Source organism: Manihot esculenta, chromosome 3 (genome assembly GCF_001659605.2).
Source record: "Manihot esculenta cultivar AM560-2 chromosome 3, M.esculenta_v8, whole genome shotgun sequence".
Taxonomy (NCBI): Eukaryota; Viridiplantae; Streptophyta; class Magnoliopsida; order Malpighiales; family Euphorbiaceae; genus Manihot; species Manihot esculenta.
In genome coordinates, this window is record NC_035163.2 from 4812147 (window position 1) to 4884235 (window position 72089).

General features: G+C 31.6%; 8 protein-coding genes across 8 annotated transcripts in view; 1 reads left to right on the plus strand and 7 right to left on the minus strand.

The window, feature by feature from the left end:
• Positions 1-19288: 19288 nt before the first annotated feature.
• Positions 19289-25673, minus strand: LOC110611370 (PHD finger protein ALFIN-LIKE 4). The gene is made up of 5 exons (XM_021751659.2): positions 25186-25673; positions 25043-25075; positions 21222-21450; positions 20162-20294; positions 19289-19812 (listed from the first exon to the last, which is right to left on the minus strand). The coding sequence occupies exons 1-5, from the start codon at positions 25280-25282 to the stop codon at positions 19543-19545; spliced, it is 762 nt and encodes a 253-aa protein (XP_021607351.1). The 5' UTR covers positions 25283-25673; the 3' UTR covers positions 19289-19542.
• Positions 25674-26105: 432 nt separating this feature from the next.
• Positions 26106-28063, minus strand: LOC110611369 (pentatricopeptide repeat-containing protein At1g05670, mitochondrial). Its single transcript, XM_021751658.2, has one exon. It carries the CDS (start codon positions 27971-27973, stop codon positions 26282-26284), a length of 1692 nt encoding a protein of 563 aa, XP_021607350.1. The 5' UTR covers positions 27974-28063; the 3' UTR covers positions 26106-26281.
• Positions 28064-30559: 2496 nt separating this feature from the next.
• Positions 30560-32139, minus strand: LOC110611140. Its single transcript, XM_043954576.1, has 4 exons — positions 31769-32139; positions 31309-31559; positions 31067-31237; positions 30560-30973 (listed from the first exon to the last, which is right to left on the minus strand). Exons 1-4 carry the CDS (start codon positions 32130-32132, stop codon positions 30653-30655), a joined length of 1107 nt encoding a protein of 368 aa, XP_043810511.1. The 5' UTR covers positions 32133-32139; the 3' UTR covers positions 30560-30652.
• Positions 32140-32960: 821 nt separating this feature from the next.
• On the minus strand, positions 32961-34645 carry LOC110611141. The gene is made up of 6 exons (XM_021751284.2): positions 34172-34645; positions 33964-34081; positions 33663-33838; positions 33506-33579; positions 33253-33402; positions 32961-33174 (listed from the first exon to the last, which is right to left on the minus strand). Exons 1-6 carry the CDS (start codon positions 34560-34562, stop codon positions 33034-33036), a joined length of 1050 nt encoding a protein of 349 aa, XP_021606976.1. The 5' UTR covers positions 34563-34645; the 3' UTR covers positions 32961-33033.
• Positions 34646-42657: 8012 nt separating this feature from the next.
• LOC110611004 (protein BIG GRAIN 1-like B) lies at positions 42658-44365 on the plus strand. Its single transcript, XM_021751099.2, has one exon. It carries the CDS (start codon positions 42964-42966, stop codon positions 44320-44322), a length of 1359 nt encoding a protein of 452 aa, XP_021606791.1. The 5' UTR covers positions 42658-42963; the 3' UTR covers positions 44323-44365.
• An 8845-nt stretch (positions 44366-53210) lies between these two features.
• LOC110611001 (thermospermine synthase ACAULIS5) lies at positions 53211-55682 on the minus strand. The gene is made up of 10 exons (XM_021751093.2): positions 55388-55682; positions 55224-55290; positions 55003-55097; positions 54828-54930; positions 54657-54745; positions 54415-54571; positions 54254-54329; positions 53810-53868; positions 53575-53711; positions 53211-53498 (listed from the first exon to the last, which is right to left on the minus strand). Exons 1-10 carry the CDS (start codon positions 55516-55518, stop codon positions 53420-53422), a joined length of 993 nt encoding a protein of 330 aa, XP_021606785.1. The 5' UTR covers positions 55519-55682; the 3' UTR covers positions 53211-53419.
• Positions 55683-64632: 8950 nt separating this feature from the next.
• LOC110610381 (40S ribosomal protein S3-3) lies at positions 64633-68229 on the minus strand. The gene is made up of 6 exons (XM_021750285.2): positions 68074-68229; positions 67605-67752; positions 67027-67198; positions 65527-65581; positions 65285-65416; positions 64633-65121 (listed from the first exon to the last, which is right to left on the minus strand). The coding sequence occupies exons 1-6, from the start codon at positions 68101-68103 to the stop codon at positions 64954-64956; spliced, it is 705 nt and encodes a 234-aa protein (XP_021605977.1). The 5' UTR covers positions 68104-68229; the 3' UTR covers positions 64633-64953.
• Positions 68230-70254: 2025 nt separating this feature from the next.
• LOC110612359 (peroxisome biogenesis factor 10) overlaps positions 70255-72089 on the minus strand; it is a 5234-nt gene continuing 3399 nt past the window's right edge. Inside the window, exons 9-11 of the mRNA XM_021753126.2 lie at positions 71860-71954; positions 70757-70848; positions 70255-70661 (exon numbers count right to left, since the gene is read on the minus strand). Of these exons, the coding sequence (XP_021608818.1) occupies positions 70559-70661; positions 70757-70848; positions 71860-71954 (290 nt within the window). The 3' untranslated portion in view covers positions 70255-70558. The remainder of the gene's footprint in view (positions 70662-70756; positions 70849-71859; positions 71955-72089) is intronic.

Sequence of the window (72089 nt, forward strand, 5' to 3'; positions counted from 1 at the left end):
GGTTTGGAACAGGCTTAAGTCGGGTCTGGGAATGAGTAGTAGTTTCAGTTCTGGCGCAGAGTTTCCAGTATGCAAGAGGTGTGGCAAACAGCATAGAGGAGCTTGTCAGTTGGGATCCACAGCCTGCTATAGATGTGGGCAGGAGGGACATTATGCACGAGAATGTCCTCAGGCGACTTTGGTTGCACCATCCCAGCAGATGAGTACGGGCAGTGTAGTCCAGCCCGTAGTTTCAGCCATACCACCAAGCAGTGGTAGAGGAAGAGGAAGAGGGGCAGCCTCTTCATCAGGGATGGGTTCCCGAGGTGCAGGTCCGTCAGCCCCAGCACGGATTTTCACCCTGACTCAGCAGGAGGCAGACACGTCGAACACGGTGGTGTCAGGTAATCTCATCATTGGGTGTTCCGAGGTGTATGCTTTAATGGACCCCGGTGCTTCTCACTCTTTCATTTCTTCTAGAGCTGCAGAGAGGTTGGGTCTGATAGTGTCTGCGTTAGAGTGTCCTCTATGGGTCAGTGGACCCAAATGTGATCCATCTTTGGCAGAGTCAGTCTGTCGGTTCAGTCCCGTGTGCATAGAGGGTAGATACCTTCCAGCTGACCTGGTGGTTCTAGAGTTGACAGATTTTGATGTCATTCTAGGGATGGATTGGTTATCTACGTATGATGCTACCCTGAACTGTAGAGATAAGGTAGTCAGTGTCAGAGACCAGGATGGGTCAGCGTGTGTCTTCAGAGGAGACAGGAGAGGGACACCTAGGGGTTTGATATCAGCCCTCCAGGCTCGTAGAATGTTAAGGAAGGGGTGTCAGGGGTTCCTAGCTTATGTGAGAGAGCTAGACAGTCAGGTTAGGGAACCATCCTCAGTACCAGTTGTTAGAGACTTCCCAGATTTGTTTCCTGAAGAGCTTCCAGGATTACCACCGGATAGGGAAATAGAGTTCGAGATTGAGTTGATGCCCAATGCCAGACCGATCTCTATTCCTCCCTATAGGATGGCACCAGCAGAGTTGCGAGAGTTGAAAGAACAGTTACAGGATTTGGTAGCTAAGGATTTCATCCGCCCGAGTACCTCACCCTGGGGTGCTCCAGTATTATTTGTCAGAAAGAAGGATGGACCTCTGAGACTTTGTGTCGACTACAGACAGTTGAACAAAGTCACTATCAAAAATAAGTATCCATTACCCAGGATCGATGATCTATTCGACCAGCTGGCAGGAGCAGGTTGTTTTTCAAAAATAGATCTGAGATCTGGATACCACCAGTTGAAGATCAGGGAAGGAGATGTATCCAAGACTGCTTTCAGAACTAGATATGGGCATTATGAGTTCCTTGTGATGCCGTTCGGGTTGACTAACGCCCCTGCAGCATTCATGGATCTCATGAACAGAGTTTTCAGGGAGTACTTGGATCGTTTTGTGATCGTCTTTATTGATGATATCTTGGTGTACTCCAGGAATGCAGAGGACCATGCCCAGCATCTGCGGATAGTGCTGCAAACCTTGAGAGAGCATGGCTTGTATGCCAAGTTCTCCAAGTGCGAGTTCTGGCTAAGGAGCATTTCCTTTTTGGGACATGTTGTATCAGAGGACGGTATATCAGTAGATCCCAAAAAGGTAGAGGCAGTAGCCAACTGGCCTACACCCACTACAGTGACAGAGATCAAGAGTTTTCTGGGTTTGGCAGGCTACTATCGGAGGTTCGTTCAGGACTTCTCGAAGATAGCTGCTCCTATGACCAGACTGACCAGAAAGAATCAGAAATTTGTGTGGTCAGAGGAATGTGATGAGAGTTTTGCGGAGTTGAAGCGACGGTTAACTTCAGCACCGGTGTTAGCTCTGCCGATCAGTGATGAAGATTTCACAGTGTTCTGTGATGCATCCCGAGTGGGATTAGGTTGTGTGTTGATGCAGAATGACCGAGTGATAGCTTATGCTTCTAGACAGCTGAAGAAGCACGAGCTAAATTACCCGACACACGATCTTGAGATGGCAGCTGTGATCTTTGCACTTAAGATGTGGAGGCATTACCTCTATGGGGTAAAATGTGAGATCTATACGGATCATAAGAGCCTACAGCACATCTTAAGTCAGAGAGAGTTAAACTTGAGGCAGAGACGGTGGGTAGAATTGCTCAGTGATTATGATTGTAAAATCCAGTATCATCCGGGCAAGGCTAATGTTGTAGCTGATGCATTAAGCCGAAAGTCACTTGGCAGTTTATCCCACATTGCAGTAGAGAGAAGACCGGTGGTGAAGGATTTCTACAAGCTCGTGGAAGAAGGGTTACAGTTGCAGTTATCTGGTACAGGTGCGTTGATCGCACAGATGAGAGTAACACCAGTGTTTCTAGAGCAAGTGGCTCTGAAACAGCACGAAGACCCCGAGTTAGTAAAGATTGCCAGGACTGTTCAGTCGGGCAACAGTGCAGAGTTTAGATTTGACGGAGAGGGGATTCTTCGGCACGGTAAGAGGTTATGTGTACCAGATGATAGCAGTTTGAAAGCCGACATTATGAGGGAAGCTCATAATACGCGGTATAGTATTCACCCGGGAGCCACCAAGATGTATCAAGATCTGAGAAGGGTGTATTGGTGGCCAGCAATGAAGAGAGAAGTGGCACAGTTTGTGTCAGCCTGCGAGACATGTCAAAGGGTGAAGCTAGAGCACCAGAAGCCGGCTGGAATGCTTAACCCACTGCCAATTCCAGAATGGAAATGGGAGAACATAGCTATGGATTTTGTAGTGGGGTTACCGGCGACGTCTAACAGACTAGACTCCATATGGGTGATTGTGGATAGACTCACTAAATCTGCTCACTTCATTCCAGTCAGGAGTAACTACTCTGTAAACAAGTTGGCGCAGGTGTATGTAGACGAGATAGTAAGGTTGCATGGAGTTCCAGTGTCGATAGTATCAGATCGAGGACCTCAGTTCACCTCCAGGTTTTGGCGGAGTCTGCAGAACGAAATGGGCACAAGGTTGGATTTCAGCACTGCTTTCCATCCACAGACAGACGGTCAGTCAGAGAGGACCATCCAGACCATTGAAGATATGCTGAGAATGTGTGTGTTAGACTTTGGCGGTTCTTGGAGGCAGCATCTACCTCTGGTGGAGTTTGCCTACAACAACAGCCATCATGCTAGCATAGGGATGGCTCCTTATGAAGCTTTGTATGGGAGGAAGTGCCGAACACCTGTTTGCTGGGAAGAGGTAGGAGAGAAAACTCTTGCAGGGCCAGAGTTAGTTGAGATAACCAGCAAGTTAGTGCCTATCATCAGAGAGAGGATCAGAACAGCTGTAAGCAGACAGAAAAGCTATGCAGACATCCGTAGGAAGCAGATAGAGTTCCAGGAGGGGGATATGGTATTGCTTAAGGTGTCTCCGATGAAGGGAGTGGTTCGCTTTGGAAGGAAGGGTAAGCTAGCCCCACGGTACATTGGTCCCTTTGAGATCTTGCAGAGGATCGGGCCTGTATCGTATAAGCTAGATTTACCGGCTTCTATGGAAAGAATTCACCCGGTATTCCATGTTTCTCTGTTGCGAAAGTTTGTGTCAGATCCAGAGAAAGTTCTTAGTGAACCTGAGGTGGAAATCTTAAGTGATCTCACCTATGTAGAGCAGCCAGTGCGGATCCTTGACACCCAGATCAGAAAGCTGAGAAACAAGGAGATACCAATGGTGAAAGTTCTGTGGAACCACCACAACCTAGAAGAGTGCACTTGGGAGACTCGGGAGTCCATGCTCCAGCAATACCCATATCTGTTTTAAGGTTAGTTTTTCCCCTTTTCTATGTGTTTATGTTGTGTTAGGGACATTCGGGGACGAATGTTCTTAAGGGGGGGAGAATGTAATACCCGGCTCGAGTCCGGCATCGGAATTCCTGTAGTCCGGTGGAATCTTGGGTGTCGGAACCCTCGAGAAGGGTAATGCATATGTTTTCCAAGGTATTTTCACTTGTTTTCATGTTTTGAAGTGTGAAAAGCATTGAGTTTTGAAAGAAAAGCAACAAGGGAGAAATGTAAAGGTTCGGCCGCCGAAGGTCACTTTCGGCCGCCGAACATTGCATGGTTGCGGCTTCACGTTCGGCTGCCGAAGGTGGTCTGGCCAGCCACCTATAAAAGGGCCAAAGGTCGGTGAGAGGAGGGTATTTTCTCCTCCACTTGCAGCCAGAGGTGAGTTTCAGCCTCTCCACGTTGACTTTCATGTTTTTCATGATTTTCATCAAATCTTTCAAGAGTTTTAAGAGTTTTGGTGATTTATGAAGGGTTTGAGAAAAAGAAACAAGTTTTGAAGCTTGGAGCTTTGGAAGAGCTTTTCTTCATATCTCCACGTTAGGACCCTTCATCCTTACGTTGTGTAAGAGGTAAGTGAAGATCCTGAGCTTCTTTGATGATTTTGCAAGGTTTTCTAAAGTTTGTATGGGTAGTATGCATGTTTAGGTTTAGGTGAGGTTTTGGTGATTTGTGGTGTTCCAGCATGTGTAAGTGTTATGTGCTATGTTTGTTTGGGGTTTTAGGGTAGTTTGAGACCCCTTTGGGCATATCTATGTGTATATGCTAGTTGGGAGTAGTTGTTATGCATGTTTGTAGGTTTTTGAGCAAAGTTTGCATGAAACAGAGCAGGGTTCTGTCCTTCGGGCAAAACCAGGTTCGGCCGCCGAAGGAAGGTTCGGCCGCCGAACCCTTTGTGGAGGCAGTTCGGCTGCCAAAGGTTGCCCCCGAAAGCAAGGCTTTCGGTTTAGAAAGAGCCTTTCGGCCGCCGAAAGAGGGAGTTCGGCCGCCGAAAGTGTGTGAGTTTCGTCTCTGGACGAGACCTTCGGCCGCCGAAGGTGCCGCCGAACATGCATGAGTTTCGTCTCTGGAGTGGGGTTTCGGCCGCCGAACCTGCCGCCGAAAGTGCCCTGTCCAGCTTTCTTTTGCATGTTTTATGTGATGGTTTTAGGATTGTTTAGAGGGGTTTTGGGGCGTTTCTTAGGGATGTTCTTGAGTGAGTTTGGTCCCTCATTTGAGTCCACCTGTGTAGGTACGGACCAGAGGAATCAGGGAAATCAGCAGTGAGTCCAGTGTCAGAACCTGCAGTGTCAGTGCAAAGATAACCAGAGGTGAGTGGAATTTAACGTAATGTTTTAATATGATATGATAACTGATATTTTCTCATGCTTCATGCATCATGACTATGCTATAGGGTGAGTGCATTAGTGTACACAAAGATGATGCATTGCATTGATCCTTGTACTTGGCATTGCTCCTTGTACATGGCTTATGTGAGACGGCACGGACTTCGTGAGGATTCATTAGCCCTCAGAGGAAGACCTGGAACAGCCCTACGGGGACCAGGCACAACAGAAAGACCTGGAACAGCCCTACGGGGACCAGGCACATGGTACTTAGGTACCCCAGATTAGATAGAGGGATTTTTGATCCGTCCGGCCGAGGTGATGTGCTTATATGTTGCATTCCATGAGAGCATGTTTTATCACCTGTTATTTTATTATTCTACTCACTGGGCTATCGTAGCTCATCCCTCTCCCCTAACTCCAGTTGTGCAGGTTCAGAGGTCAGAGAGAACTCAGCAGGGTACAGGAAGAGTACAGAGTTTTGTAATAGCTAGCGTGGACATGTCATTGTATAGAGATAGTGTATATGTATAGAATGGTGTTTGATTTATAAGACTTGTAATCCCTTTGTAGCGTCACATGATCAGTTTATGTATGTTTCTTTCTTGTTGTATGTTTATGAGCAAAACCAGGCTTAACATGATGAGTTTGATCCGCCTAGGGCCATGAGGAGCTCTAGTAGGGATTAGTAGAGAATAGAAAGATTGCATGCACAGGTTAAGCCTTGGAATGAAGAAAAGTTTTATGTTTTTACAGCAAACGTATGATCATGTATGGGATTTCACAGGTATACAGACAGAATAGCAGGCTTACTACGGGTCCCGGCGACCTTAAGTCGATCTGGATCCTAGTGCCGGTGGCAGTTCGGTTTCCGGGCTGTTAAATTGTGGACGATTAGATCTCTGCTGAGAATATCATCATGGTATATGAAGAACAGTTGAATATGGGTATCTGGTTCCCAATGGACCCGTTCTTTATTGAAATACACCGTTTTCACAAGTTGTCTGTAACATCCTCTGGGCCCACAACAGTAGATATTGTCCGCTTTTGGGTTCGAGGGCCTTGGCCCAGCCTTCCCCTCACGGTTTTGTTTCTAAGGGTTCACGCCCAGGGTTCACGCCCAGGGTTCACGCCCAGCGTCCTTCCCCCGCATCCTTCCCCTCAAAACGCGTCTACTGTGATCTCTTGGGGCTTGCCCTTATAAGGCTTCCCCCCTCCTTACCTCTTTCCGATGTGGGATACTTTCAAGGGCAAGCCCCAAGAGATCACAGTAGATGCGTTTTGAGGGGAAGGATGCGGGGGAAGGACGCTGGGCGTGAACCCTTAGAAACAAAACCGTGAGGGGAAGGCTGGGCCAAGGCCCTCGAACCCAAAAGCGGACAATATCTACTGTTGTGGGCCCAGAGGATGTTACAATTGGTATCAGAGCCTGAGCCTCACGAGTACGGTGTGCTGAGCGAGGACGCTCAGGCCTGTAAGGGGGGTAGAAGCCCTAAGCAGGTGGATTGAAAGTATCCCACATCGGAAAGAGGTAAGGAGGGGGGAAGCCTTATACGGGCAAGCCCCAAGAGATCACAGTAGACGCGTTTTGAGGGGAAGGATGCGGGGGAAGGACACTGGGCGTGAACCCTGGGCGTGAACCCTTAGAAACAAAACCGTGAGGGGAAGGCTGGGCCAAGGCCCTCGAACCCAAAAGCGGACAATATCTACTGTTGTGGGCCCAGAGGATGTTACATTGTCAATCGCCCAACTGCACCCAAATAGCTGGAGGATTTTTGTAGGTTTTCACTTCATCTGCTTCAATAACAACTTTGAACTGAGCGTAACCCTCTTCTCCCAGTTGTACCAACTGGGCACTTGAAAAAATAAAGAGTTCTAGTTCTTTAGCGGGAAAAAGAACTGGACCCTCTTCGATCAAATACCCTCCTTCTTGAAGCGCTGAAAGAAATTTTTTTTTATTCTCCATTATAGGGTATCTGGGGATTTTGGAGAGCTCCATACAAACTGGAACATATACGTGGAGCTCAAAAATGAGGAGTCCAATCACGAAGCGATGAAGAAGAGGCTTTGGACTTCCTCTAGAGGATGGCCTCAACCCTGAGAGTGGACATTAACGTGGCGATGAGGAATGCCTTCCTGTCCTGGCAAAGTCATTACTAGGCAGAATAGGCTAGGTCTCCTCAACTGCCCCATCTTTAAAACCCTCAGAAAATCTTTTCCCATACTGCAGAGCAGTGTATCTTTTCTTTCCAAAGTTTGTCACTTTAAACTACCTTAATTACTCACATTTTTCTTTGTACAGGTATGGCAGGAAAAGAAAAGAATAAATTTGCAGAGGCACCTCGTGCTGCCCGGAAGGGAAAAGCCATAGTGGGTGCCTCCATTCCCCCACCAAAGCGGGCCCCATGCTGAAGAGGTCGCCATTCCTCCTCCTCCTCCACCTCCGGCTCTGACAAAAAAAGAGCAATCCACCACCCAACCAGAGTCTTCTATCAAGGGCGTTCCTTCCTCACCCTCTAGCCAATCTGGTCCACAACATGAAGAGGATGGAATCGAAGCCCAAAAGCCTTAGGGCATCCAACACTTGGCTTTGGCACTGACACAGGTGAACTCACTTCTTGAGGAGCCCCAACTGTCCGTTCCCATAGTAAAGAATGCCTTGAGGCCTGGGAACTGCCAACGTCTGAACACGGTGGAGACAGATTACTTATATGACAACGTCATCCATTTTGTAATGGAGAGTGACCTGTGCGCATACCTAGTCAAGGAGTGAAACAAGGCTCTGAGGAGAGAGTTTGGGGCATAGGAGAAAGACAAAAACCACCTATAAGAGGAGTGCTCATAGCTAAAGGCTCGGGTTACTGAAGTGAAAAACACAATGAAAAAGACCTAGAGTCTATAGAAAGCTCCAAGCAAACCTGGATGAAGCCAACAATTCAAAGACTGCCCTTGAGAATGGGGTTGAAACCGCTAAGACCAAGTGGCTATTCTTCAGTGGCAAGTCAAAGAGTTGCAGTCTCAAGCTTAAGAGAAATGGGCCACCATAGACAGAATTGTTGAGCTAGAAGTCAAACTTTAAGAAACTGTGGCCGGGGCGAAAAGATGTTAGTCGAAGGCCAGGATTCTATAAAGAAGGTGCTTATCAAGCAACTTCTTTTGGATTGACATTATCTTCCCGAAGGAGGAGGAGGAAGATGAGTAAGAGGAGGGGCAGACCGGAGGCAATCCCACCAACCGAGTCTCTATAGATGTAGTAAATAAAAATATAATAGAGGCTCGGGAGGAGGAGGCTGAAGATATCCCTCCTCCTATGTAAAAATTTCTTTATATAATGAAACATTTCTTCTGTCTTTTTGTCTTTTATTTTTGCTAAGCACTTAGAATCAATACTCGACCTAAAAATAAGATAACCAGAGTTCTCATCCAGTTGTTTTTGTGAATTAATCGCCAACTTGATAAATAAGTCCTGAATAACATAGATAATTTTATTAATGGGACTAATACCCGGTCGAATGCCTAGTGGTTACTCGCCTTTAGCATAGAAAATTTCGTAAATAAAATTATTAACGAGACTAACACTCGTTCAAGTACGTAACGATTACCCGCCTTGTGGCTTTGGTTTAAAATGCCTTAGAAAAATTATTAACAGAACTAACATCCGGTTGTAAGCCTTGCAGTTACCCACTTTATGGATTTGACGTGAAATGCTTTAGAAAGACTATTATCGGGACTCACACTTAGACATAAGCCTGGCGGTTACGTGCCTCCTGGCTTTGGAATAAAATGTCTTAGAATTATTATTATTGAGATTAATACCTGAATGTAAGTTGGTGGTTACTTGCCTCGTAGCTTTGGCATAAAATGCCTTAAAAAATTATTTATCGGGACTAACACTTGGACTTGTGCCTGGCGATTACCCGCCTTGTGACTTATCCCTGTAAAATACTTAATCGTTGATTCCTGCTTACTTCAGCAAACTATTGTTCCTCATAATTGAATAAAATAACACATGAAAAAATATCTCATTACTATTATTGATAAAATTTGTGTAAGTTACATAGGAATGGGGAATGACTCGACTATCTAATTTGGCCAATTTATAAGCCTCTTGGTGAATAACCCCCCGAGACTCTAAATGGTCCTTTTCAGTTTTTGCCCAACTTACCAGACGCGACATTACCTCCTGTTTCATCAGTCCTTTTAAGAACTAAGTCTCCTATATTAAAGACTCGAGGTTTAACCCAACTGTTGAATATATGAGACATTTTGTTCTTATAGATAGCCATTCTAATTGAAGCTTGCTCTCGTAAAAACTCAACTTGGTCAAGGTTGAATTGTATTTCTTCAAGGTCCCCTAAGGACTCAGGATGCCGAGTCCTGAAACTGCTTACTTGGACCTCCACGAGAATTACCATTTCGGCCCCATACACCAAAGGATGTATGATAACTCCTTGGGCCAGCTACCTTTGACCTTGTCAAGGATTGTTCTATTTGTAACCTTGATCATGCCATTGGTTTGAGGATGGTAAACTAAGCTGAATCGTATGTCAATATCCCATTTCCTGCAGAAGCCTTTAAATTTGAAAATTGCAAACTGGATTCTATAATCAATGATAACTATCTTAGGGATTCCAAAATGGGTGAATATGTTTTTGTTGACGAAGGAGATGGCCTGCTATGTGGTGATGGACTGGATTGCTTCTATCTCGGTCCACTTGTTGAAATAGTCAACTGCAACGATTAGAAATTTCCTTGATCCGATTGCTTTTGAAAATGGGCCAAGAATATCTAGCCCCTGTTGAAAAAGGGCAAGGGACTTTTGATTGCTGCTTGCATTTCACCTAGGGCTCGAGGAATGCTTACATGTACTTGACACCGTTGGCACTTCTGGACGAGCTCTTTTGTATCCTGCATCACTGTTGGCCAATAATATCATTGTCTAAATACTCTTCAAGCGATCGTTTGAACTCCTTAATGGCTTCCACAATCTCCTTTATGGATATCTCTGAGGATACTCCTACCATCATCCTTTGTTACACACCGTAACCACAGCTGAGTTGACGACCTCCTATACAACTAAGCATTTATTAGTGTATATTTAGAGGATCTTCTTATTACCTGCTTAGCTGATAGTTTGTCTATCGGTAACTCGTCCTCCATCAAGAATTTGTACACTGGAGTCATCCATGTTTCTCCCTCCTTAATTAGCAAAGTCTCCTCTTCACTAGTTGCCGGAGTATGTAGTACTTCAAACTAGAACGGTTGAGTCGAGTGTTGTTCTCTTATTGTCGCTATTTTTGCCAACTGATAAGCTTTTTCGTTGTCACTTTTGGCCACTTGGCGAAGTTCATAGTCGCCTTGCCTATCCATGATCCTCATTATTAAGGATTGGACTTTTTTCTCATACTTGATGAGATTAGAGACCCTGATGGGTGTCGAAATCATAAAAAATAACCTATTCAAATTCAACAAAAATAAATTGCGTATAGGGTGAATATGACCGAATCTATAAGAAATTAACACTAAGAATTTCCAATCAATAACTAGGACAATAAACAACGAAAATAAAAAATAGGGGTTTGATGAAAAGAAACCAAAATAAAAAGAAAAGACAATTAAAGAAAGCAATAATCAAGAGTAAATCAAATCAATACAAATAAATTCTAGTTTAAAATTGAGATCCATTTCAGTTATGCGAATTGATCATAGAAATAAAAATACATTTATTCATTCCAATAAATTAGTTCTAGTTATGAAAGACGCTCCTCATAACCAATCTCTCTTTAGGTGTAAATTAATTAAAAAATGTTCATTAATTAACCCTAGTCAATAAATAACCCAAAAAAATGTCTACTGGATTTAATTTATCAACTGTTTTTAGAATTAGAGAGACCCAATTCTAACCAACAAATCAAACTGCGTGGTGAGTTCAAGTTAGATCATGTAATTCCTTCATTGTTACTAGTTGTTGAATATCTCAAATAATTACAGACTTCAAGTATCTAAATTAATGATATATCACTTTGAAAATATGAATAATTGGCCCTATTTATCAAATAACAAAATAAAAATAATATTAAGAATATGAAATTGTATAAATATTATAAGAATAAAAGATTAACAATGATATTTAGATCTCACAATTCATAGATAAACTGAAATTTCAACCTAACTCCAACTAGAAATAAAGAGTTTAGCAACTCATGGTTTGAAAGAAAATACAAAAGAGAAGAGAAGAAATTCGGCCGGAAGAGATAGTGATGAAAATGATGTGATCCAGATGTGCGGTTGTCCACAAAAACCAGATTAAATAGGTGTTGAACCCTAGCAGAATCTTTCTAAAAGTAGGAGATCTTGATTGCTTCAATTGGGGAATCCTTCTTTAATTTATTTCCATTCAGGAGAAGACTTCTTGATTTAAGAAGGATATTATGTCGCGCTGGAAGGAGGAATATCGCACAAGATCCTACGGCTTTGAATGAGGAGATATGGTCTTTTATTTCAAATTTGAATTTTTTTTCTATTCATTATTAGGTTTGCCTCTACTGCTGTTTAGCAATTTGCCCAAATGTTTGGGCAAATCGTTGGTCAAATCTGTTCAACTATTGTACATAATCAACTTCTTTTCTCATGATTTTTGCTCATCTTTTCTATACTTTGCTTTTCTACAAAAACATGACTAAAGGTGCATAATTCATAAAAAGTCACTTAGATAGGTGATAGAAAAAAAATGATAATATATGCTAAATGTATGCTCTATCAGTCCCGAACTTTGAACTATCCCTAATACTGATTAACAATCAATTGTGAGTCACTAAAAATAATAGACTTTTATATACCTATTTCTGCGATGATCCTGAGTGGGATCACGGCCTCATATTCGATCACATTATTTGTGGTACTAAAAGCGAGCTTCTTCGCATACCAAAACTTTAATCACATTTGACTTTGTAAGAGAATTCCAATTTCCGAACCCCTAACTCCACAGGCACCATCCGCCCATATCTTCCATTCCTTTACCATAGGTTCAAAGGTCTCAGGGGATGGAGTTATTTTTGCAATAAAGTCAGCTAAAGTCTGGGCTTTCATCACGTTTCTAGGAACATACTTGATGTCATATGTTGATAGCATTACGATCCAGACAAACAATTTCCCTGACAATTCTGGTCTATAGAGCACCTTTCGAAGAGGATACTTTGTCCTTATCTCTATAGTATGAGACTCGAAATAAGGATGAAGTTTGGTGGCAGACATCAAAACCACAAAGTCCAACTTCTCGAGAGGGGGATAATTCAATTATGCACCCTTTAAGACTTGACTGGCATAGTAGACAATGCTTTGTTCTCGTTTGACTTCTCGTACAAGAATTGATCTTATCATATCTTTGCATAATAGACTATTATAGAAACAAAACCTCGCCTTCAATGAGCAAGCTTAACAAAGATGGAGATGATAAAAAAAATTTCAAATTCAAGAATGTCTCAATGCATTCTTCCCCCTACACGAACTTGTTTTTACCTTTTAATGCTTTAAAGAACGGGATATATCTCCTGGCTGAGCAAGTTATGAATTGGCCAAGAGCTGTAACCCGCCCGTTTAGTTTTTATATATCATTTATACACTTAGGTGCTTCCATATCTTTTATGACTTTAATTTTATCTGGGTTTGTTTTTATGCCTCTTTCATAGTCTATATACCCTAAAAATTTTTCAACCCTTACCCTAAAAGTACATTTTTCATGATTGAGTTTCATACATGCCTTATCCAATATGTCGAAAACCATCTGAATGTCGTCTGGGTGGTCTTTTAAGGTTCGACTCTTTACCATCATGTCTTCCACATACATTTCAACTATTATTCCCACCAGATCTTTAAACATAACCAATATTAACCTTTGATAGGTTACCCCTGCACTTTTTAATCCGAACAACATCATCTTATAACAGAAAACCCATTCATCCATGATGAAAGTGAATTTCTCAACAACCTTGGGATCCATTAAGAACTAGTGGTACCTTGAAATGGCATAAAAAAAAAAGAGACCACGACGTGGCCTGAGATAGAATCTACTAACCTGTTGATGGATGGAGTGGATAGTGATCTTTTCGACACACCTTATTTAGATTAGTAAAGTCCACAAATATCCTCCACTTTCCGTTTGCTTTCTTGATCAATACTACATTGGCAAGCCATGTAGGATACTGGACTTCTTTTATTAGACTTGCATTCAAGAGCTTATTAACTTCTTTCTTAATCACCTGTTGTCTCTTCGGGGCAAATTTCCTTCTCTTTTGCTATACCAATTTTACTGACTCATCCACAGACAGCTTGTGGATGATCAGGGTCGAGTCTACACCTATTAATTACATCCTATGGAGACCAAGCAAAAGTGGACATTCTGTATTTTAATAATTTTATTAAATTATTTTTACTTCACTACTCAATGCAGTTCCAAAGTGTACCTTTTTATCTGCTCCAAAGAGAACCTTTTCTATCGGGTCTCCTGGATCTGGCTTCATATGAGAGTCTGATTTTCTAGCAGATCAATCGACATTGTTGCTTTTTTTAGGCTTTTCGTAGAGTGCCTATAGCATTCTTGTGCTAACTTTTGGCTGTCTTGAAAAATAGACAATCTCCCTGGAGCTGACAACTTCAAACACAGAGCACCCATGTTAATAATTATCCCATAGAAATTTAAGAATGGGCAATTGTGTATTACATTATAGGCGAATAAAATATCTACCACCATGAATTCTGCATATAGATCCCGCTTATGCTTCTCATCCCTCAGCACAAGTGGGAGATGCATTCTTGTGCTGATTTTTGGCTGTCTTGAAAATAGACAATCCCCCTGGAGCTAGCAACTTTAAATACATAGCACCCATGTTAATAATTATCTCCTAGCAATTTAAGAATGGGCGACCGAGTATTACATTATAGGCGAGTGAAATATCTACCACCACGAATTTTGCATATAGATCCCGCTTATGCTTCTCATCCCTCAGCACAAGTGGGAGATTGATGGTGTCGAAAACTGCCACGGTTTTGTGCCCTAGCCCTACTAGTGGGTAGGAAACTTTTGCAAGATTTTTTTTATCTACACCCAGTTTGTTAAATACTTCTAAAGTGATAAGGTTTACGAAACTACCTATGTCAACCAAGACTCGTCTCACGTCATACATGTTCAATCAAACACTTATGACTAGCGGGTCATTGTGCAAAGATTCTGTCACCCTATTTGCTCGCTCAAATCTTGTCTTTTACTTTGTCCATGGTTCTTGCTTTATAGACAGGACATCCTCAAGGGTGCACTGGTTCTTGCCCTTGCACTCACTAGGGCCACCTGCAATCACATGTATAACCCCAACGGGTTCATAATCAACAACATTTTTTGAAATTCTTACCTCAGGCTCAGGTCTTCTATCCTCTCTATCTTTTCTGGCAAACTTTTGAGTGTGTCGTCCCTTATTAGTCTCTTGATTTCATCTTTTAACTCCTAGCATTCTTTCATTGTGTGTTCGTGATCTTTAAGGAGTCGATAATATTTTGCCATGTCTCGCCTGATGGCTTTATCAGGGTTGAGCTTAGAAGGCCATCTAACATCTTTGTCATTTTTTCTGATCCACATCAAAATATGTGTTCATGAGTCATTTAATAAAGCATAGTTCTTATACTTACCTCTATCATCCCTCCCTCGGGACATGGGATAATTCTTCTAATCTCCCTAGTAGCATCGCCTTTCTGGCTTCTAGGTTTTGCTTTGACTTGTCCTCTTATCCTCCCTCAATGCCTGAACTTCATCATCCAATCAGATATACTTTTTCTTTGTCCTTTAGTTGTTGATAAGTGGGTGCTGGATTCTTGATCAACGATCCATAAACTTTATGTTGCGAGTTCTTTTCTTTAATGCCTCACATGCTGTATCGTGATTTAACTCTTGAATCTGTATTGCTTTAGTATTAAAACGTGAGATAAAACTTTTTAAAGACTTGCCCTCTCCTTGTTGAATTTTTTGCAAATCTGAGGCGAGTTTTTTAGGAGGTATACAAGTAACAAACTTAGATTTAAATAACATAGAAAGCTGTGTAAAATCATGGATAGAACCTGGACTCAGATGTTGGTACTATTTCCAAGCCAAACCTACGAGTATGGATGAGAAGACTCGACACAATATGAAATCGTTGACATCCTGGAGCTACATCGTAGTTTAGAAGATAGCCAGATGGCTCCTAGGTTGGCTGTCGCATCGTACTTGTCCAAACTAGGTAACTTGAACTTTGTAGGAAGGGTCTCTGCAAGAATTTCCTCCGACAGGGGTGAAGCATCGTCCGAACTATAGTATTTTCTTGCTCCTTTTGGTACCTTTGTACAGCGAACCAACTTCTAGTCAACATTTTTCAGGGCGTCATCCGATGATTTTTCATCCTCCAGTTTGGCCTTTCCCTTGGATTGTGTGCGAACTGCCTCCATCCGATTCTCTAGGGTCTCGAAGGAAGCTTCCTCCCTTATTCTAGGAGCCATGAATGAGGTCTCCTCCCGAATTTTATATTGCTTGAGAGTTGCCTGCAGCTTTTTTATATATTGTACCATCTGCTCATTATTCAAATTGTTAAGGTCTGACTCATTGACCATAGAATGAGTGTTTTGTCCTCTGGCAGAGGTGGAGGAGAGAAGGACTTTCCTGTTGGCAGCTAACTTAGCAATAGCTCGTGAGTTTTCAGCCATTTTAAGGGTAAAGTGATGAAAATTGAAAATTTTGTAGTGAAAAGATAGAAAGCTAGGCCAAATTTATCCCAAGTGAAAAAGAAGGACTGAATGAAATTTCTAGCAATGGACTAAATGATGTGGCCGAAAATGAGCTAAAAAATGATTGGACAATCTGTAAAAGAAAGAAGGTGAGATGATTGGCGTCTATGGACAACCACTCTAACGCTCAAATCAGTAACTTATCACAAATGGCGAGTGTAAGTAACTAGCTTGAGTTTAAGGTGAGTGTGTAAGAATGCATACCTTAAGCTCTATGTATGCTTTACTTTTATATTGTAACAAGATGAAGTTAGAGAATTTTCTGAAAATTCGACTAATACTGACTAGTGTATAGGAAATTCTGCGATTATAAATGTGAGGAGAATCTGTTGCATACTGTGCTTTAAAGGTAACTTGTCATGAAAGACTGGACTAGTTCATGACAAAGCGTCTCTTCTATCATTCTGAGTATCGGTTATTATGATGCACAGGTCTTCTTTATTATGAGTGAAACTTTTGTGATCGAATGTCACAACTTAATAAAATCTTTCCATATGCCTTTATTATATGGCAACAACTCCTTATATATTTTGAGCGAATATTATATTATATTATTTATAATATTTATTTTTTAAAATTTATAATATTTATTATTATATTATAAGAATGATATATGCACGAAAAATAAATATATTTTTTTAATTATTATATATATTACATATTTTATAAATATAATGAATTAATAAATATTATTTTTAATCATTTTCTCAAACATTTAAAATATTTCAATTACAATCTGCTATCAACTATAATCAACTATTTATTACCAGACTCAGTTATATTCTAAGGGCTAAATCAAATGGCCGGCAATGACAAAGCTGAGACAACTCTTCACCAGCTTAGCTTTTCAATGCTATGCTATTTTAGATTTGTTTGTTATACTATTAATAGTTTAATTATATATTGTATATTTTTAATCATCTAATAAAATTATGTTGAACTTGTTGCCGTTGATACATAATTATTTTTTCTAAAGAAATAGACATAATTATTAAAAATATAAATTTTCATATGAGAATCTACATTATTACAAGTTTAATTATATATAATATTTTTTCTATTTATTTAATATTTCTTATAATTTTAAATAATTTTGATTAGCTTAAAATTAATTTAAAGTACAAAATTAGACATATCATCAATTTTATTATTAAGACAATAATAGAGCATAATCAATGATATTAATAGTGTAACTAAGCAAAGTTTTTTAGATTATAATTAGAAATAAATAAGAAAATTTATGACTTTTTTTCACAGGAGTATTTAATTATTTTAAATTTTAAAGGCTCGATAGATTTTAATTTTAATTTAAATATTTAATTAATTAATTTTAATAATATATGAATGTAAGTATATATTTATCCAGGAACTAGACACCTGCTTAGACAGAATGGTTTTTTTTTTTTTTGCTATGTTATTTTTTATAAAAAAAATTATTATTTAATATTTGTGATATATAAAAATTTATTAATTAATTTTTCATTTTTAAAAAATATATTAAAATATTTATAAAATTTTAAAGACTATTAATTAGTAACTTTATCGATTTTAGTTATTAAATATTACAAAAAATTTTAAAATATTTTTAATACAGAAAAATTAATTAATAGATAATTTTATAAATTTAAAAAATCAACTAATAAATTTTTTATTATTTAGAGGATAAACGGTAAAACGCTTAAGAATTAAAATTAACAGAATCATTAATTTATAGATTTTTTAAAATTTTAAAAATATTTTAATATATCTTTAAAAATTAAAAAACTAACTAATATATTTCCCAATATAATATAGAGATTAAATAGTATTTTTTTAATGGTCGATAAATAAAATATTACTACTTTTTATTTGCTCTTTCCCTTCAGAATTATTCCATTACATGATTATATTTTCTTTTAACATAAATTTTTAAATAAAAAATGTGAGCATGAACACAAAAAAAATTGAATTCTTATAATTTTATTTTTAATTCTAAACACAAGATTTTTATTAGAGCATGAGTTGTAATAAAGTAACAGAGCATGGTGCTTGAATTTAAAAAGCATGTGGGGTATCATGTAATTCCCTATGGTAAGTAGATGAGATCTTTGAGCTCATGTTTCAATTCAAATTGTCACTATTCATGCTTAATCTATGATTTACAAGTATTGTTGTCTACATTTGTCTACTTTTTTTTGTTTGAAATAATTTTTTTTTAATAATTTAATTTAAATAATTTATTTATTTATTTTTCTTTTTAAATTGAAAACAATTTAAAAAATTATTTTAAAAAAATTAAAAGTCTATAATTTTATAAAAAATTATTTGATTACCGTTCTTCTCATAAATAACATGTTTTTGGATGTTATAAACTCCGAGTTTATTGGCAAATATATTTACTTTGTAATATTTGGTATTAATCTATTAAATATCTGAGTTAAAATTAAAATTTATTCAAAGTAAGAAATACTCTCTTATCTTATATTTTACATTTTGTCAACTACACTTTAAACTTTGTTCACTATTGTGTAAAATTTGCTAATTGTGATAAAAGCAAAGAAAAAAAAAAAAAAAAAACTCATGATAGCTAATACCGTCTTGATAAAGTGAATTTGTCATGTTATAAAATTTAAAACACATATAATAAAATTTAAAGTATAATTAATAATAAGTAAATTTTTTTATTTTTTATGCAGTATTATTAATTTATATTTAATTATTATAATTTTTATAAATTTAAATGTTTAGTTAGGTATTGTTTTAATTTAAGTGGTTAATGAATTAATTTTATATGGTAAAAAAATGTAAGTAAATATTAAGCCAGGATTTTACATTCTAACTTAATGTGGGTCAATAGCCTACTCATTGTGTAGGGCGACGACTGCTAATTAGGAGAGCGATGGACACTGAAGACAATGGATCCTTCCACCATGGATGCTGTGCTCTGCTCTGCTCCCCATGGCTTTGGCATTGATTTCTCTGAGACATCGGAGCTTACTTTACTGTCGGCCTTTTGCCAGAAAGGGAATATAATTCGTAATTAGAATATGGGTGGTAGGCCCACCTGGCGACAAGCTGAATTTAACCACATATGCACTCTCGCCTCGAATTCCCAAAGGACGTACAGAAATAATAAATTAGTTTGAATTAATTTATTCATACTCTTGAAAGCCTCCGCAAAAACTGGGCCACAAATTTCCTTCGCATAGTCCAGATGGATCCAAAGACTACGGAACTTAATAAAGTCGGTCAACATTTCTGACAATTACAAAGCAATTGCCATTTCCTTCAGTTCCTCCTTCCACTACAAACCTGCTTGAAAAGTCCTTGATTTGTTGCAAGTGCGAAGCTAAAGCCAGATCTTGTTGTACCAAAGAAAAAGCAGGTTACAATCAGGAAGAACTGGACAGATTGCATATGAACACAAAGTCACCAAACATAAAACAAGCGCTTCTCCCAATCTGAGTTTATAAATATCCTAATTTTTTATGAAGAAATAGACACCACATTTGCATCCTACACATAACATTTGAATAAGATTTCCTACATTAAGGGACCATTACCAATAACAAACCTCACCTACTACACAGTTAGCAGCTCCATCATGCCAATAATACACAGATCTGCTCCCCAGCTTCCATCAAGGTCGAGCTCTCTTGTTGCTGCAAGATGGGCATTTGTACTGCTTAATGTGCTCGGCTCTAGCTGGAGTTATCTTAACACACTTCCCGTGGAACCACTTCTCACAAATGTCGCAGCAAATCCAGAACTCATCAGATGCATAATTTTCTCCGCAAGCACCACATAATGTTTCCCCATGCTCCTCTTCTTCCTCTTCTTCCACGCCCTCATCATCCTCATCCTTCGTTTGCATTGCCTTTGAATACTTGCCCTGAGTCTCAGATCCTCGCTGCACATGCCAATACAGAAAATTAGATGTCCAAATTAAATTTCTGAAGCATATAGAGATAGGAAGCATTAATACCAAATTATTTCACTTGTGGATCTGACATCTTAAGAATAATAATTACAATTTTAATTAAACAATCAAGAGTCACTTTTAATTTCAAAAGCCAATTTAGATCTCAAATCTATAAAGAGGAGCAAAATGTGATTTTCCCCAGGTCCCTGTTTCGTAAAAAACCATGGCACTGAACTAACTTGTTCTACAGATACCGTGCCAAAACAAAACTCTCTCGGTATTATTCCAATTTATACCATTTGACTGGAAAATATACATGGCTGCACTTCCCAATTACCTTAGAATTTGATTTCGATTTATTGCTGCTATGATTTGAAACTGAGGACTTCTCCTTTACTTGTTTCTTGGCTGTTCCCGTCACAACCTCAAATATTGTTGGAAGCTCATTTATCATGTTGAAAAGGCGTTTCCTGCATTATGAACCAAACAAGATATTATTTAAAGGAGAGTAAATGTCAAACTCAGAATAAATATTCACAAAGAAGAGTTCATAGAAGCATTGTAAGGAATGCAGTTTTCAGCTATTAGTTAGCAAACTACAAAGCAACCAATAGAATGAAGAATCAAGATTCAAATTCTTTTCCTGGAGCCTAGAGTGACAACTAAAGCCAGTTCCCCTTTGGTTGTCTTTCAACCGCCTCAAAGCAAGTACAGAAAGAGAGTAAGTGGAACATACAAATTTACCCAATTGATTAATTATATAAGTGCAACAAGAGAAGATAAACTTAACCATTTAAACAAAATTATGAAAATGAATAAACAAGCAATGAACCCACAGAGAGATAATATAAGTAATGCCTTCCCTTTTTCCACACAGCAAAAGAACAAACCATTGTCTTTCAGTCGGTGAAGCACAGGATTCACAAACAGAAGGCCTTCAATCACCATCATTTACTTCAAAAAAATTGCATCAATCATTTACTTCAAAGAGATGTTCAGTTTTCTTGTTCTACAAATCTTTTCATGCTCAAGGCAAGCCAGATGAGGACTCCAAAATAATAGATAAACCATTACCAAGACAAGGATAAATTTGTTGTTCTGTTTCTCCCTTAAACATTCATATGCCAAAAGATGAATCAAGATATTAAGTACAGTAGTTATAGCCGCAAAAAGAAAATATTTACCAGATACTAAAGAAATCTAGTGGGTCAACAACATCCAGCGGTACAAAAGCAAATAATTAATCAAAACACTGAGGCAGATATTTTGAATTTTATGGTTAACTAGGTAAAAAGGTAGAACAATAGACTTTATACAATTGCTAAAGCATCTGAATCCATCCACACAGAGAAGTTCCGCAATGCTATTCCATAAGTTCTGCAAGGGGAAAGAACTACCTATCAGCTTTGTCAAATCCAAACCTAGCTCCAAAATAAAAAGCCACAGCAAGTAACCATGCGTCACTGTGAACAGCAACCAGAGACAACCAGTCCTTTTCTTGCATTCCATCTCTGGCAAAATTAATACCCAAAGCAGGCTCTGGCAGCTCTGGAGGGACCTCTTCAGCGGGCAAATTGACCTCCCACTGCTCACTGGGAAATCCATATAGGCAAAGATTTTCCTTCTCTGTCATCAGAAAGTTCACATAAATGCCACATTGATCATTAATATTAGCTTTTAGCATAATAATAAACAGGGCTGAAAGCCTATTTTTATTAGTGAAAATGAAGTAACGCAGAAAGCTACACACACATGCATAGGAGACATCAGTATAAAATGTATTAAAAAGGAAAGCAAAAAGACAGAACAAAGAAAGAATCTCGCATGGATCTTCAAACTAAATCATCTAAGCATAGCAGTCACCTGAACATCAAAGCAATCAAGCCAAATACATTTCAGAAATTGAGAACCATAAGAAAAGCTGAGCAACAGAAATCTAAGCCATACATAAAAACATTGATCAAATGGAAGAACCAACTAAAAGGACAAACATTTACACTATGTTTGGTTCAAATCCAATTCCTCAAATTTTGTGGAATTCAATTGAATTCCATGTTTTGTGTGTTTGATTTAGAGAGAAATTAGAATTCAATTCTAGGAATTGAATTCCATGGAATTGGTTATAACTAAAACCAATTCCTTCAAGTTTTGATGGAATTTGAAATGAATTCCAGAAAACTTACCTAACAATATTTTGTGGACTAAAATGCCCATAACAAAACTTTTTCTTTCAATTATCATTTATTTTACAAGTTAATTAAATAAATAACTGAAAATTAATAAATAATTAAAAAAATTAGTGATATCAAAATAAATGATTAAAAATTATTTTAATAAATAATTATATTTTTTAATTTTTATATTATTTTATAAATATTAAATAAAAGTAACAAATACTAGTAAACAACCAGCCGTCTATTTCACACTTTCAGTATGTTGAATTAGTTGAATGGAATAGAAACTTTTTTACACAAGAGTAGATGCTAATATCAACTCTCATGTTAATTTATTTTGATTTTATTAATATATTGTTAGTGGATTTATATTTTATTGATTGTGATTATTACTATTATTGATTAATTATTATACATATATGGTGAACAAGATTTTTTCTATATATATATATATATATATATATATATATAAAATATATCTATATATATATACACACTTTACTCTTAAGGGTAATTTAGGAATTAGGAGCAAATGAATGTCAATTTTGAAATTAAACCAAACAGAAATTATATGGGATTCAATTGAATTCTGTATTTTAAGTTATATCAAACCAAAGAGTGGAATTCATTTCAAATGAATTCTATTTGAAATTCAATTGAATTCCATATAATTCTAATCAGAGAATTGAACCAAACACTATATGTTACTGTCCAAAATCCACGTCCAGCTTCTCACACAATACATTCACATACCCAATCTTTTAAGTTCTTACCAATGTAACAAAGTTAGAACTCCCAAAACTCCAAGTTCTTTTTGTAAGTTACTCATAACCAAGCAGTATTTTGCAGAAAAAAAATGTTAGTTTCCTTTTGATCATCTTGTTTATCCTTCTAAGCAAAGGCAGATAATTTTAGATTTTAAGTGCAACCCACAGGCTATTCTTCCTAACTTCTTTACAAGTATTTGAATATGGCACCACTATCCTGACATAAGGTTTAGTTTCTTACCATGCCTAAGATCTACATTCATGGCACTGTGCAAATGTGCTGACTGAACATTGAATAACTATTGCATCTTATGTAAAAATAAGCATAACATTATAATACTTACTTCTGTAGTTTAGAGAATCTATTAAATGAAGTACATGTCCGTCCAATTATACTACATAGGTAATGCATTAATGTAGAACAAATAAATCACTATCACTAACTCTCTTCCTATTCGTTCAACAAAAGCATTTGCAAGACTAATGACTGCTGCCACTCTTCCAGCAATATACCTTAATACATTTCTTTGCAAAGTATGCCTTACATTACTAAGGCATTTAGTGACAATACAGAATATGGATACCTAACGTTGACATTCTGATTTCCTAACAGAAGTTTGTGTAACTGATCCCTCAAAACAATTATTATTTAACTGGAACGGAGATTTCAAAGCAAAATCAGCCAAATTATCACCCAGTTTCCTAAAAAATCCAATCCAAGTATCTAGGCTCAAAAGATAATTACATTTTAGTTATAGCGTTAAAAACAGAATCTAATTAGTTTATCCTTTTGCCACATATTCTGGACGCCACATCTCTAATTCAATTAATATGTCTTTACAAGTAATTTAGGTGTAGTGGGAGACTATACAGGGACTTTAATAGTATAGATGTATTGCATTCAACCAAAAAAGGTTACAGTATATGTGTAAGCATTGTGATAGTTTCACACTTACAAATATTTATTGATTGATATCATGATAACTATTCAACTAATTAAATCTCTATAATATCCAATTCTCCATACACATTTAATGCACTTAGATTCCGTTTTCTACTTCTCTTTATGAGAAGAGAACAACAATTACTCCACAGTCCACACTAAATCGACTAGAAAGCACACTACTGGTTAATAATTTTACTAAGAGATTATTCTTTTCTCCTCATTTGCATGCTTCACATTTTACAATACAATTTTAGCCATAAAAAATAAGTTAAAGATAGAACCTCAAGCCCTTATGGACACAAGGGGAAAAATCATAGCAATATTTACAAGCTTGGACTCACATTAATCATCTACCACAAAATAATGTGAATTTTCATATGTGATTTGAAATTTGTGCATTTTGTTCTTCAGAGTTGACTTGATGTTTGTTAGCTTCTTGATAACTTTTTCCTTTCAAGCCGGTTGATAAATTTTCCCAGCTGAAGTATAATGCTTCAATTGTATTCACAACAGTTAAATGATATTCCACAGATATAGGGAGATAAACAAAGGCGAAACATACAATAAATGAGACGGTTTCAAGCACATTCAGATAAGCTTATAACTCAAGTAACCCCACTCAGAGTTCACCAGTAGAATGCCACACACAAAAGACAAGCATTATCATCTTTTTGCACAATTCCAAATTTACTCGACACAAAGCAATAAATAAGCTTCATGGTGTTCGCAAGAAAACTATGCACAGGTAACTTTCCGGACAAATAACAATGAAGCTGTCTTTTTCTTCCTAGATTTCAATGCAAAAGAAAAATGGCGGGAACAGTGTACAGGCCAAAGCACCAAGAACCCTAAAATAGTTTTGATGAAAAAGCAACATGCCATTCACATTAAACAAAGTCATACCAAAATCCTATAACAAAGAGATTACTAGCGTAGTTATTAAATTTTCAAAATTCAAAAGAAATGGAATCAACAAGTAAATTACATAGTAATACAGCTAAGGTGCACAAGAAAAGAATTCAATCCACTTGACAGTTGATGCCTGAAGTTCAAAATATAGAAAACAGCAGCCAAAATAGATATGATACTAAAACCACACACATTAATCCTTATAATGAAACACTAGCAGCACACTTGGCTTACTGGAATTTACTTAGAAAAGAAACTTAAATCATATCAAGTGATGGAAATAGAAATAGAAGAAAATACTTTCTTTCCCTGCATTTTTCCAGCAACATAGCAGACATATAACAAATATATAATTCACCATAATTAAACAAAAAAAGAAAAAAAAAAAAGAGGAAAAGAAATAAAAGAGCTAAAATCCTAACCAGGATCACACTGTTGGAAGAACTCTTCAACATCTGCAAAACAAAGCAAAAGAAAATTACATTCGATAATAGAAAGTAGAACTGGAAAAGCCCCAACTCATCCAAAAAAGCGAAATTTTAACAAAATTTTTTTGAAAAAATACCAGTAGTGAGAGCTTTAATCATGCCAGCTCTACGGCCCTTAAAATCCCTAAAGACCTCCTCGACCGTACGAGGGTTATACGACGCACCACCATCCATGGCCGCAAAAGAACTTCACCAGGCAATGAAACGCAAAGCCAAAAGTGCGTTTCCTGCTTTTTGTTTTGGACAGAGAGAGATAAGAGAGAGCTCAAAGGTGTGGCAAGAAAAGAGAGGAGTGGAGATCGAGAAGCAAAGAGCAAAAGAGTAAAAGGAGGGAAAGAAGGGAAAAATATTTGACCTCTCTCACAAAGAGAGAGAGAGAGAGAGAGAGAGGTGGAGCGGAGATGTGAATCGGAAATGAAATGGGTGGATTAACCGGATTTTATAAAAGTGGGAAGAGTCCGGAACCGGATATACAATTTCAGCCACCCCACTTGGGCTACTTCTACTCGGAGTGCCATGCTATGGAGCATTATACTGAAGTGAAATCACAAACCCTAAGTTGCACGATACGGTAATTGTCTCCACTTCTCGCTTATCTGTAACCGATCAGAATCCGTCAGTCCGGTGCCACATGGATCGCGTGGGTCCAGAGATGCTTCGCCCCAGCGGATGTGAGACCAGTTTTTATTTCTATTGAGGGTGGTCCAATTTTGCCACTCTCATATTGTCACGTGATAGAATGGCCCACGATATGATTCGTTACTCTGAGATGGCACTGGGAATGGACCCCACTAATGAAGAGGATAGTGTATTCCCCACCTGGTGGACGGTAAGAGTTTGAGGTAAACTGCGACAAATAGAGACGAGAGGGCCATTTGAAATTTGGAAAAAATTGTTAAATCAACTTCTTTGAATTTTTATGGTATTTAATCTTTTATCACATGGGTCCATCGGTTTTGTGAACAGGCAAGCATTGGACACAACATTGAAAACATGCTCATTTCAAAGTTTATAGCTCATTTTTTTAATTAAAAAAAATTAAAATTTTCCATTCCAAAGACGGCTAGTGTTCTTTAGTTTAGATCTGGTGACAATGGCATCTAGATTGAATCAGGCAGGGCGGCCTCGACTCCTACCAAGCCCAACAGTATCAACCGAAGAAACAAAAAGAACTTACTCTCCACCTTTTGCCATATGTTTCACTAACTGATCATCTAGGATCCTCGAGTAGCTCTCTGCATCAACTACAGAACATCTCTCACACATCTCCTTGAATATTTTCTCAGCCTCAACAGCTTTACCTTTTTCGCAAAACTGCTTCACAAAAATTGTAAAGCTGTCTAGCCTAATGACATAATTCTTATCAATCATTTCATAAAAAGCCTGTTTTGCCATTTGCTCATTTCCATCCTCACAATATCCCATCACTAAGGAACTGTACATTGTTCCATCAATGCCAATACCATTGCGAAGCATGTCCTTAAGAAGCTTTTCCACATCTTGCATTCTACCTCTGGCCCTGCAAAGGCCACAAATCACAATGCTGTATGAGACATAATTTGGTTTGCCACCCATTCCTGGCATCTGCTTCAGAAGAAGAATCGCCATATCGAGCTCCCCAAACTCCACAAGGGTCCTGAACACCACATTGAAACTTGCAACATATGGATTGATGCCTTCAGCCTGCATTTCCTTCAAAAGAGAAATTGCCTTACTTGGTATCCTCATCTTGCAATACTCGGTAACAACAATTCCATATGCTTTTGCACCAGGTTTCATTCCCTTTCCAATCATCTCCTTAAAATAGTTAACAGCTTCACCTGACTTTCCAGTTTGGCTAAGGCCCCTTAATATACTCATATGACTTGCAAGATTTTCTTTCAATCCATTTAATCTCATCTCTGTCATCAATTTCTTGGCCTTGTCAACATTTCCTCTCATACACAAGCCATAAATCATCGCATTATAAGTGATCAGATTTGGCTTGCAACAACGAAGCTTCATCTCATCCATCCACTTCATTGCCTTATCAATCTCACCTTTTTTACAGTACCCATCAATCAAAGTGGTAAAGGTAACTGTATCAGGCAAATAATATCGACTCCCCATGAGTCGATAAAATATACCAATCGCTTTTTCCATATCGCCTTTCTTACAATACCCATTAATCATAATATTATAACTACCCACATTTGGCTCACAGGACATTTCATCAAACACTTTCCTAGCATTCTCAATCATGCCAATTTTACAATACCCTTTAATCATTATCGAATAAGTAGAAACATCCTGCTTCACCGCAGCATCATTCACCATCTCGTCGAAAAATGACTGGGCTAAACTAATCCGATTGCCTTTCACCAAGACATTCAGAATAGCATTATAAGAAAACAAGCAATTACCATCTGCAATCGTTTTCGCTTTGTGCAACCAAAAGATTGAACCTTTAATATGCCCACGATTACCATAAGCTGTGATAAATTTACTAGCCATGAAATCAGAGAGTTTGTTGGATTTTTCAAGGAGAGACGAGGCAACAGAAAAGAGAGAGTGAGAAAGGAGAAAATCAGTAATGGCGACATAACACTGTTGACAATGGGTATAGTAATTAGGATTAGGATGAGGATTTGATGCCCAGTTGAAGAAGAAGAGGGCATGGTAAGGATTGATTTGTTTGTTGATGACTTCAATGACTAATTGGGAGTTTAAGAATTGTGAGAATTGGTTCAAAGGAGCTGGATTGATACGTGAAGAGTCAGGAGTTCGTGGGTTTAGAGATTGGAGACAGGAGGTTATGGCAGTGGCTAGTGAAGTGAAGTAAGGAAACTGAGTAGGGGAACTTAGGGTTTTAGTTGACAACGCCATTGTTGGCGAAACGAAACTGCAAAATTCAAGTCTCAGATAGTAGTGTAGCTTGGCTTGCTTTTTTTAAAAATAAAAATAAACTCGAATTTAGCTCGACTTTCTTTTTACTGAACCCTCTGTTTGGATTTTTTTTTCTAGGGAGGAAAAAAATAAAGAAAGAAAATGAAAGTAAAAAGTTTCCGAGGAAAATAAGAGAGAAAAATAATTTTTTAAAATAATAAAAATACTATTTTTTACCTTCGTATTTGTAATTAAAATACTTTCATTTTCCGCCGCTTCCTCTCGAGAAGTGAATTGTAATTTTAATTTATTATTTTCCTTCTTTATTTTCTTTCCTCCCCTATTTTCCTCTAATTTAAACACAATAAGGTATAATATATTTTTATTTATTTAAAAATTAATTTATTGCATATATTTTATATATAAATACTAAATTATTATAATTTATAAAATTATGGAGATTAAATTATAAATAAAATAAATAAATTATTATATTCGATTGTATGAATTAATTTTTTAATTAATAAAATTATAAGAATTAAATAACAGACTTTAAAAAGTATAAAAATTAATATGTAAGTTTTACTAAACTATAAAAATCTAATTATAGTTTACCATTTTCCAGAAAAAAAAAATTAACTATGAAGTGTCTATATCTTATTAAAAATTAATTTTATATATTTATTTAAAACACAATTATAATATTCTTAATTTTAAAATTAAACTCTTTTTTTATGTTGTACAAAATTAGAGCAATTTTCTAGAAAATTTTTCTTGAAAAACTGAACCATCTGGAGAACTGGAAAATCAATTTTCTAGCTTTCTAACAGTTAACCATTATTTGAAAAACAGTTTTAAGATATTTTTCATGGTTTTTCTTTATATTAAAAATTTTATTTTCTAGTTGTTTTCTAAAATGAAAAACAATAACTTTTTAAATGATGAAAAAATAATTATAATATTTTTATAATTACATTTAAATAATTATTTTAAAAAATATTTAAAATTAATTATATTATTAAAAATAAATTATTAATACATTGAAAAAATAAAGGAAAATTAATCAATTTTTTAAAATAAATAATTTATTTTTTAATTATGAAAGTTTTGAGATTTTTTATTATTTTAAATTTGAAAATGGGTTTTTTATTATTAACAGATAAACATATTTTTTTTATATTTTTACTTATTTTCTATATAAAATGAAACTTACAGTTTTTTTAGAAAATAGAAATGAAAAATAAAAAATTATTTTATGTAAGTAAAAGCAGCCTAATCAACTCATTTTAGACTTAAAATTTTAAGTTATTTAGTTTTTATAATTTTAAATTCAAAGTTATATAATATTTCCTTAGATAGAAGCCTTAAATATTTTTATTTTTTAAATACAATGACATTTTAATGGAATATAAATAGAAACTAAATAGTTGATCTTATAAAATAGTAATTTATTCTTTTTATATAATAAATTTATATATAAATAATAATTTATTCGCTCATTAACTCTAGTCAATAAATAACTTAAAAAACATCTATTAAATTTATTTAAAAAATTAGAGAGATCTAATTTTATTTAAGAAATTAAATCGCATAATAAGTTTAAATTAAATCATACAATTTCTTAGTGATTTATACTAATTGTTATCTATTATTGAATAATTCAATTAATTACGGATTAAAGACATTTAAACTATCAATATATTGTCTTGACAATATGAATAACGGGTCCTATTAATCAATCAATTAAAAAATAACAATAACAGAAACTAAAATTATATAAATATTAAAAGAATAAGGATGAATAATAAAGGGCTTAATTTCTGCATACGATATTCGTTGGAGGCCCACAATAAGTTTTCAAAAATAATAACTTTCAAAAATACGACAAGAGCCATAGGGCTATTGGTCAATTTTACATCTTAACTTATTTTTTTTAAATTTTCGCATTAGAGATTTTACTATTATAAATAGTCATTTTCTTAATCGTTGATGGCACTTTGAAATTTTTAAAAATTAATAAGAAATTTCGATTTCTAATGATATTAGTTAAAACTCCTAATGGAGTATAAATCATCATGTTTCCGTAAATTATCGTGTTTCAAGTATCGGAACAAAGTTTTATAACCGATAATTAAGAGGCGCGACTCACTGCAATTGAAACATTCTTGACAAAATTGAGGGATATGATCGGACAGCTAACCCTGCAACGAGGTAACAATCAACCTGCACATAATCATAATCAATTTATTTTCTTTTTGATTTTGAATCATCTTTAAAATTGTTCAAATAAATAGTATTCATATTTCATTTAACTAAATATTTAATTAAAATATATATAAGACATGTGCATCATCACACTTCAAAACAAGTATTCAAATGTTGTAATTTTCATCACCTACGCACTTGTAATGTGTAAATGAGAATTTTGTCTTGTAAACAATTAGTAGTTTCCATTAAAAAGGTTCAAAGGAGAGGATAATTCTTACATGCCACCTTAATATCAACTAATACTAATCCACCAATATATTGTTACGAGTCGGATCTACTATGATTTCAACGTTAATGTATTGATCGATTGATTGAATATATATACTCAGGTGTGGAGTAAAATTTCCTCATATGAGATTATATCATTACAAGTTCTTGTATTATGCTAAATCACTCCTTTGCTACAATTTTTCAATATTCCCTTGGAGGTTGGAGGGCTGCAGCACCGACAGCTTTAATGTTGCAAGGAATAGTTTGGTTAGGCCAGGACATGAAGTGGACTTGGATTGAATCCATTTGCTCAATAGCTGAAGCAAGAGTCTGTTTAATTTCATTATGATCACAACAATGTATGAGCCCTGATAAGCAGACACTTGAAGGCATTAGAGTCTTGCCTTGTAATTTAGAGATTACCAGTAAATGATCTGTTTTATTTGCCTCCTCATACAGCTGCCGAATCCCAGCACGATCTGCTGCCGAATCTTTTGTCACCGAATACACACAGATGAAGCCCTGTTTGGTTATGGGATTTCAAATTAGCAACAATCATATTAGCAATCACGGTTTCCACAATGCAATTATGTTAATCCTATACAATATTTCTACCTCGTCTGTTCGTTTAATGTCCATCCCAAAGCGCAGCTCTCCTGGTTCCAATGTCATTTCAAGTACAACTTCAGCAACTCCAGGTAAAAACCAAAGTCTTATGCCATGCATTGTCTGAATTGTTGCAAAGTGGTTTTGCTGTTCACCCCAAATCGATTCTTTCCCTGCGAACTGAGTTTTTATCTTCAATAATTAAGAAGGAACAGTGTTTGCTAAAGAATAAGATACCAAGGTTAGTTTACCATCAGTTCTGTTTGAATATTAACAAAGACAAGAGGGATCCCAGAAGAAACTGCTGCTGAAAACCAGGCCATGCACCTGCCTGTGGTGGCTTCAATGAAATTTTCACCTTGCATTGGCATGAAGAGAATGGAACTAACAACGCTGGATTGTTGGTCTGGCAAATAGGTACTCGTTTTCATCTTCCAGTTATACTTCACTCCCTTCTCCCTGAATAATCCGCTCTCGGCATTCACCACCTTCCTGCTCATTTCTGCATACCCAAATGGCATCAAGTCCCATTTACTACCACTTTTATCCCACAATATCTGTCGTTTAAGGTTTATACACCTAAATTAAATTAATAAGATTAATTAATAGCTTAAGTTTAGAAAAATTTATAATAATTTGTCTAAAATACTCTTTAATGCTATTTTTAAATTTTCAAAATGACAAGTGAAATTCATATGAGGAAACGGCGACCTTGTAGCTCTCTGCATTGTTGTGAGGTCAAGTCCCCCAACACTGCAACATGTCTATAATCGGTCACCGCTTTAAAGGAGAACCTTTTATGCAGCAATGAACTCTTCTCTTGCACTACGTTGACACGGAGTTTAAGCGTAGCATCGCCTCTTCTAACCTTCAGCCATATTGGATCAACGTGTTGGCTAAGTTTTCCAAGCTGTGAACTGAGCTCTGACCTGGATTTAGCCGGCAGAAATAACTCGTCACCATTGTCATCTTCTGCAAAACCTTCGACGATGTCTCCAGGCAATGGCATGTTCTCATCCCATTCTTCAGGCGTTTCTTGCTTTACTTTTTTGACACAAACTAGAGTATTGCTCATTTCTTTCTTCTTGAAAATACAGCATTTCTTTTCTATGGAATCCATTCAGCTTATTACTCGAATGAGAAAAGATTCTACGAACTTTCCTAGGTTGTCGAATTAAAGATTTCTTGCTAGGTACAAAACGCTAACGAGATTTCCAATGCAACCATCTACGGTCCATTGGTTTCTATTACAATAAACATTTTAGTATTCTACTCCGGGAATGACAAAGAAAATCTGACTGTACGCTTGCAAATAGGATGGCAAATAGGATGACAACGGATTGGATTTTTGGTATCCGAAAGCACGAATTTAAATAGTAATAAGAGTTTAATACGGATTCAAACTTAAAAATTAATATTCTTCATGGATTTGGATTTTATATAAGATATACACAGCTTCAACTCCTTTATATAAATAATTAATTTAATATAAAAATATATCTTATAATAATATTTATATATTTTTTATATTTTTTATTTAAAAATTAAAATTTAAATATTTTTTAAAAATATTAGATTTTTTAAATAAAAATAATTAATGAAAAATATTTTTTATATAAATTATTAATTAAAATATATAAAACTAAATATTGGGATTTTATTCGAATAATAATAATCGAATTTAGAACGAGATCGGATAATTTAAATTAATTTTTAATAGAATTAAGAATGAGTTTAGATATTGCTCATATAAATCGAATTTGGTTTTGGGTAGTTTAATTTTCGCGAATACCTACCCATTTTCATTCCAACTAGCAAACCATGTCTAAAATATAATATCATCAAACATAGAAGAATGCCAACTGACAAAATTAATTAAATTTGCACAGACAAATGTGGCTAATCCTGATTAACATCCTAGTTATCTAGCCAAATCCTGTAATGTAATTGGTCTGAAATTACATTCAGGAGAAAAATCAATTTGTGACTCCAGAACAAATATTGGATATTTCTACTTCAAGCCGCTGGATCTCAGCTTGTGCCCGTGCCCGTTCCCCTGGATCATTCCAGTTGGAATTTGCTCTAAGATTTGAAATCTGCCTCTGGATGCTTTTAATCTATACATAAATTAACAATTGTAATATGGAAACAAGTGGCAGAGATCAGAAGTGAAAGAGAGAATAATGGAAACAGACCTTTCTATGAGGCCACCGAGTCATTCCATATCTCCGGCAGATCTTCTTCACAACGGTGGGACACAAATTCATTATTTTTGCAGCCTCTTCAATAGGGAGATGGAAATATGCTTCAAAGTCTTTCAGTGTCAACCTCCCTGTCCTTTCCCTCTGCACTAATCCTCAATCCAATGAAAAAATAACAAAGTAAGAATTAGAATTAGCATCACCCAAATGGGTATTATTCAATCTTAGTGAATATTATAACTGCAACCTGTTGGGCTAAAGTGCTTCTTGAACCTCTCTCTGCCTCATTCCCTCCTTCCGTTTGATCTGCTTGCTGCGCCTCTGAGAAAATAAAGATGCAAGAGACTTTAAAAATTACTGACATTGCCAAGTATCAATCCACATAAGATAAAGACACCACTGACCTGAATATACTGGAGATGAATCATTTTGCAGATTTTCATCCCACTCCATTCCCACACACAGCGCTTCATAGAAGACTGAAAGTGGATCTTGCACCATTATGTATCCAGCCTTAGTTTGATCATTACAATACTGCTGCAGGAATTGCTTCACGCTGTCTATGCTTTTCTTGCAAAAACTGATAAAAGAATATATTAAAAAGGAAATGGAATCTTTGCAGGTAACTCTCTGAGGCACTACATCAATCACCTTGTGATTAAATTACATTTGAATTGAAGGACAGCGAGAGTAATTAAAACTCACTCAAACATATGGTATCGAGGTTCTGAAGAACCATACATGACTTGGTCCTTAATCTCAAGGACAGCATGGCAAATTATACCCAATCTCCCATGAATTTCTAGTTTTGTAGTGCAGTTGCCTGCCATTTCCCAGTGCAGATAACAAGTCTTGTCAGTAATTCAACATAGGAAAAAGATCCAAAAATGTAAAAATAGACGAAGGAACACACCGTCAGTATGGATTATTTCTCTAAGAACTTGACAACAAGTGCACTGAAACGGCATTGCTGGTGGTGGCCAAACGGAAATAGGCTTACCATCATCTAAATACCGCTGTTCCAAATTCTCCGTCGCCCTTCTTTCGCGATTCAGCGACGGACCCTCTCCTTGAGATTGTCCCCCGCTGTTAGGCTGGTTAACAATATCCCAAATCATTGGATCTTCCAAAGAGAGATTGGGATTCACAATATCATCGCTGGATACATGAAGTGAAGTGGGTTCATCAGTGGAGGGTAAATTTTCAAGAGTTGGATTTGCATCTCTGAGAAAATTGAGTATTTCGTAGTTAATGGGGCTATCGTGTGGGTCATGATAAGGAACAACATATCGAGGATCCGCCATTGCTGACTGCGGTAGAATTCAGCATTATAGTTTTGAGGATATCTGGGGAGTGGAGGGCTCTCAAGCACCATAACCAGAAAATTGTGGTGCCTGAGAGAGAGAGGGAAATTTGAGACAGAGTTCATGACTTGATAAATAAAGGCAGGTTTTTGAAGAAAAAGGAGGCAAGAGGCGCGAGAGGCAGTTGATGACCGTTGGGATTAAGCGGTTGAAGTAATTTTAAAAAAAATATTTACATGTAAGAATTTCTAAATTAATAACTGAATAATTTTTTTTATTTTTAAAATTTTAACTATAATTAAAAAATAAAATAATTTCACTATTCTTTTCCATTAAATAGTAATCTTTATAATAAAAGTCATATTATAACTTTGACATTTAGAATTAATAATTAGTTAAGAAATTATTATTAGAATTGAATATTTATTTAAAGAATTATTTATATGAAATAAATTGTCTCTATCCTACAAATATAAATTTATTTTTTCTTTTTCATTTACTATATGCCATTTTCATTTTTAGAATAGAATTTATTAATTTTTCAAGTAGTAATTTTTTTAATTATTAATTACCCTAATAATAAATTAAAGGATTTCGTACCACAGCAGAGCCCAAGGGCGGGAGACTAACGGAAACTGACAATGGACAAGAAGGGGTTTGTTTCGGGAAAGAAACGACATCGTTGAAGGCTTTCCCGTTTCCTCTAGTTGTTGGCCCGTCTCTGTTGGCCAAGACATGAATGAAATCATTCAGTTTCCCAAATCTAATAGAACAAAAGTGAAATGAAGTCATCAGTGTATCATCGTTGTTAAAGCTCCAAGAATCTCAATCTCCACCATTCTACTTTCTCTCCCTCTCATCGTCGCTCCTCCATTTCACTCTCCAAATCGATTACTCATCTACATCCTACTCCCTTCAATTTCATCATTTTTAACCCCAAATTCAAATTCCACCCTTTACTTGCTCCAATAATGGCTTCCTCTTTCAAGCCTGAGCAATCCAGGCCATATTTTCTGCAGTTTGCTTTCCATTTTTCCTAATTTCAGATATAATCCCCGGGATACACTGAAAAACCACATTAACTAATTTCTGTATTTTTTTTTTTTTTTTTTTTTGAAAACAGATAGCTAACCCCTTCGCACTCCATCTTTTGCATGGACGTTCACTAAATTTAGGTAATGGAAGAAAACAACAAAATCATGCTTTTAAATGATAGTTGAGGCATTCAAAGGATGGATCATTTGATCATATGAAGTTGGATATAGTTTTAGTCTTTTAGTTAATTTAATTAATTGCTTTAGATGATGATGCATCTTCTTCCGGTCTAAACTGCTGTCCTTTGCTCAATCAGCTTATTATATAAAGTTACCAAAACACAGTACACACTTGGAAGGATTTGCATGATTTTCTTTTATGTTTTCATGTGTCAGATTTATCTTTACTTAGATGTGTCTTCTTCAGTGAGGAGTTTCTTACATCATTTGGATGGTAATATTTGAATGGCAGTTGTACGTAGCAACTGATTCCCCTGCTCGAGACCTTGACCTGGTTATGTAGATGGGGCCACTCCACTCTAGTAGGACCCGTGACAATGAGTGAATACTTAATTTTACAGCAGTTCTCTATTGTTACAGTTAGTGTGAGTAGACATAATTCACAACAGCACGTGAATGACATGATAGTTGGGAGGAATTCTGGCTACTACTGAGCATGAACAAGATATAATCATAGCAGAGATTGATTATTCTCAAATTGAGCTGAGAAGGTGGTGCAATTCTTTTAGTTATAATATCATTCGTTAATAAACTTTTATCTCTGTATCTAGTTTTGTGCTAAAAAATCAAAAATATAGGACAAGCTTTCCCCTGATAAAGCAACTGAGAGGTGATCTTTACCAGTTGGTGGACATCCAGAGGCTGAAGTCCTGATGACAGGCTACTGCTGCAACAGATTGGAGTTAACTGAGAAAGTATTTTCTGGAATCATCCAATCTGAAAAATTGATAGCCAAGCACTGCAAGGTAATTATGCAAGAGTCTGTGTGAGTTTTCTGGCAGTTTTCTCTCTTAGTTCATGCCAAGTGTCGGTATAGTATTGATGCATGCTGAGATCCTTAAACTTCTTAACCGAATGAATTGAGTTGTCAAAGTAATGAGAATGTAAAATTGAGTGCGTAATGGAGCCACTCCAGCCTTGATTTAGAGAGCAATGTTATTAGACAAATGAGAGTTTAGAGTAGGAGAAAAATGTCCATCTGGTCGTGTATATAGGCATTCAAGAAAGAGCGGTTTGATAATATCTCCTGTAATCCAAAGGTTATCAGTCACGTTGAATCCAAGAAACCATGTCTCTCTGTTAGATAAAGCGGTTGTTTTTATGTCAAAATCAAATACTTAGAGTGATTATTTTTCTCCATTTCTTAGGAATCTTGCTTTGGATTTATTAATATAATTTATATTTTTTATATATATAATTTTCTAATGAAATTGAATACCATATTATAAAATAAAATTGAGTCCTGATTTAAATTTCTGAATCAGCCAATATATATAAAACAATAAAGAAAGAATGTAATAAAAATGTTTTGAAATTTTATGACAAAAATATTGCAAACCCTTAACTATGCTAATCTTTTTTTAACAACATAGACAAAATGAAATGGGCTTACTCATAAAGTTGCATCAAAATTATGAACGGCTTCCATGTTGGAAAAAAATCATGCAACGTGCAAAAAGTTTATCATTTATTTTGACTAATTAAGCAACTTTATTAGTAACTATGAAAAATTAATTGTTGAAACTTGATTAATTAAAAGAGGAAGATCACAGTTATCAAATTCATAAAATAAATAAATAAAAACTCATGATGGCTAAAACAAAATCTATTCTTTTAATTTTATTATAATTGTAACTAAAGTTTTTTAAATTAAATATTATAAAGGAGTGGTAAACTTTTTTATTAAAATAAATTTAAATATTTAACTATAATTATAATAAAATTAAAAGAACAAATTTTATTATTCAAAATTTAAAAAATATAAAAAAATTAAAAAATTTTAACTTTTATATTGAATACTTTAAAAATAAAAACTAAATTAAAAGTTTTAATTTAGTGACATTATCTATTTAGTTCATATACTATAATAAAATTCACTAGTTAGTCATTCTATTTTAAAAAATATATTAAAATATTTCTGACATTTTAAAGTCTACATATTAAATATTATAAAAGAAAGTTAAAATATTCTTAATGCGGAAAAATTAATTAGTAAATTTTTTAAAAATTTTAGAGATTAACTAATTAATTTTTAAATTATAGATATTAAATAATAAAATATTTAACGAGTGACTAACTTTTAGTGAATTTTTTAAAATAAAATTATTTTTTAAAATAGAAAGACTAATTAGTGAATTTATCATATTTATAGAGACTAAATAATAATTTTTAGGAATAAGCAGTATTTGGTTCAAATTAAAAAAATTGATCTGACTGAATTAATTTAAAAATTCAGTTTAATTTTTTATTCATTTTGATTCGGTTCTATTTTTAATTTAAAAAATTTCAATTATTTCAATTTAGTTTGATTTTAATGAGAAAAAATTAAAAAAAAAATAAAAAAATTAAATCGAATCGATTAATGATATTAATATATTATTTTTGATAATGTAAACAAATTAGGTTAAGATTGAAATATTTGAATTAAATTTTAGAATTTTAACTAATCAAATCAAATTAAATGAACTGAATCAGATCAATTTAATTCGATTCAATTTCTATTAATTTTTATAAATATTAAAATTTTAAATTTTAATTTATTTAATTTAATTTAATTTTAAGTTAAATCGACTGAATACCAGCCAAAATAATTTTCTCATTTAGTGAATTATAGTAAAGAATTTTTATGTGCCCCTCCTACTCGAGAGATTAATTAATTAACCTCTCCATGGTTAAATGCCAAGTTTTTCATGAATTTTGAACCTATGATTTCTAGTTTCTACACTTTAAAATTCAAAAGAATCACAACAAAAGCTCAAAGGCTAGGGTCCCATATGAAGTGACACAAGTACAATCACCCAATTTATAGAGTACAAGCACATTCTATAAATTTTCATGTGCATCTATAATTATGTCCCGTATAATCATCATTTAAAATATAAATTAAAAAAAAAAAAAAAAAAACTCTACCGTCTCATCTTTTTTATTTTTAAAATGAGAATTGAGAATTGAAAAAGTAAAATTTAATTAAAAGAAAAGATATCTATATCGTTCCATTTCATCTCGATACTTCATATTTAAGGTTTAAACTCAAAACCCTATTAAAGAGAAGATATATGTATCATTTCATCAAACCTCTTAAAATATACATCTTAATTTTTAATTACATGTATATTACACATCAATCTAAATTTTCATTTTTCACGCTTAAAAAACATTAACGTTATTAACATTTTAAAAAGTCTACTAGTTAGTTATTTCATTAATTTTAGTCGTCAAGTATTATAAAAAAGTTTAAAATACTCATAATATGAAAGAAATAATTAAAAATTTGAGATATCAATTAATAAATTTTTTTAAAATTATAGAGATTAAATAGTAAAATATTTAACAGAAAAATGAACGAAAGAACTAATTAGTTGACTTTTTAAAACGTTAAAAATATTTTAATATATTTTTTAAAATTAAAAGACTAATTAATAAATTTTTTCATATTATAAAAGTCAATAATAATTTGTTTTTTTTTTTTAACTATACTTCCTAAATCAAATATAATAATGTATATTCAATTTCCACTTTTTATAATAAGTTGCAATGCACATATACCTAATCCCAAAGAGGGAAAAAATAAATATATTTTCTTAAATCTCCCCATGCTCCATAATAAATAGTAGACAAAAAATTAATATCAATGAAAAAATAATCTTCAATTTAATTAACCAATCTGGAAATTACAAATAATAATAGAAAAAATTAGAAGGTTTAATTCATTTATTTTATTTTTTATTGTTTATGATTTCTTTCAATAATTTATCATGACTATGCCAACTCAATTCATTAAACCATTATATTATTAGATAATTATTTCCACCTCTTTATTATATTTTTGTTTCCATGCATTTTCCCTAAATCAAATCCCTAGAATATTTTTTGAATCTCATAGGTGGGTCAGTTGCACTGGAATCATTTTTAATATTATAAAGTTACCAATTTCAACCAATTGAAATTAATATATAATATATACAGCTAGAGTCCATAGCCTCGATTCGAACTAAAAAAATTAATTGAATTAAATTAATTTAAAATTTTAATTATATTAATATTATTTTTAATATTATAAAATTATGAATTTAAATTAATTAAAATTAATATTGTTATGTACGTGGATAGAGTCAATTGTACTCCATTTAAATTAAAAAAATTAGTTTGAATTGAATTAATATAAAAATTTGATTTTATTTTTTATTTTTTTAGTTCAGTTTAATTTTTATTTTTAAAAATTTTAATTATTTCAATTTGATTCAATTTTAATTAAAAAAATCGATAAAATTAAATCAAATCAAGTAATAATTTATTATTTTTTATAATATAAGAAAGATTACACCATAACTAAAATTAAAATATTTTAACTCAATTTTAAAACATTAAATATAAGGGTATAAAAAAGTTAAAAAAGAAATTCAGTCTAACCGATTAAATTGAGTTGAATTAGATCGATTCGATTCAAATAAAACTTTTCTTAATTCAACTAAATATATTTAGTATAGAATTAGGTATGTGAATACCGAAAATACACTTACTAATGTTGGTAATATAATAATATTCACAGCTCATCTTCTTTAAATTTTAAATACGAAGTACTTTTAAAAGTTCAGAAAGGAATATTTTATTATTCTCTTAATAGGTCTGTCCACTGGGAATCCAAATTAATCTAATAAATAAAATTTAAACAGGGGATATAGTTTATAAAAAAAAAAAATTATGTAAACCCATTGCGTCATGCATGAATTGCCCATAAACCCATTACGTTATGCAAGAATTGCCCATCTTCTCCTCTTCCGTTGTCTACAAGATCGACGGCTTTGAAATACGGATTTGCGGTTCAAAGGAATACTAATACTTAGGTCTAGCCAAAAATCGGTTCTGATGGATTTGATTAATAGATTGAATAGGAATCAGTCTGATTTTTAAATATTTTAATAGAAAATTTATAATTTAATCTCTGAATATTGTCATTATTAATAAATCAGTTTCTATATTTTTAAAAATTTATCAAAACGTTCTTATTTTTTTTTTACGTCAACGAAATAGTTTTTTTATTTTATTTTTCATTAAATTTAGATAAAAAATGAGAGAAAAAATTTTAAAATCTAATTTTATCCCCAAATAAAATCTCTTATTTAGTCATTGAATATTGCTATTATTAACAAGTCAGTCCCTATATTTTCAAAAATCTATTAAAACGTTCTTATCTTTTTTTATATCCATTAAAACGTCATTATCGTTTCTTTCCGTCAATAAAATAATCTCTATCTTTTCTCATATCTATTAAAACGTCTTTATCGTTTCTTTCCGTCAAAGAAATAATTCATACTCATCGTTTCTTTCCGTCAACAAAATCGTCCCTCCCTATACTTTCAGAAATCTATTAAAACGTCCTTATCTTTTCTTATATCTATTAAAACGTTCTTATCGTTTCTTATCGTTTCTTTTCGTCAATGAAATAGTCCATATTTTTTCTCACGTCTATTAAAACGTCCTTATCGTTTCTTTCCGTCAACGAAATAGTCATTCCTCTTTCTCCCCATCATAATCAAAAAAGAAGAAAAAAAAGAAGAACAAGAGGAGGAGGAGGAGGAGGAGGGAGAATCGATGAAAAGGAAGAAGGAAAAGGAGGAGGAGGAAAAGAAGGGGGATAATTTGGTCTTTTACTATATTTTTAACACTAAAAATAGACGGAATGACTATTTCGTTGACGGAAAGAAAAAATAATGACGTTTTAATAGATTTTTAAAAATATAGGGACTGACTTGTTAATAATGACAATACTCAGGGACTAAATTGTAAATATTTCTATTTTAATTTAATTTTAATCCAATTTTAAAGCAGTTATACGTTTTTTACAGTTGCAATTCTAATTTTAATTAAGTTGAAATTCTAAACGATTAATTCAATTTCAATTTAAATAATAAAGAAAAAAATTTAGATAAATTAAATAAAATAAAAAATTAAACAATTAAACATAAATATTAAATATTGTTAATTGATAATTAAATATAAATGTAAACTATACAAAAAGTATATATTTGCATAATATAAAATAAAATAATATTACAATTAAATAAAAATAAATTACAAATAAAATGAACTTGAACTTATTTCTTTAATAATTAACTTATATATTAATTTTAAATAATACAATTTTATTAAATAATTTATTTTAAAAATTTAAAATTAAATTAAAAAATCAACAATTCAGATACGATTCTAAGTCTGATTTAGAAGAGGGATTCATAATCAGCCTTTTCAGTATAAGAGTTCAGCTCGATTCAAAAACCGAAAACAATTGATCAGTCTGAATTTTCAAACTAAATCAGAACCACACCTACCCAACCCTCAACAAAAAAAAAAAAAATTCATTCAATTAAATAAATAAATATATAAAATTTATTAATTATATATATATATTTAATTACATATAAATTTTCGAACACACTCGATTATATATACGTCTAAGCAATAAAATAAAAATTAATATGTTATAAAATTAAGTAAGTTCTGTTATAATTTGAAATAAAAACCATTATAATCTTAAAGGCAACTTCTCTCGTAGGTGCCTGTAAGCAAATGCCAAACTGGCATTGACTCAGAGGATGGATATGCACGCGCATGGTACATCCCTTCATAAAGCCTCTATCTTCAAGGCGTGCCATTCCCCAGAAAAATTACCAGCAGGTCCTTCTATTATTATATAAAAGTTTATTAATTAATCTTTCAATTTTATTTATAATATAAAAAATTAAATAATAATTTTTTTTTTTTTAGAAAAAAATTATCTTCATGGATTTTTGGCAAGCAAGGCGTGCCATTTTGGTCCTCATTAAGCATCAGCTATTTTCTCTCCTCTCCGTCGCTTTTTCTTCAGTTTTCTTCTTCTCTCCCTTCTGAATCTAAATCCCACATAAATTTGTTAGTACCACACACAAGTCTTTGCCTCAATAATGCCCATTTTCTTTTTCACATGATTTGATATCACTTCTCTCTCTCTTGCAGCCTTTGAGTCTCTCTGTACAGACAAAAAAAGAAAACAGAACCCAATCTCAAGACCCCTTCTCTTCTTCTTTCTTTATCTCTGTTTCCTCATAATTCTCTATCTCTTGTCCTTGTTTTTGCACATTTTCAAAACCATGCATAGGTGGGAGAGAGCGATTAGAGAAGATAGATACAAGCTTGAGAGCAAGAACCCATCTTTTTCTTCCACTCTTCTCGATGAAATCTACCGTTCCACCTGTGAAGCCGACACCAACCATGAAGATTTGAAATTTTACGGTGAAACAATGATGCCCATGAAGCACACCAGAGGTTCTAGCGTAAAAGTCAGTAGAGCCGTCGAAGAGAATAAAGAGATGGAAGCTCTTCGCCGAGCTTGTTTGATCGAGAAATGGATGGACAGCAAGGTGACCCAAAAGGTAAGCACGCAACACAGCAGAAAAAAGTTGACGGAATTTGAGAGAAAATTACAGCTTGAACATGATCTGGACCAGGATGCTGTGTTCTTTAGTTCCACTTCTATCTCCTCAGATTCTAGCTTTGGTGGATTCTCATCCTCTGATACTGAATCCTGCTACGGTGCAAGATCAATGGCTTCTTCTTCGTTCTTCCCAACAAGGCCTAAGCCTGTAAGAACCAGCGTCTCAACTCGATCAGGAAAAACAGAGAAAACAGAGAGAAAAGTGAGTACTCTGTTTCATGAACAGACGCCGAGAGTTGAAGAGAACATAATCAAGTCGAAATCAAGAGCTTTAAAGATTTACGACAATCTAAAGAAGGTGAAACAGCCAACTTCACCTGGTGGCAAGCTTGCAAATTTCATCCATTCTCTATTCACAAATGGAAATACAAAGAAAGCAAGGGGTTCTTCTTCTGTTAGCAATTGTGATGAAGCCTGGAAATCGAAGCCAAGACAGGCACCGTCAACTTGCTCGTCCGTTTCATCATTTTCAAGATCATGCTTAAGCAAGAGTTCACCATCAACAAGGGAAAAGCTTCGCAATGGGGTTAAAAGATCTGTACGATTTTACCCAGTTAGTGTTATCGTCGACGAAGATTGCAGACCATGTGGACACAAATCCTTGTACAAAGAAGAACAATCATCCAGTTTCATGTCTGTTTCTTTTCCAAAATCATGGAAAATTGGGAAATCTCCAACAAGAAAAGTTGATGATGAGCTCAAATACCAAGTCATTGAAAAGACAAGGAAGGTGGGGGAAGTTGCAAGAGAATTCTTGAAAGATTATCGCCAAAACCAGAAGAAAAACGATGATCTAATTATGAGGAATGATTTCTGCCATTACAATGATCAGTTCGGAGATGACGACGATGAAGATGAAGATGATGAGGATGATTCAAGTTGTTCGAGTTCAGATTTGTTCGAACTCGATCATCTTTCAGTAATTGGAAAGAATAAGTACTGTGAAGAGCTTCCTGTGTATGAAACTACTCGTGTTAATACTAATCGTGCCATAGCTAATAGCTTAATAATGTAATTTTCCAAGTATATGGTAATGGTATAGAGCAAAATTCTTATAATTTCTTGCTCTTTCCATTTATTTTCAGTTTTTTTAAACATTAAGATCCAATTTTCAGTGTTGGTATATGAAAAACAGGATAAATTTTAGAAATGTTGGGGTAGTTTTAAATAAAATAAAGAAGAGAGAATATGTGAAAGGAAAGTAATGGTGATCTAAACTGGCAGAGAGAGATACTGAGGGTGCAGCTTTTGATACAAGTGAGAAAAAGAAAGAGAAAGGAAAGGAAAGGAACGGAAAGAATGGAAAGAGAAAATAAAAGAAGGAAAACGAAAGATTGGAGATCGTAATCACAAGCAAAATGAGAGGGTCTGATGGTAAAGGCAAAGGCAGATCTTCGCCCATGGGAATAGAGAAAAGTCATTGCTTTCTCTCTCTCTCTCTCTCTCTCTCACGAATTTGGATTTTGTAAATTTTTACAGAGCCCTCCCATTACTTGTTACCATAGTTACCATTCACCAATTTGAAATATTTGATCCGTTACATAATTTTTATTTTTTTATTATTTTAAAATTATTATTCACTTTTTTTAATTATAATAACATATAAATTAATTATTATAATTTTATTTAATTTTATTTTAAATAAATTTTTTAAATAAAATAAATATAATTAAAAAGTCAATAAAAAATATATTTCTTAATATCCAGTAAAATAAATAAAAATTATGAGAATATGAGAATATTATTTAAATAGATATAAAGATTTACGGTATGAAGAAATTTATTATTTAATTTATTAATTTTAAAAATATATTAAAATTTTTATAAAATTTTAAAAATTCTATTAATCAGTAATCTTATTAATTTTACTTATTTATAGGAGTGTAAACGAATCGAGCCGAGTCGAGTTTTGAAGAGTTTAAGTTTGGTTCGTTAAAATTTTTTCGAGTTCGAGTCGAATTCGAGTTTTACTCATATCGAACTCGAGCCGAGTATTAAGAAGTTTAAACTTGGCTCGTTTAGCAAACGAGTTTAGACGAGTCGAGTTTTTATCAAGCTGAGTCGAGCTTTAATCGAGCTGAATCTCGAATAGTTCACGAGTAATTTAATTTATTTACATGTATAATGAGTTTTAGTTTAAAACTAATAAGTTTAAAACTAAAATAATTTTAGTTAAATAAGTATATCTACAAATTAGCATGTAAATTTATAAAGATGAGTTTTTAAATCTTAATGATCCAAATATATGCAAGTTTAAGAGTGTAACTAAACTATATAGAGTTGAATTTTAAAAAATTTAGATTTGGCTCATTAAAATATATGCAGGGTTTGAGTTTATTTCTCTTATAATAGTAATTTCACGTTGTTTAACGAGATTGTTCACGAGCCTATTTGCGAGCCTGCTCATAAACTCAGAAACGAGCCGAACTCACGAGTCTTAACGAGTCGAATACTATGGAGCTCAAGCTTGACTCGTTTACCAAACGAGCCTAAAAATTAAGTTCGAGTTTGGCTCGTTTAGAAATCGAGTCGAGCTCAGTCGAGTTTTTATCGAATCGAACCTCGAATAACTCACAAACGGTTTAGTTCATTTACACCTCTACTTATTAAATATTGATAAAATATTTAAAATGGAAAGAATTAATTAATTTATATCGTTATAAATTTAGAAAATTAACTAATAATTTTTTTATATTATATTAAATATTTAATATTTAAAATTAATGAGAGATTAATTAGTATATTTTTTTAATATATTAAATATATTTTAATATATTTTTATAATTATTACTATAAGAGAGTGTGGAGAGTAGAGATAAAAATATATTCTTTATAAGATATTATTTTTAATTAATTTAATTTTTGGATAAGTGTATTAAGGAGAAAATATAAATTTTTAATGTAATTGCATCAACAAAAGCAACTCAAAACATGCTATTAAAGGTTAAAGAAAGTTTGTTATATTTCTTAAATAAAACTGAGAAAATTTCATAATATTTTTAATTAATAAATTTAAAAGATTGTCTTTTTCCGATAATACCTCAACAGTAAATGCGATTGAGAATTTGTAGAAACATGAAAGGGAGGGAAGGGAAAGGAAGTAAAGCTAGGAAATTGTAATCAAAGTAGGGTGGTTGGATTTGGTTAGGCATATGGACCAGCCTACTCTAAAATCAACCCAATATTAGAATTCCTATATGTTGCCATCTTTAGTTAATTTCAACCACTAAATCACAAAAATCAAATTACAATATTATAATATTAAATTATGCTGCAATTTATTAAAAGAATAAATAGTTAACCGTTTGAAAATTGGGACTAATTATGTATAATAAAAAATAGATTAACCAAATAGTTAGTTTTATTAAACTATAAAAATTAAATAGTATTTGTTTTATTATGTATTTATTAATTATTTTATTTATTTAAAAATTGAAATAAATTATTCATGTGAGTCAATTCAACTTTGTTAAAATATTTATTTTTATGAAAGAACATATAATTTGAATATATATAGAGTTATATCTCTTCATTCTAACTAATGTAACTATATATATATGTCTTCAATCAAAAATTATATCTCACTTATTTTGAATGCATAGACGTTATTTGAGATAGTGTACATAGAAAGTAAGAAAATGCTTTAATATTTATGGTGTGATCGAAATAAAACTCTCTTAATATACGAAAAAGAGAACGTAAATTGATTGGCGTCTATAATTGTTAATTTTTATACTGTAAGAAAATAAAGTTAATTTTTATACTGTAAGAAAATAAAGTTAATTATAGTATTTTTTTAAAAATTCGGTTGATACCGACTAATTGATAAGAGATTTATCCGACTAATTGATATGAGATTTTTCCGGTTAATTGATCAGGGATCCATCCTATGATTACAGGAGCAATAGGATCTGTCCGCTAATAGTAATTTTATGTAAAAATTCAATTTATTCTAAAAAGTACGAATTTTGATGAAAGATTAAATATTACGGTGTCTGATTTAAGTGTAATCGCGTATATTTTCTTACCATGTGGTTTTATTTTATAACGACAACTCATAATTTATTATTAATTACTATTAAAATTTAAAGTTTTAGAGCAAACAATCAAAATTAGATTAAATATTAAAAAAGCGCTAGAATTAAGTTGAAATTGAAATTAAACCGACAAAGACACAGCAAAACTGTACTGAAGACTATATGAAGAATTGTAAAATAAGGAGATGGGGTTCATTGACAGTAGATCTATATATATAATAATGTAAAAAGGGTAAGTCCCCATGTATTTATAAATAAATAAATAAATAAATAAAATTCCTCTGTTGTCAAAATTTTACACCGAACATGATTAGAAACTATATTATAATTGTATAAATGCTTGGTGGAATCCTAACTTATTCTATAGAAATGAAACCCACTTTTATTATAGTTTGATGTGTTAGACATAATTATTAGTAAATGTTATTATTATTATTTATTAAATTTAGATCAAAATTAACTCATTTCAAAAGTTAATTTAACAACAGAAATGTTTATGGTTTATATAAGAGATACATTATTCAATTTAGAATTCAACACATTCTTTTCACGTTCAGAATTTTATTGATGTGTGATCTATTTATAGAAAGTCCAACATCGGAAGAGAGATTCTATATATTAAATTTGAGTTGGGTCTAATTCACGTAAAAATTAAAATCATTCAAGTCCTAACTTTTTGGATGAATTAGTTGGATTTTTATAATATTTATGGCTTAGGATCATTTCTCTAATCTTTCCCACTCGAGATTCCGTACAGTGATTGTGTGGTGGGGGAAGTTGCCTGCAATCAAGAATAATGCATGTAATTTTTATTTAATAACCCTTCTATCATAATCATAATTAATATTCCTTCTCCTTTTATTTAATTAATGGCACATGTCTATGGAAATTTCATTTGAGATTAGAATAGAAACTAATGATCATTACTAAAAATAGAAAAATGGTTTAAAATTAAAAAAAACTTTCAATTTAATTTTTATAATTTAGTGAAACATTCTAGTTAATCTTTTAACTTTAAAAAATAAATTAAAACATTTATGAATTTTAAATTTTTTTATACGTACTGGAAATTAAATTAATGAACAACAGTGAAGTGTTTGAGAAGCTGCAGACAGGTCATTACAGGGAGCTTTTATATGGTTACTGACTCAGCTTTTATCTGTTGCCTATTTATTGTATACAGTTGCTAATATTACAAATTTCCTTTACATGTAGACATCTTCCTGGGCAGTGATGATGCTAGAGTCTGCTGTTCATTCATTTTCCTGTCCCTTTCAATGTTAAAGACAGCTTTTCTTGGGTTATATCAGTCTTTGCTGCATTATTGATCCTTGCTTTAAAATTTATTAATTCAATTAATTTAAATTTACGTGTAAACAGTAGCTGAATCAGGAATTTTTTTTTGATAAAGCACCGGCTGCGTCGTTGCGGCACCTTCATTCCCTTCAAAGCATTTTAGCGGCACCTTCATCCCCTTCAAAACATTTTTCGATCGCCGATATGGCATGTGTACCCTTACCGTACCTTCCCTCCGCCCCTGCGTGTAAGAGACTACAGTGATTAACTTGACCTCAGGCTCGCTGCAGATCAACGAATTATATACTTAGCCTCATGACCTCTTTATATTGTTTTTATCTTTCGAGTTTAACGTAACTGTGCCACGTAAAAGTTTTTTTTTTTCTTCTTCCAAAGCCACGTAAAAGTTGGCAGAGAAGAGAGGTGGAGTGAGGAGAAGAGTAATAGCTTGGGAATAGAAAGAGACGTCCACTATAGTTTGCACTTTTGCTTTAAAGAGACTGAACAAAAAGCTCTTGTAATTTGCGATCCCGAGGTCAGTTCCTATCCGATGGTGTGCAACTTTTATTTTATTGCAATTAATATATATAATTAAATTTTAATATAATTAACCAATTAATTTTATATTTTTAAAATTATATGTTTAATTTTTTTTATAATAAATCTGTTTCAATTAAAAATCTCTTCATTCCTTTTTACTGTTAAAAATATAAAAATATTATTGTTATCCTTTTAAAATAAATAAATGTACTTAAATTTCAAATTTAGTATAATTAATAGATTAATTTTTATATTTTTAAAATTATACACTCAAATTTCTATATAATTAATATAATTTAAATATTTTGATAATTTATTTTTTATTTAAAAAATACTTAAATTTTTATTAATTTTTATTTATAATATTTTATTTAATTAATTTTTAACACTTTTTCTTATTCAATTTTCATTCATTAAAATATTTAATACTTATAATTTTAAATTTTTAAAAAATACTTATAATTTTAATTATTTTTAAGTGATATTAAATAATTTTTAAGTAGATTGTAAATTTTTATAAAAGATATTTTTTAAAAAATACTTTTATAAAAAAACTTTTATAAAAAAACTTTCTATTAGTTTTAAACTAATATATATAATGGATAGAAAACTCTAATTTTAGATGGATTAAATATGAAAGAATTTAAAATTTTAATTTTAAAAATATAAAAATTGATCCGTCAATTATACTAAAATTTAAAAATAAAAGTATAGTTTATACAATATAAAATTTCTCATTTATATTAAAAGAATTTAAATATTATTGAGTATATTTTAAATATTTTAAATATTTATTATCCCTTCATACTAATAAAATTATAAATAAAAAAATCTCTAATTTAAACATATTAATTATATAATAATTTAATTAAATATTAAAATTTAAAAATATAAAAATTAATTCATTAATTATATTAAAATTTAAAAATTAAAATATAATTTATTTTATATACTTAAGATTATTATTGGTATTATTAACTATATTTTAAAATTTATATAATAATAATTATAAAATTATTATTTTAATATTAATAAAATAATATATTGATAATAATTTAATATTATTATAAAAAAATTTTAATTTTTCACTATATATTACAATATATTTTAATAAATAATTTCTACCTTATACTGTATTAATATTAATACACAATTTTTTATATTAAAATGGAAAAAGGGGATCTGTACTCTGTACCAAAATAATGGTGCTTTTAAATTTTTCAAAGTGTGGTACTCAACTTTAAATATTGGTGTTGAGTACGTGAGAGGTAGAAGAACAGTAGCAGCAATTTCAATTTGATTTAACCAGAGCTGAGTTCCGGTTTGATTTAAAATTAGATTGAAATTGAATATATTATAAATTAAAATTTTAATATTTATAAAAATCAAATTGATTTTAAATAAAAATTAAATTAAATCAAACCAATTTAATTCAATTCAGTTTAATCAATTAGACTTTTTATTTTTTACATTCTATTTTTAAATTTTATGCATATGGTTTTATTATAAAGTTATTAAGGCTATTCTTATTTGTATTTTGATTAATTTTTTCTGATTAAAATTAAATTTAATAAAAAAATTAAATTAAAATTTTAAATTATTTTAATTAAATCAAAATTTTGGATTTGAATTAAATATTATTATTTCTGATAAATATATTGTCTAATTTAGTTATTAACATTCAAATTTTTTTATTATTTATAATATATATACTTTAATAAATGTAGGATTGAGAGGACGTGGGATTGTATGATTGAGGGACTGAGATGACTTGGTAGCAAATTATGAATAAAAATCTCCAATTTTTAAAGTTTTTCAACGTTGCATTTAGAAAACTTTGGATTATCTCAAATGCTTTCTTCACAGAATTCATGGGACAGCAGTGAAATGAGAAAATTAGGGATTTAGACTAAAGAAGATAAATTTTGGGTAATTTTATAAGTTATATTATTTTATTATATTTCTATTTTTTTTAAAAAAAATTATCCACCTTAGTTTATTATCAGTGTGATTTTATCTCACTGTCACTTACTACGAAAATCACATAGTTATTTTACAGGCGATTTTTATTTACTCGGTGTATATAAAAATTACATAAAATTTATAAATTTATCATAACACAATAAAAATTTAATGAACTGATATGCGATTCTATTTATAAAAAAAAATTAGAATATCGTAACACCGATTCTTTATTAAATGTTTATCGTTTTTTAAAAGTATCGAGTTTTAATATACAATTATCATTAACAGTACAATCTAGCAGATTCTAGTTATAACTATAATTACGAAATTCTTAATTAATTATAATATTGTTCCTCTATATATTTATTTTAAAATGAATATCATTTGATACCTAATTCATATTAAATTTTTTTAAACCATCTAGTATTCGATGTTTAATAGTCTGACTAATTCAAATTCACGACAGCAGGCCGTTAAAGAAGCATAATCCTTCATTTTAAAAACACTATGTCCAACGTTTAAACTCAAGATGACTAGTTAAAAAAATAATAAATTTGTATCGTTTTATCTCATCTTTTGGAACTATTATATAGTTGATATTATAAAAGTAAATACATATTTTACCTTTAAATTTTATTAAAAAATTATTATAGCAATATAAACTTTAAAAATATTTATAATACATCTAAATTATTCAAAAAAATAACTAAAATAACCTTACAATTTTAATATATATAAGATAATATGAACTACAAATACGCTGATATATATCTATAAATTTCAAATTATCACCTGATATTGCTATTAAGGGTTAATACTCCGGTAATAATAGCAATACGCAATGTATGAATTTTAAATTAAAACTCACACTAAAAAATCTTCTCTTAAAATTTAAATTGATTTAAAAATGTTATAAAAAATTTGTATTAGTTAAAAATGTCAAAAAAAATTATATTACCTACTAATACAGATTATAATGTCATATTAATTTTATTTTTAAATGTGTAATAAGATGTTTTTAAAATTTAAAGTATTACAAAATTTTTCTATTAAAGTTTAAAGATGTAGAACGGCTACTGAATCTAGGTGAATTTTAACATATAAATTTATTTATGTTGATTCTCATATCGATTTAAGATGAGAATAAAGTATTTTTTATAAAGGTATTAGACACTTTCTTTCTTAAATTAACTTTTTTGGATAAATTAAATTTGATTCAAATTTAATATGATATACATGAAATGGTATATTGAGATAGGGTAATGTACTCGTATAAGAAATTTAAATAATTATTTTTTTATATATAAAATGCTGGAAATAATTTTTATATATTATTTAATTAAATAATTATATATTATAAATGATTATATAATTAAAAGATATCCTCTTCGATTAAAATAATATATAATTAGCATATATAAAATACTAAAAAAATACTTAAATAAAAATTAAAACAAGATATTAATTTTATCCAATGAAATCCATTTTAAGAATTAGCCAAGTTGGATGCCACGAAGCTGACACATGAATTAGCCGAAACCTTTGTTGCTTATTCCTCCAATAACGAGTATTCTTATTTAAATCAAATTTATATTTTATACTAATTTTATTAATATTTTATATTATAGCTCCACGTAGATCCAATCGGGATAAAATTTTCCTCTCCAATAATTACAGCACAAGTGGAGATTAAAACTATCATGAAACTCATAATTCTTCATTTTCTTCATAAAGCCAAAGTCTAGACTGGAGAGACCGGCTTGAACTACATGCTTCTCTCAAAATCGAACGCTATGGCAGGACTAATTAATACTAGCTGGTGGGGTTGTTCTTGGTATTCTCATTGGAGCTGTTATTGCAGTTGCCAACTTTTTTAGTTATCAGATTCTCTCAACTCTGAGAATGGCGTTCTTGAATACTGAAACGTAATATTTGCTGGCCTTCTAGCTCTCTTTCTGTGTTGGAACAAATGTTCAACGTTCACATGTATCATGTAAGAGACAACGACATTAATTCATGGAAATAATAACTGTAAATAGTCATGATCATTGATTAACATGTACTCTGAATGGAGGAATGCCTCGTAAATGATTAAATTTCAGACAAATCTTTCACATGGTTTTGAGATATTCAATCTTATGAACAACCCAATGAACCTACCCCATGTATAATCTAAAAGCATACACTTTAACAATCGTTTGATTTCCATTTTGAAATATGTAAATACATATAGTCTTTATACAGCATTTCCCCCCCACCATTGTGTTTGAAGCCTCAATTTCTGCAAGCAAGTCCATGCCCCGGTATAAATCTTGCATCATCCTCAGTGTAGACATGCGTCTCATTCAACAGCCTGAAGCATCAGTCTTAATCAGCAAGGCTTGTCAACTATTAGCCAATGGATTCGAAGAAAGAAAGGAGCAACTTACGATAGAGAAACAGTCTTGTTCAAGGTTGCAGAGGAGAGAAATGCAGCACCATTTAGATAAAGCAATTCACCCTCGATTCTTTCTTCAATCCTCCTGTCTATTTCCACAGCATCTATAGAGAAGGGCTGGTCTGAGGCCTACAATGATTAACATAAACACATGTATTATTAAATAAAAACAGTAATTACTCATAGATATGTTATTCTGTGCAAATGATCAATTTACATTTACCTACCATTACCCATCCCCACGTATCAGCAAAAGAAGGCACATGAGCACTGTATGCTACAACATCTGCCCACATAGAGAGAAATATTAAAGGACAAATTACTATGGACTAAAAGATCAAATTAACTCCTGAACTATATAACAGGAACCAAAAATTTCAAATATTCATTTTTTGGTTCAAATTTATCTCTAAATTGTTATTAAAATGCCAAATAAGTCCAAATAAGACTAAATTAATTGAGAAGAGCTAGCGCAATTCACACTTTTAAATACTAAAAGTGATTGTCTTATTTCATTTCTTAACGATAGTTAACGATAGTTTAGAAGCAAATTTTGACATTTTTTCTAATTGCTAACTAAACACTCAATAGTTTTCAAAAAAAAAAAAAAAAAAAAAAAAACTAAGCACTCACTAAAGAACTTCACGTTCCCTTTCTGTCTGTGAACTTACATTGGAAGACCTGTTTAACTGTGTTGTAAATAGAGGAGAAGACCTCCTTATGAGTGAAAATGCCTGCTGGTCCAGCCTGAAGAATAAAACACATTTCTTTCAAATATTGGGTTCAAGAGCATAGCTCCTTTGTTTATGCCACTAGAAAGATGGTTCCCCACCTGGGTAACAAAAATGCCATTGTTGTTGAGCTTAGGCTTGAGAATTTTCTCATAGAAAGATTTAGTATAGAGCTGGTAACAAGGGCCTCCTTCAACTGGGTCAGCCAAGTCTCCAACTATTATATCAAATTTGTCTATCCTCTTCTCCAATTCGGCCCTTTCAATAGCATTCAGCTTGATATGATTAAAAAATAAAAAACCCATATCAGAAATAGGGAAAAAATTTTAGAAGTAAAATTTACTTGGCATCATTAATGACTAGATCAAGCTTCTTGTTACGAAATGCATCTTGATTTGCCGTCAGATATGTGCGGCAGAAATTCACCACTTCCTGCAAAAGGGATGTATTGAATTTGTAGCTTGAAATGTTTATATTTTATGTTAAAACAATTATTTAATTAAATTTTAATTACCTGATCAATATCACACATCACCACTTTCTCTACTAACTTGTGCTTGAGGGCTTCTCTTGCAGCTGACCCTTCCCCTCCTCCCATTATGAACACATTTCGAGGGCTGCAAAATTACTACTTCAAGTCAGAAAAATCCTCATAAAGGAGAAGAATAAGAAGAAGACAATAGACTCACATAGGGTGGCAGAGGAGAGCAGGATGGATTAAGCATTCATGATAAATGAATTCGTCCACTTCTGCACTCTGCATCTTCCCATCAATCACCAACACCTATATAACATTTGCAGTATATTACCCAAAAAGAGAGTTTTTTATAAAAAAAAAAAAAAAAAAAAAAAAAAAAAAAAAAGCATAACATTGAGAATCAGTGAATCATATATACAAACAGTTGGAGACCTTGCCAAAGCGCTTAGTGTCCAATAGAGCAATGTCTTGAAACTGGCTAGTTCCCTTGTGTAGCACTCTGTTTGGCAGATAATTAATCCAATTACTCGGAACTAAACCATAACAGGCTGCATTTTTTGCATAGGAAGGAAGAGAGAGAGAGTTTTAAAACAAACCTGTTCAAAGCAAAAGACCATCTGAGATCATCATCAATGGTTTCTTCATACCAAGAAGATTGATCATGATTCTGAGTGCAAAGTTTAGAGAAACCATTAGTAGTGTAGATGATCTCAACAGCCTCACCCATGATCAAGAACACACACCCACTAAAGAAATTTGAAGAAAAAGTTGGAAAATGAGATTATATATGGAAGCAACTCATGTAAGGAGCCACAATTTATAGAAGCAAAAGTTGAGGAGGACGGAGATTTTCTTCATTGTTGATGAGTGATCTTAGTATTTTGAAAATTAATAAAAAAAAAAAATCTAAATAAACTCTTACAAAATAATGCAAGTTCTCAATTTTTTTAATTTTTTTTAAATGGCAAAATGAATGGAAGGATGGATTTTTAGCATGCGCAAAGTTGGCAATAAGTGAGTTGGATTTATTTACTATATAAAATACGAAAGAGCAGTCCGCGTGGGATAATGGTGAGGCCCACATCTCATATTCAGATGAGCAGTGGCACGTAGACAAATGAATTGACACCTGGCTTTCTGCTACTGGACAAATGAAATTCTGTTTTTTGAAATGGGGACAAATGAAATTCTTTATCTTCTGATGTGAATTCAAAACGTAAAAATATTATTGATTTTATGTAAAAATTCAATTTATTTGTATTTTTTTTATATTAATTTATGCATCAAATTAATTGAACTGCAGTCTAGCAGCCCCAATCAGCATTAAGGTTTTTTTCAGAAGATTGAAGTATGAACATTCCAATATGGATTTATCAAGAAGAAAGTAAGATATTTTCCATCATTAAATCAAATCAGATTATTAATTTATTTTTAAAAAAATTATTGTAAATATTATTTATTTAATGTATCATGATATAAAATATCTTGAAAAATATATGGAGAATGAACATTTTACATATTCGAACATAATAGAAGAATAATAAATTTAGCTAAAAAATGAGTATCGAGTGAAAAAAATAGTGTTGAGTGAAAAAAATTTGTAAAATATCAAACTCTAACTGTACAATAAAAGAAGTTCAATAGCATTCTTCAAGTAGTGACGATAGCATATAAAATAGCTATCCGATAAATTAAATTAGCTTATCTCTTAATTTAAAATAAAGTGCATCTAAACTTATGAAATAAAATATATTTAAGTAAAAAATTATTAGTGTAGGTACCATAAATTATTAATTTGAATTTTTATATTACTTGTTATTAATTAATAAAAAAATTGTCATCATTATTATTTATTTATATATTATAAAATAATAATTTATATCTCTTATTTTTATTATTATATTATTATATTATTATAGAGATAATAATATATGACTAGTATATTGATTGATAATCATGAAATGATTATGTTTATAGTGATGCAAATTAATATCATAGATGCTTGTTAGAAAATAAAATATTGGATAAATTCACACGGAGATTACTATATGAATTATTGTCATTAGTGAATCTCATAATAGTTATGAATTAATCTTTAGACTTGAGATTGTCATAATTTTTAATATAAGAATTATTATATTTTTACATAATCAAACATTATTTTTAATTGGATAATTATAAAGGTTATGATTGAGTATAACAAAAATTATATAGAGAATATTGAACAATCAATATAGAATGTATTTCTCTTTCTAAAAGAGATATTTTCTGAACCCCTCGATAAATCAGATTGAAAAATGCATGACCGTACTCAAATAAATTGATAGTATGATAAATGACATTTGATTTTATCAGTTTACTTGGAGATCGAGTAATCATAAGTTTGAATAATATGACACTGAACATGATTTATGTTCAAATTAGCTATCATGTGACAAAAGAATTAATGCATATTCTATTATAAAGTTTTAACTGGACAATCGATTTTCGTATTAATTAGGTAGTTATAACGTCTTGTTAGAAACCACTTAAAACTTGTAGACTTTAATAAAGATTGGACTATTACCAATTAATGTGAATTTATCGAGTCGCATACATAGCATGCATTATTGGGCTAGATATTATTAATAGACTTGTTGTCTATTAATATAATAATAATAATAATAATAATAATAATAATAATAATAATAATAATAATGTTATTATTATAATTATTATTAGATAATAATGTTTAAAATAATAATATTAATAAAACAATTTATATTTAATATGGACTCTTTTCATTTCCATTTGAATTAAATAAATATATTGATATCTATTTTTTATTAGACCACATAACACAAATATGTTTTTTAAAAAAGAGTTGAAAACTCACATACACCGAAAAAACAAGGAAGCAAAGAAGTTTTAACACTATTTCAAGAGCTAATACTTCATACGGTAAGCATTTATATGGATAACGACATAAGATGCTTGTAAGTAGCACTTAGAATCCACTGAATATTTTAAAAGTTTTTAAAATGTTAGAATTCAAATTATTTTTTTTGAATTAAACAGATCACTTGAATTCTAGGATGTAATCTAAAAATCAAAATTTTTATTCCGTTACGTATTTTGATTTGTAGTAATCTTTGGATTAACTTATAAAAATAACTAATCAAATTTAAATCAATTTTCACACACAAAAAAAAATAAATTATCATCCACAATAATTTTGATATCAGATTTAAAATGTACATTGAATACATTATTTTCCTGTAGTTAGAGAAGAGACTCCCACAAAACTAAGACTTTCACCGAGGGCATAAAGAGAGAATAAACTCATAAAAATTGATAAAATAGTCTTTCACATAGATTTGTGTTAGTAAGAATTTTCTATTTAGATAAAATTTATTAATCCAATTTATATGAATTAAATTTATAAAATAAATATATAAAATTTTATACGAGTTTCACTTTTATTTTAAATGTACGTAAAAATTATTAAAAAATATATTTCATATTTAAAAAAAAATTGTGCCAATTGATTGGAGTTGCATGTAAAATCCTTTCTATTTGTTTGTGGAGCCTTCCTTTTAAGCTTTTGATTCTATTATAGATTGAGGGTGGTGCCATTAAAGTAGCCTCATCTTCCACGCAGTTCACATGCTGAATTTGAGAAATTATTACGGTGAAGTTGTAATTATTTATGGACCCACTCATATATGCATGTTCATGTATATATGTCCAATTACTTTTGATTTATTATTCTATATAAATTATTCCACGTGAAATATTAGATGTAAGGTATACGCTGAACCCTAATTCATCTCCACTTCTGATTTACTACCCTCTGATACTGCATAAAAATCGATTAAAAAAAATTATAAACTATTATTACAAAATAAATGTACGATATTAAAAATTTAATAAATAAATAAAGTGGTTTCATCCGATCTTAAACATTTTATTCATCGTTGAGACTTACCCTCTCTTAATAGATTGAGTTTTGGTATAGAGTTACCGTTATTCGTCACCCTCCAGAGTATCTCTCACATTAAACAACTATCCTTGAATTTTAAGTCAGACTTAGACCAGACTTAACTTTTGCTGCTGACGTCCAATGAAAACCCACGATAACTTTTTGGAAAGGAAATTTCGACACGCACTACTTTCAAAAGTGTGACGAGGGTCACAGGCCTGTCACAAAGTTCGATATGAAAATTTTATCGTTTAGGAGTCCATTTTACATTTTAATTATTTTTTTTTAATATTTTCGTAATTTTGCATATTAAAATTTTATTTCTATTATAAATAACCTCATTTGACTATTAGAAACTCACTTTTCAATTTTTAAAAAATTTCAATAAAACTGTTTCAGCCTATTTTTTCTCTTATATCGTCTTAACCAAATGATATTGGTTAAAACTTCTGATAAAGTCTAATCAGACCTTTATCAATCTTATTATGTTTGTAGTCACGAGATCACAAACCTATTAGCTAATGATATCCTTATCAAAGCAGTCGGCTATATCATCGCCAGATTATTGAAAAATGTTATATTTATCTCCATTTTCTTATAGTATAAAAGAAGAATAATCACATAGGCAAAAATATGTTATTTTCTTACACACTAAAGATCTAATTCGTTGCATTCACTCTCTTCTCCAATATACTGACTTGAGCGTCGGAGGTGACTGTCGTGGGTATCCACCACTATCTTATATTCTCTTTCTTGGAGATCTAGTCAATCACATCACAATTCCATTTTCCGGTTACATCACTACACATGCACTAAAATAATAATTTTTGGAATTAGTTTTCATGATGATCTCAAATAAGTTCATGCTCCCTGTAAAATTTGTTCCGTTGATTATATGATTTGAATTTTGGATAATACTTTTTCATGGCAGATTCAGCCCAAAAGTTTTGCATTATCACTTAAATTGAAGAAAAAATAAAAATAAGTATAGAAAGCAAATAATTGTATTTTTTCCTTTCCCAGATGATGTGTGAGTTTTTCAGAAAATATATTGGATTTAGGATTTGAGAATTCTGAATTATTGTACCATAAATTTTCATCATAGTGAAAATTTATCTGTCTTTTCCATAAATATAAGTTTTACGATCAAATCATATTAAATTTTGAGATAATTACCCTCGTGCCCCTGTATTATGACCTAATTAATTAAAATACTCTTATACTTTTAGAATTACATTAAAAATACTCCTATATTTTGATTATGTAAAGTAAAAAGGAATTTCGTTAAATTAAATCCATTTTTTCTGTTAATTCAAGTAGAAAAGACTAAAATGGTCTTATTTATATTTGCCCTAAAATAAACTCTTTTACCCTATCCAATTTTTATTTCCACTATTCCTCTTCTTCTTCTTCTTCCTCTACAAACTAAAGAAACACTAGTCAAGGTGAGAGGAGATATTTTTATTACAAAATTACCCTCCATGTAGCCCCTCTCTTTATTTTCTCTTCCTTTTATAAATTTAGCTATTCTATCAGCCATGAACTTTCTCACTTGAAATCTTTCAAATTTGAGTTTTTATATGATAAAAGCAATTAGAAAAGCAGAATAAATCGGGAATTTGATAAAGGCGACGATAGAAGAAGTGGAGAATGGAGTGGTGGTTTCAATTTTAGAAATCATTAGCCTTGCGATTTTAGGATTCATGCCACCAGTGACTTTATGAGAGCTTTAGTTGTCGGTGATCCATTGTAGTGCTATGAATCTTGATAAGCTTGTAAACCCATCTTTGCACAAGGTGGTTAATTGGATCAAATGGATTTTGAGAGTCGATAAAACAAGGAATAGTACTGGATATTGAACCTAAAGCTACAGTAACTTGACTTAATTGTTTGTATTGATAGAGCCACTTGCCTTATTATCACAACAAGGTGCTGGCATGATAAGGTGTTTGATGTTGCCCACACTTAACTCTTACTGGTGCAATTTTCTAATGGTCACTATTGATTCATGTTGTAAAAAGTAGCTTAAGGAATTAGGACAATTTATAAGAGTGAGTTATTGGAGTATGATCTAGATTGCATTCAATTGTTTTTTGGATTTCTTAACTATTATTGGTCATGCCTTTTGAACTGAAAAATGAGTTGATTGCAATAATGAAGAAGATATATATACATTACCACTAATTTAAAATATTGATTGCTATATATACTACAGTTTATTTCTTTCCTCATAAATGCGTTACGTCTTCTTTAAATCTTTTATTTTTTCTGTCATACTAATAGATCAAGCACACTCAAATGGATATACTTTTTTTGTTTTATTTGTGGATGAGTTGTTTGTGTTAAATTTTTCTCAATTTCTTTTATTCATTATTATTTTAAAATTATTGTAATTCTTATATTATTTGTATAAAATTTTTTTATCTTTTTTATAATATTTTAGACACTAAACACTCTTGAATTAAATTTTAAAAATGAGTTAACCTAAAAAATTCTCTCTTTTAAATTGAGTTAGATTGTGTATATTTTGCAAAAAATTTAAAATTAAAGATAAATCAAGTATGTAGATAATGGGCGTGGTTGGTGCTCCCCACTAGGATTTGTAGCACTCCCAAAGAGCAAAGCACATGACGCAGCAGTGAAAGCGATGTGAATTTTGCCAAGTTGGTGCTTAGTGCTACAAAAATCCCTTTTTTGGCCGCTCATTGTGTCCCTAAAGCAAAGGCTTTCCCAAGTGTATTGCCAAGTTGGTGCTTAGTGCTACAAAAATCCCTTTTTTGGCCACTCATTGTGTCCCTAAAGCAAAGGCTTTCCCAAGTGTATTGCCGTAACGTTGTCTCACGCACGTGCTGCTTATGCTTGAATGCCGCCCCTTGATAACACAGCTATGCTTGAACTTGATAAGCTTCAACCCTCTTTCCGTAGTAAGAAATTATACAATATGTGAGTGGTACCAATTAGAAATTCTAATCAATATTTCACACTGAACTAGTTGAAAACTGAATCCAATCAAATTAATTAAAAATTAAATTTTTAATATTTATAAAAATTAAATTAAATTAATTTTAAATAAAAATTAATTTAAATCAAAATAAAATATTCGTTTAATTTTTAATAATTTTTTTATTTTTTATATCTTAAAAAAATTTAATTGAAATATTTTAATTATGATTTAATCTCTTTATATTATTAAAAATAATATATTATTATGATTAATCGATTTATTTTGATTTTTTTAATTATTAAAATCAAATAAAATTGAAATAACTAAAAATTTTTAAATTTAAAAATTAAATTAAATCAAAATAAATAAAAAATTAAAATAAAATTTTAAATTAATTTAATTAAATTAATTTTTTCAGTTTAAACGAATATTGTTCACCTATAATTATAATTCACTTATTTTTTAACTGATTATATAAAAATAAATGTATAATATTTTTATATTCTAAAATTAATATATGTTTCTCTATTTTTAAAATTTAATAAATTAATTTATATATTTTAATTTTGTTAAATTGAAAGTCTCCCATCAAAATAATATTTTTTTGGGTGAAGTTAAAATATAAAAAATAAATTATTTAATTTTAATATAATTCAATGATTAAATAATATTATATAGGAATTTTTTATCATTTTAAAGATAATTAATAGAAAATTAAATGAAATAACAATCAAAATTAATATTGAACTTATAATTTTTAAAATTATAAAATCTAAAGGTCAAATTTCAGTATAATTATACTAAAAAATTATAATATTAAATTGATGATGCTATAATAGCATCATTTCTTTAAAGAAAAGAAAAGAAAAGAAAAGAAAATAAAATTATGGGTTATAGGTGAATGGGTAGGTGGCCACTACACATATTTCTAACACCTCATTGGTTGCTCACTTTTCATCACAGATTAATTTTCTGGTGGGACCCCCTCCCTCTATTCAGATTTTGAAGCGCTACTTTCTCCTCTAAAAGCCTTTTTTTTTTTGTTGTACTTATTAAAACAGATTATTGGATACCTACAAAAATTATTCAATTAAAATTTATTATAAATTATTTAACTCATTTTAAATTTAATTATTATTATTATTATTATCTAAATAATATTTAAACTCATTTAATTTTTATATATTTAATTAATAATTTATATAAAAAATATTTTTTATTAAAATTAATATTTCTAAAACTATTTAAATTCTAATTTTTAAATAAAAATATTTAAAAAATTTATAAATATTATTATAAAATATATATTTTATATTTATATAAATATATTCAAATAATGGGTATTCTATTAACAAATTTATTAACAAATTGCATGAAGCGAGTGCATGTGTACGAAGATCATTATGTTATTATGATTGGTATATATATTTAAATAAATAGATATAAATTCAATTAAATTTCAATATTTCTGTTTGAAAACTAAATAAACTCAATTTAAGTTTTTTATTAATTAAATTCTTATATTTTTATTTAAAATCAAATAAATCTTTATATAATATAATAATAATTTTTTTATATAATAAAATTGAAGTTTTGTAATTTTAAAAATTATTTATTATTTTTTAATTTTTATATTAATTAAAATATCAACTTTTTAATATTTTATATTAAAAAATATTATTTTATTACTAAAAAAATAATATTATATTATATCATGATTTATGTAACATTTAGTGAGGAACATGGCCTAAAATTCTTAATTGACATTGTTTTACTTTGAATAAAAATATATATATATTTTTTAATTGGACTTAATTTTTAAAATAAATCTAAAAATTAATTATTTTCAAGTTTCTATAATTAAGCTTAATTAATTAAAATGTCGTTGTATTTCATAAATTAGATAAAAATATTCATGTAATTCAATTTTGTTAATGATAGAGGACAATCATTAATTTTCAGCTATTTTACAGTTAGTCCACGATGGAATATCTAAATAACCTCTCCATGGGAACAACGAGTCCTAATAACTCCAGCCTAGCTAATGGCATCTCACCACTCCTCCTTTGTTCCCTCTCCCTTCGTCTCTTCCTTCCTCTCTCTACCATTTAACTTAGAATTTCACAATTCCTCTCATGGCCATTTCTATTAATCCTAATCCAACATCTTCTCTGTTGATCCTTCTTCTTATTTGTGTAATGCAAATCTTCCCAAGCCGCATCTGTTTAGGTGCTTATATTCTTTCTTGCATGATACTTTCTAATAATATGATTGCAGCTGTTTTCTTCTATCTGAGTAAGAGTTGAAGAAAAATAAATTGTTGATTCTGCTTCCAGATATGAATAACGGAGGTGAAGGTATAGCCTAAGTTGGCTGCAACTTCGCAAATGGTGCGTGCGATTTTCCTTGCAAAATCTGCCAAGCAGCAAGTATGATATTTGGACTTCCATTGATGAGTGGGCAGCTAAATATTGAGAAGAAAGGATGGTATTTGAACAACACTGAATTAAACTTACTCTACACCAAAAATAAGATGGCATTCCATAATAATTAATAGAAAAAATTTACTATTTAATCCTAAGTTTTGTTATTTATAATAATTTGGTCCAATGTTTTGAAAACTAGATTGTTTTGGCTAAAATTTAAAATTCCTTCGTGTAATTCATGATAATCTGCTGTTAATAGGAGACACAATGTCAAGGTTACCCATTCTCTCTCTTCCTCGTCCATCTGCGATACTTAACAACAGCTCATCCTTTCTCATAGTCCATGTATTATATTCTATTTAAGCTTCAAGTTCTTAATTGAAAGAGCAGATGGATTCCATGAGTATGCATGAAGGTGAATAATCTCTGAGTACTGTAGAAATTCCCATGGAATGAAGGTGGACCATCGTCGTCATAATGAAAACAAAACAACCAGAATAAATTATCTAATTTTCAAAAACACTAGGACCAAATCATTATTAGTGACAAAGTACAAGGAGTAATTAGTAAATTTCCCTGATCAATATTGACCAAAAAACACTAAACGAATACATTGAAACCTGTATCATTCCTAGCAATAAAAACATGTGAAGAAAATACCCACAACTCGTACTGATTACTCACTACCATGAAACAAACTTGAGATGCTAACAGAAGCAAGCAAAAACTAAGCACTGGTTAATACAAAATTTAGTATGTCTCCTAAATATATCAGACAAAACAGAAAAACTACCAAACCTGTGCTACAGACTTAATTTAGTAATTCAAAATTTATGCAACTGGGATCTCAATATTGGCAGTCATCACTGGTGGTGGAACATACTCTTCTTCTTCCTTGGGGGGATGGATGGTGACCAGATCAGGCAATGGGGTCATTGGACCCACCTTGCCTTTAGGATCCCAGTCAAGCATGATCTTCACCTTGATACCAAGCACCCCCTGATAACACATAAGTAACAATTTCAATTATATATTTTAAAGAAAAACGGAGAATATGAAGCTCAAGAAAAAAAATTTTCAAAAAATAACTAACATTAACAACTACCCAAATTGTTGGAATACAGTATAATAACCAACAAACCAAACATGAGAAGTGACTCACCTGTCTCAGAAGAACATGCCTGACAGCAGAGTCAATATACTCTTTAACAGGTTGACCAGAGGAGATCATGTACCCATCCTTGAATTTCATGGACTTGGCACGCTGAGCTCGGAGCTTTCCACTCACAATAACCTGCCAGAATATACAAGAACATTAAACTTTTCTTTAAAAAGAAGAAGAAGTGTGCTTACAAAAAGAAAGTGCACACCAGAGAAAGCAAAAAAGGAGCTTAAGAGTATTACCTCACATCCCTTTGCCCCACTTTCCATTACAAATCTCAAGACACCATAACAAGCCCTACAAAAGATTTAAAAAAAAAAAGTCTTTCAAACCATATTGCTCAAAAGTCAAAAGTATAAGCACATACAGAGTTCAGCTGATTCTCCAAAGACAAAAAGGAGAAACATTTACGAGAACATTTATGAGAATATAAATAAATGGTTCAAATCACACATCCACTTCAAAATCCCATCCTCAGAAAAGAACAAAGTTCAAATCGACATAATCAAAATTCCAACCAGTCAACTACTATGATACACTGAGGACACCATATCACTATCACTAACAGCTCAAGGATATAGAAGACAAAAAATCAAGTACGGGAACATGCAATAACTAAAAGAGAGTAAGCCCATCCAAGTTTGAAGAACCCAGAAGGGGGAACAGGAAACCTTACAAGCTCCCAAATTATTTCATACAAGCATTGAAGCTCCTCCAAGAAACAAAAAGGGGAAGGTAATGCTAATGCACCAAGACATCCTCAAACATAGGAGGAAAAGACGACATTAGTTTTATGCAAACAGAAGTCAATCGTCAATAAGAAAAAAATGCTGGGCATGTGGGAGAACATTCCAAACTCCAAGCAACTCAACAGTAGCACAAGAAGCCTGACAGACTCCCCAAAAGTATTCTCTATATAAGCATTGATATAAAAGTCTTCAAGGCTCATTTGCAAAGGCAATGAAGGGAAGACAATGCTTTGAATATCAAGCTCACTCCACACAAATACAGGTGGACAAGCCACCAACAGTTGCAAGCAAAAATTTTTTTATCGAGTAGCACTACTACTTGTCATTATATGTGTGTTCACTTGAATCTTATGACTTTATTAGCTAGCTTTAGAAAAGTATGCAATGTCTGTTTTGTTAACAAATACACAATCCAAAGTTATTCTCCCAAAAATGTGATGCAGAATCAAAATTGATGATCAAGACAAGACAAGTGACATTTACCATCCAATATAATATGCAAGGAATATGGCCATTATTCCTTGGATCCTTAAAGATGGATGGCATCATCAGATATTGTCATCCTCAGACACGAAATGGTATTTGGAGAAAACCAACTCGCTGTAAAGATGACTTGATCAAGAGAAAATTGACAAGGTAGGGTAAACCAGAAACTCGGATGCTTCAGTGAAATCAAATGAAATTAAAAAAGTGAAATGAACAGAATCAACAATTGACAAAGTAAACAATACATGCACAACAAAGGACTGCTAAAGATCGGCAGCACAAGCAGATAAACAACAAAAAGAAGCATGAACACCACATGACAACACAACATTATATGGCATGATCTTCAACTAGCGCAAGGAAAAACAAAAATACAACATCAAGTATCTTCAAGTGAGGTAGCATAAAGACCACTTAAAATACAAAAGATAAATCTTCTGTAAATACCAACAGAACTTAAGTATATAATAAAATACTAAGAATAGTATCTTGATATGGGCAACATACCTCCGAACAGCAAGGCCTCCAAGGAGCTTGTAACGCAGAGACTCAGCTTGTGCAATTGCACAGAGGCCCCTATTGTTAACTTTCTCAGCATAGAGTTCCACACTGTTCTCAGGAAACTTGAATCGTTTCTGAACAACAGATGTCAGCTCCCTGATCCTTCTTCCCTTCTCACCTGATAGAAAATTTGTCAAAAACTAGCTAAGGCTATTATTGGTCATTCCCTAGTACACACTAAATTTAGGAGAAATTTTATAATATACAATGGTTATATTATAACCATTGATCATCGTAGGTCCCATACGGAACCCACCATAATAAATGGTTCGCACCATTAAAAAGAAAAAGTAAAAAATAAAGCAGATGAAATCCCAAATATACTATATATCATTTATTGTGTTGAATAAAATCTCAAATTAAAAACAACTCAATATCTCACTAGATTGCCAGAGAACACAATAAAATCAAATAACCGTTTTTTTTTGGAAAAGAAAAATCTGAATCGTTGGTTCCGTAAGATTGTTTTCAAATTTCCCATAAGACACCGAAATGCAAAAAGAGGAGGGGGCAGAGGGGCTTACCAAGAACATTCTGGGTACGAGTAGCCCTAATAATGATCTCAGTGCGCATGGGAGTAACCCTAACTTCAACACCAGAGTAGCCATCTTCAGCCAGCTCTCTAGTCAGTACCTCATTTAGCTCCGCATAGAAAACACCATCTGCAACAAACTGCAGGACCAGAAAAAAGAATATAAGAAAGATATAGGAAATGCATAAAAGCAAAGCAAAAACCTGGAATTTTCATCACCGGATTTCTAATCAATCAACAGCAAATGCTTTCTTCTCCCTTTTTCTATTTTGGTTGTTTCAACAAGCAATCGAAAAAGATTAACAATTCAAACACTTGTGCAAGTTCCTTGACTCCAAAGCTTTATCAATCATCCAATATGAATAGAGTTGTATATACATATTGAAGGGAATTTTCGTTCCTTTTCTAAGGATTTCTCGATAACCAAACACAACAAAGAGAGAAGAAACAAAGATAGAGACCTTTCGCTTCTTACTGATTTGGGTCGCCATGTTTTCAAGAATTTGAGCAGTGAATCTGTTCGGTGCTTATAAGCTTCTTAGCGAGCGAAACCCTAATAAGGTTGATGAAGAGATTCAACTCAACGAGTGCTTCCTCTATATAGTAGGGTTTACAAAAGCGACCTGATCTGACGGTTGATGAAGGGGGTTTTATTTTGAACGGTCAAGATCATCAAATTCTCAAAATGATCTCACATTGCGTTTATTCTAGTTTTTTTTTTTTCTTTTTAATCACAAAAAGGAAATAATCTACCTCCTTTACTTGCGCAAACTAACTTAAATTTATAAAATAATTTTTATAAAAATATTAATAAAATAACCTATTTTTATCATTTAGTTTTAATTTAAAAAGTAAAAATATTTATAAATTTATATAATAATATTAATAATTAAAGTAACTTGATAAAAATAATAATTATTGATAAAAATTAAAATAATAATTATAATAATTTTTAAATATATTTAATAGTAAAAAAAAGGTAATTTGATAATTTTATAAAACTCCAATTATACTAATAACGTTAAAATGTATTTAATTAAATATTAAAAAAAATTAAATTTAATTAATAAAAAATAAAAATATAGAGTAAAATTATAATAAAAATAAAATATAAAATTTTTTAATAATTAACTATAAATTTTGGTAACATGGCATGTGGCACGATAATATAGCGTTACGGTATTGGGCAATTGTATTAGTGTTTTAATTGTATAAATAATGATAAATAAATTTAGATTAACTTTATAGAATTAAAACGACAGGTATAGTTAGAGTACCTTTATAAAATCAAGTTTTAATTAAAAAAATATAGATATGATTATAATAAAATTAAAATGATAATTATAATAATTTTTAAATATATTTAATAGTAAAAAACGTAACTTAGATAATTTTATAAAATTTCACCTATACCAGTTAAAATGTATTTAATTAGATATTAAAAAAATTAAATTTAATTAATAAAAAATAAAAATATAAAATAAAATTATAACAAAAGCAAAATACAGAATTTTTTAGCGATTAACTATAAATTTTATTAATATGACATGTGTCATCATAATATAGCGTTACGGTATTGATATAATAATTGTATTAATTTTTTAATTACACAAATAATGAAAAATAAAATTAGACTATCTTTACAAAATTAAAATCACATGTATAATTAGAATAATTTTATAAAATTAAATTTTAATTAAAAAAATATAGATATAATTGTAATAAAATCAAATGTGAATATTCACCTAAGTTTTATCATAAATATAAAAATTATAAAATTATAATTTTTTAGCTAATAAACAAATGGAGTAATGTTTTTATATAAACAAATATGATTATATATTTGTATTTTAAATATAGATAGATTGACTCTATGAAAGACTTGCTCCTATAAAAAAATATTTTTAAGGCATATTTGAATAAACATCTAGGCATTTTCACTTTAAAAATTCGAAAGTAGTTTTCTGAAAATAATTTAATTTTTTAAAAAATATAAAAATTAGAGTTTCATATTTTTATATGTCAAATTTTCAAATAAAAAACTACATATTAGTATTCCACCTTTCAATTTTTTATTAAATTTTAGAAAACAATTTTAAATTGTTTTCACCCTTTTCTTTTCTAATAAAAATTTGACTTTCTAAATTTTTTTTAAATGAGAATATTAATTTTTTATTACCAAAATTAGTATATTATAAATTTTCATAATTATTCAGAAAATATTTATTATAAAATAAATAAAACACATATTAATACATTTTTAAATGTGAAATAAGTTTAAATAAAACACATATTAACACATATTATAAACAATTAATGCAATATGATTGAATTTTTTTATAAGTTTTTTTTGAAACTTTATAAAAGTTAATTAATTTCATAAAAGATAAAAATGAAAAATTCAAACTAGATTTTAACACAAGCTACATATGAAGCGTTGAACTGCAAATGAATTTCTTAATTTTTTTTTTCTACATTCTTTGGAAGAATTAAAAATTAACCAAACAAAACTCTAATATCTTATCATCTCAAAAAGAAAAATCACATCCTCTAACTAATAATATCATCTTCCATGTGACATTCTTTTATCAAAGAGTAATTAAACATCACTATAAAAAAAATATAAAAATATAACTAAGACATTTTATCAATAATCGCAATCGAAAATATTGATAATCGCAATCGAAAATTCCGTAGCTGTTTATTCCTTTTCTTTGTAGTGCATGAGAATTGCAACTAACAACATATCATAGATTTTACACATAAAAAAAACCTTGTTCCTGTGATTCAGCTTCCTAGAAATGAATTAATATATTAAGATCTCATCACCAAGTTCAAACCCTTTTATTCTCACATTACAACTGTTGAAAAAAGAGGGCCTCCTTGATCGCTTTCAACTATATTTTCTTTTTCGTCAAGACGCCAAACTCATCTTTTTATCAGAAGCTAGAAGTCTGAATGATATAAACAAACTAGGCTGGAGTGAGTTATCGGGGTGCGGCAGAGAGGACACTCAGGCTTTTCATTACACCATTCCATTATGCAATTCCTACAAAAAGAAGCCGTGTAATGCAAAAGATTGAGAAAAAAAAAAATCATATTTTCTTACAAACAAGATGGGGAGGAAAAAGTGAGAGAGAGAACCAGCAGAAAACGTGACCACAAGCTGTAGCAGTTGGATACTGTCGATTGCTCAAGCAAAGTGTGCATTTGCTCGTCGCGCTTGCTCCGTTAGCCTGATCAGACAAGATAATAGCATAACAAATTTAATAAGAGAACCTTAAAACTAATAAACAAACAAGCATCACAGCATAATAAGAATATTTCAGAACAATTCAGGTGTGTAAGGAGATACTTATATTAGCAGTATAATGAATGATCTTCTCATGTGGCAAAAGTACATATTTTGTAAGATTAAGGGAGTAAACAAACCGAGCCGATTTTTGAAGAGCTGAAGTTTGATTCAACAAAATTTTTTCAAACTTCCCATTATTTCAAACTCAAACCGAATATTAACAAGTCCAATATTGGTTCATTTAGCAAAAGAGCTAAGATAAGATGACCATTTATCAAATCTAATCTCGAATAGCACACAAACAATTCAATTTATTTACAACTATAATAAGTTTCAATTTAAAACTAAATAATGTTAATTAACTAAGCATATATACAAGCGAACTTGTAAATCTATAAAAGCAAGCTCTTAAATCTTAACTAGTTGAATATTTGCGAACTCTAGGAGTGTAATTGAACTAAGTGGAGTTAAGCTAAGCTTTGGGTAGCTCAAGCTTAACACATGAAAATTTATGCAGGTTTAACCTTGAGCTCAGTTCTCCTATGACATCAAGTTCAGCATGCTTAACGAGCATGTTCACGAGTTTACTCAATGAGCCAGTTCCCGAATCTGCTCATAAACTTAGACATGAGTCAAGTTCACAAGTCTTAGTGAGTCGAATACACTATAAAGCTCAAGCTCGCGTCATCTACTAAACAAGCATAAAAATTGAGCTCAGGCTTAGCTCATTTCGAAAATGAGACAAACCCAGTCGAGTTTTTGTCGAGTTGAGTCTCAAATAACATTGGAATACAAAAATTGGACCCAAGAACCTGGACCCACAACCAGGCACTTTTACTTCACATAAGAAACATTGGAATGGAGAAAGAAAAAAAGTGAGAAGGGAGAACAAGATAAATAGATTCAAAGAAAAATAAATTTACATTGTTCAACGAGCAAAATGAAATTTTACCTCTGAAGTTGATGCAGAATCTGACGCCCAACCCCCCCTTCCAGATTCCACAGGTATCAAATTACCTTCTTCATTTAGGACCGGAAAACCTCGCCCTACAAACCAGCATATAGAGTTCTATTATAGGATAGATTGATCAAAGACTATGCAAAGAGAAAATAAGATGCAACATAAAAACTCGCATTTGCACACACATTTTGGATGATGTATATAGTGAATGTATCTTTGAC

Excerpts from the sequence above, each read along its gene's own strand:
- LOC110611141 (XM_021751284.2), bottom strand. The coding sequence starts at position 34,562 with ATGGCGGATCCTCGATATGTTGTTCCTTATCATGACCCACACGATAGC. Across the intron at positions 33,839-33,963 it reads CCTCGATACCATATGTTTGA|TTTTTGCAAGAAAAGCATAG; the intron begins GTGAGTTTTAAT and ends TTCTTTTATCAG. Across the intron at positions 33,580-33,662 it reads TTCATCTCCAGTATATTCAG|AGGCGCAGCAAGCAGATCAA; the intron begins GTCAGTGGTGTC and ends TTATTTTCTCAG.
- LOC110611369 (XM_021751658.2), bottom strand. The coding sequence starts at position 27,973 with ATGGCGTTGTCAACTAAAACCCTAAGTTCCCCTACTCAGTTTCCTTAC.
- LOC110611140 (XM_043954576.1), bottom strand. The coding sequence starts at position 32,132 with ATGAGCAATACTCTAGTTTGTGTCAAAAAAGTAAAGCAAGAAACGCCT. Across the intron at positions 31,560-31,768 it reads ACAATGCAGAGAGCTACAAG|AAATGAGCAGGAAGGTGGTG; the intron begins GTCGCCGTTTCC and ends TTGGGTATGCAG. Across the intron at positions 31,238-31,308 it reads ATATTCAAACAGAACTGATG|TTCGCAGGGAAAGAATCGAT; the intron begins GTAAACTAACCT and ends ATAAAAACTCAG.
- LOC110611001 (XM_021751093.2), bottom strand. The coding sequence starts at position 55,518 with ATGGGTGAGGCTGTTGAGATCATCTACACTACTAATGGTTTCTCTAAA. Across the intron at positions 55,291-55,387 it reads TGGTCTTTTGCTTTGAACAG|AGTGCTACACAAGGGAACTA; the intron begins GTTTGTTTTAAA and ends TCTGCCAAACAG. Across the intron at positions 53,869-54,253 it reads AGTTAAACAGGTCTTCCAAT|ATGTTGTAGCATACAGTGCT; the intron begins GTAAGTTCACAG and ends CTATGTGGGCAG.
- LOC110610381 (XM_021750285.2), bottom strand. The coding sequence starts at position 68,103 with ATGGCGACCCAAATCAGTAAGAAGCGAAAG. Across the intron at positions 67,753-68,073 it reads AAATCAGTAAGAAGCGAAAG|TTTGTTGCAGATGGTGTTTT; the intron begins GTCTCTATCTTT and ends CTGGTCCTGCAG. Across the intron at positions 65,417-65,526 it reads GTGGGGCAAAGGGATGTGAG|GTTATTGTGAGTGGAAAGCT; the intron begins GTAATACTCTTA and ends ATATTCTGGCAG.
- LOC110611004 (XM_021751099.2), top strand. The coding sequence starts at position 42,964 with ATGCATAGGTGGGAGAGAGCGATTAGAGAAGATAGATACAAGCTTGAG.
- LOC110611370 (XM_021751659.2), bottom strand. The coding sequence starts at position 25,282 with ATGGATGGTGGTGCGTCGTATAACCCTCGTACGGTCGAGGAGGTCTTT. Across the intron at positions 21,451-25,042 it reads CTTCCAACAGTGTGATCCTG|AGAAGGAAAATCTTTGCCTA; the intron begins GTTAGGATTTTA and ends TTCTGATGACAG. Across the intron at positions 19,813-20,161 it reads AATCGAAATCAAATTCTAAG|CGAGGATCTGAGACTCAGGG; the intron begins GTAATTGGGAAG and ends TGGCATGTGCAG.